The 59,864-nt window shown below is 45.0% G+C and overlaps 4 protein-coding genes and 1 long non-coding RNA gene across 5 annotated transcripts in view; 3 read left to right on the top strand and 2 right to left on the bottom strand.

Annotated features, from left to right (window-relative positions):
- LOC136541966 (protein GAMETE EXPRESSED 2-like) overlaps nt 1-3,836 on the top strand; it is a 6,204-nt gene extending 2,368 nt beyond the window's left edge. The window contains 11 exon segments of the mRNA XM_066534168.1: nt 230-501; nt 503-566; nt 784-908; nt 1,483-1,700; nt 1,833-2,060; nt 2,171-2,406; nt 2,495-2,733; nt 2,828-2,993; nt 3,088-3,248; nt 3,372-3,469; nt 3,703-3,836. Coding sequence (XP_066390265.1) covers nt 230-501; nt 503-566; nt 784-908; nt 1,483-1,700; nt 1,833-2,060; nt 2,171-2,406; nt 2,495-2,733; nt 2,828-2,993; nt 3,088-3,248; nt 3,372-3,469; nt 3,703-3,805 — 1,910 coding nt within the window. The 3' untranslated portion in view covers nt 3,806-3,836.
- A 123-nt stretch (nt 3,837-3,959) lies between these two features.
- LOC136541965 (uncharacterized) lies at nt 3,960-10,317 on the bottom strand. The gene is made up of 13 exons (XM_066534167.1): nt 10,070-10,317; nt 9,816-9,968; nt 9,554-9,690; nt 9,328-9,477; nt 8,533-8,634; nt 7,702-7,866; nt 7,455-7,565; nt 6,809-6,906; nt 6,394-6,517; nt 5,921-6,010; nt 5,455-5,499; nt 4,494-4,814; nt 3,960-4,336 (listed from the first exon to the last, which is right to left on the bottom strand). The coding sequence occupies exons 1-13, from the start codon at nt 10,155-10,157 to the stop codon at nt 4,307-4,309; spliced, it is 1,614 nt and encodes a 537-aa protein (XP_066390264.1). The 5' UTR covers nt 10,158-10,317; the 3' UTR covers nt 3,960-4,306.
- A 29,292-nt stretch (nt 10,318-39,609) lies between these two features.
- LOC136546267 (uncharacterized) lies at nt 39,610-40,321 on the top strand. The gene is made up of 4 exons (XR_010781317.1): nt 39,610-39,699; nt 39,778-39,894; nt 40,079-40,196; nt 40,281-40,321. It is a non-coding gene; the product is annotated as an uncharacterized lncRNA (long non-coding RNA).
- A 1,584-nt stretch (nt 40,322-41,905) lies between these two features.
- LOC136544118 (uncharacterized) lies at nt 41,906-43,581 on the top strand. Its single transcript, XM_066536385.1, has 7 exons — nt 41,906-42,018; nt 42,124-42,295; nt 42,376-42,492; nt 42,603-42,743; nt 42,907-43,007; nt 43,115-43,292; nt 43,378-43,581. The coding sequence occupies exons 1-7, from the start codon at nt 41,906-41,908 to the stop codon at nt 43,423-43,425; spliced, it is 870 nt and encodes a 289-aa protein (XP_066392482.1). The 3' UTR covers nt 43,426-43,581.
- A 1,858-nt stretch (nt 43,582-45,439) lies between these two features.
- Nucleotides 45,440-47,452, bottom strand: LOC136544117 (protein FAR1-RELATED SEQUENCE 5-like). Its single transcript, XM_066536384.1, has one exon. The coding sequence runs from the start codon at nt 47,450-47,452 to the stop codon at nt 45,440-45,442; it is 2,013 nt and encodes a 670-aa protein (XP_066392481.1).
- Between the last annotated feature and the right edge of the window lie 12,412 nt (nt 47,453-59,864).

Genomic DNA, 59,864 nt, shown 5'->3' with positions numbered 1-59,864 from the left:
AAATATCAAACAAATTGAAAATGATTCGTAATTTTCATGAATTCCAATGAGAAATTCTTAAGTGATTCGAATAAAGGATGACCACCTTAAAATGAGCCACCTATTTATGCAGCTCACATAGAACTAACTAATGAGCAGCGTCTATCTTATATAGATTGATCTCTAACTTCCTGTACCATATATTTTTTTGAACGAATCCTGTACCATATATAACCTACCCTTTTTATAGGTGCGATCAATATGTCTTTATCAAGTGTTGTCAAGTTTGACCCCAAAGTAAAATTATCAGTTGAAAATGAAGTTGTTGTTCGACTTGTTGACTCATTCATGAACCCGGTGGTGTCTTTCAGGTCAAAATTGAAATTTCAGCTGATATCTGCAAGTATCACAAGTACCACTAGTTTTGTGGCAAAAGAATTTGTTGACGATGGAGATGGATCATATACTGCTCATTATGTGGCAAGGGGTCTTGGTTCATATGGCATATGTGTTCTTTATGAGCATATGTGTTCTTTATGAGCATAAACAGCTGATTCCATGTCCATTCGACGTCACCGTTCTTGCAGGTAATTTTTCAAGTCTTGAAAGGTTCAACACATAAAAGAAAAGAAATTCGTCACATGAGAGAGAATGTTTTTTTTTGAAAGCAAGTCACATGAGATAGATAGTTAAGCTCTAGTTGGCAGAAGATTAATTGTCTCATTATATACTGAAATATTTTGACCATTCCCAATTTCTCTGCTTGTTTGTCGAGTAACTCTGATGAACTCCCTCTCTTTGCAGATGAATACTTTTCAGATGTTAAAAATGATACTGTTTCAGTGTGGGAGGATGAATCCATTTCCTTTGATGTATTGTCAAATGACCGCATTGCAGGAAGTAAAGTGGAAATAGCTAACTCATCTTCTGTAAGTTAATGCCATGAAATATGCGATTCTTAATTTTCCACCTCATAGCGATGATCTCTTCTCTTTGTTATACTTGTCGTCAACCCTTGCAGCTGCACATGCTAACCATCTTAACTGAGTTTTGGTGGCAGTATCATTGTTGAACAGTTTTACTACACGTTGCTTCGAAAACAAAGGAACTTGTGGCAGCAAAACATTATATTGCAACTGATTTCAATTTATAATACTATCCTTGAATACTTTGACAGGAGACACATGCCAGTTCTTTTCTTCTTTTAGATAATCTAAAGTCAATTCTGGCCTCTAGCTTTGGCAATGTACACAGCCCGGTCTTTATGAGTTATGACAAATGTTCAGCATAAAACTGATGTCAAATAGGAAATAGGAAGCTATTATCAAAAAAAAAAAAAAAAACATGAATAAAAATCTCAAGCATTGCAAGTGTTTGTTAAGAGGAGTTAGAAGAAAATATCAAGCACAATGTACCCTAGTACAAAATTTCCAACGGAGTACTTATTACTTTATTTTCTCATTACTTCACATTCTGACTTGATGATATCCCTTTTCTCTGAAGCCACTTCATGGGTCAGTCCTGCAGTCTAGCAAAACCTACCGTTATACACCTTTCGAAGGATTCTTTGGGAATGACTCATTCTCGTATACAGTATGTGATGAGCATAACAATGTCGTCACTGCAACAGTCTTCACATCTGTTCTCTGCAGACCACCTCAGTTCATATCTTTACCCGACAAGTTGCATGTTACTGAAGATACAATCAGCCCACTATTTGGGTAAGCCATAATGTCTTCTACCAAAGTATTGCATACTTGTACTTATTAGTATTGTTTATTATCTATAAGCGTAAAGTTTGACCTCTTTTGTTCTCTTTCTAATGTAATCAAATATGTATATGTTTTTGGCAGTGGATTTCCGGGGATGAAAATGGTGTATTCAGATACAACAGAAAATATATCTGTTACAGTGACAGCACAGTCCGGGAGTGTGTTTTTTGATCCAGTGCGAATTAAACTTCAACAGCTATCAGATGATGTACTTTCAATCAGCAGCAGAGGTAGAGGTGGCAAAGACCTGATGTTACAAGGAACGATAGAAGTGGTAAATGATGCACTACAGTTTCTACTGTACAGTGGGTACTAATCAAGATTCTGACTCTCCCTGGTCTTGTACAAGCCCTATATATGTTTTACAAAGATCTTGCTAGTCCTTTGCGTATGGTAACCATGCATATCAATATGTGCAGAAACGAAGACTTCCACGGAAATGATGTTATATCTCTACATGCCTCGAGCAGAAATGGTGTACGAAGAACTCAGTTCCCAACCTTTGTTGAACCAATCAATGATCCTCCGGTGATACTTGCTCCAAGTTCAATTTTCTTAAGTGGGAACCAATCAATGGAAGGACATCAAATATTTGATAAGCACAGGGATACATTTCAATTTTCCATTGTTGAACCTGATCTTCACAATTTCCCAGGTACTATATATAGATTGTTCATGGTGTTGTTTATGCACTATACGAAAAAAACATTCACTGATGTAGACTGACAGATTTTATCTTGCAGGGAACGAGTCTTCCTTTTTTCTAGTGCTCTCGCTAGAAGTCTTGGAGGGAACGTTAACAACCACCTTGCCGTCCAGTGCCATCGCCACTGCATCCATGAAGACTGAAGGCGTTAACGGTTGGCAGACGCTTCAGACATATGTGACCATCGCGAATCACTTCATACTGAAAGGAACCGCCATCAGGTTCCGTGGGAGCGTCCAGGACTGCAACAATGCACTGCAGCAGTTGCATTACCAAGTAAATCCTGAATCCTCAGATTATATATCAGTTGTTCGTTTTGTCACATTTCTTGCCCCTTTTTTTTTACAGCAGATATGACTTTCTCTTACAGGGTCCAAGGCATGGAACAACGTTGTCCATCACTGTGAACGACCAGGGAAACCATGGATGCTATCCTGACTGTTCAGAGAGAATGACGATGCCACTTACCACTGCCAAGACTGTTCGTCTGGTTCCAGTCATCAAAACAAAACATGTGAACTCAAGGCGAGCTATCTGTAAGTACAAGAACTGATGATATTCCTGGGCAGAAAACTGAAATTCCATATAGTGTGGAGCTCATTTTGATTCTGTGCTTGCGGTTATTTTCAGTGTTTAGATGGTTGGCAGCAGCCGGGATCGTGATAATGCTATGCCTTGGATGTGCTCTCATGTGTTGCCTATGCAAATGCATGAGGGCTTTAAAGAGTGAGCGAAGATACAAAATCTATGGTAAAATTCGCACAACGGAGCAGACCCCATTTCGTCAGCATGTGAGCATGTTACTCTCTGAAACTTCCATATAGCAACCAGGGTGGTCTGAGCTGCCATCATTTTGACCTTTTGACGTTCTTTCTGATAGTTCATTTTTCTGTTTTTTGTTCTTCTGGAAAAAGATGGGTGCTTCACCATCGCAATGCGAGGACGCTGGATATTGCCCTGCTACTGCAACTGTGCCCCAGCTTGGTGCAAACAGATCAACTCTTCGTCAGAGGTAAGCACTGTTACTCGCTATGACTTCACATGTTTCTGTCGTGAATTTTAGCGTCAACAGAACACAGAACTCCAAATGCTGCAATTTGCAAGTGGTTCAGCACGCATAAGCAAAACCAGATAAATTTTAACAAATTAATCCAAAACCGTCGTCAGCGAAGAATCAAAATATTATATTTTCTGTGTTTAGAAATCACACGAGTCCCCTAACTGCCATTGTTCTCGATATTCCAGGTCTCCACGTTCATGCAAGCAAGAACTGGAACTCCAGCCAATCTCGGGGACCATAAACAATAGAACTGAAGATAGCCTTGCGGTTACAGACAAGGACAAATAGGCATTTTATGATTTACCCGTTGTCCGAACCCAAACTATCTTCTGCTCATCCCAAAAACTTGTCAGATGCCAGAATGCCACTGAACGAGTTCTCAGTGTAATAGGAGTACAGCAAAGAGTGTAGCAGAATGAGAATAAAATGGGGAAACTAGATGTGTTGCGTGTAACTGTTTTATTGACAGCCATTACAGATTGTTAAGAGTTTCATGGGAACACAAGCATGCGGCTTCTCAGATGCTTCCTTTTTCTTTTAAGCGGCAGATAGAAGCTTCATCATACAGGCAAAAAAGAGTCAGTCAACTACTCACATAACTGACATTTCTGTGGCAAGTCAGGAGAATGACTGCTAACTTGCCGCTTGGTCTGCTGGATTGATGCATCATCTGGTGCTTCATTCATATAACGCAAGCGAATGCAGCAGCAGTCCACAATCCTGTCACGTGGTCTCGCACAGAAACCATAATGGGGTACTACAGCTTGGTTCTCCACACAATCCTGTGAACTAGGAGGTACTGAACAGGCTTGCTGGGACCTACAACATGGAATGTCCAAATCATTACCCCAATTCGACAATTTAATATATCAGCATTCGTTCCCACAATAACTGTTAGAAAAAACACGAAAACTATGACAATGGTTACGATTATCTGACAAGCCAAGTGAATTCCATAAACGAAGATTCAAACTACCTTCGCATTGTGTGGCATGATCTTTATGTCATGAGGTGGATGAAGCCAAGATTCAGGGGCATATGATAAGAAGTTCTCAAGCTTGCTCGTGTAAATATCGGCGTATTGATGAATGTGATAGGCAAATGATGATTCCCTTCCAGTGTCTGTAAGAAATGTTGCACCAAAAGAGCTATTGAACAAATCTCGCATCCCAGATCGACATTGTCGTCTTTCTGCATTCAACTCATCGAGCAATGCTCTATAGACTTGGCCTTTCTCGGTGCTAACTACAGTTGCACCGACTTTCCCAAGTAGATCATGTATTATACTCAATTTTGCCTGCAATGCAAGATATATATCGAGTAAATTGGTCAGCATCCATGTGGATGAAAATTCATGCACTAACAAACTACATATGTGATGAGAGGAACCAATCATATGCATCAAATATAAAAGGTAAATGCCATCAGTGTATCTGTAGATCAATTCATGGTGCAACTGATTGCCTGTGTCATGTTTTAGATTTTGCAAACCAGGAGGACAGAGCCTATGATTTACCAACCCCAGTGCCATACAGCACTTCACAAAAGAAATAACAGCAGCAAGAAGTGCCTACAGACTAAGTGAGTCGCCTGAACCAAATCCAGCAAGTAGATGGTGAGCATTTCAAAGGGTACCGACCAATAGTACAGTATGGCAGTTTCCTTATTGCAGTCCCAATCTTAAGACTTAAGAGTAGATATTTGTTACCATCTCTGGATCAAAAATCCTTGTCTTTTTGGACAACATGTCTCCAAAACATTTGAGAGATATTGGTAGTAAAAGTTCTAAAAGCTCGTCCAAAACAACAAGAACTAAGGAACTGGAATGCAAACTTAGCTGTGTACACTTTCGTTACAAGTACCAGCTAAGTGTAAGGGGGACAAAAATAAAGTATTTGGATATCATCAACATGACAAGCAGATGATATAGTGCACACCTGTTGGAATCGATAGCTGTCACCGTTTTGGATTTCTATTTCATCCTGAAGTGACAAAGCATGGAACATTGTCAAATCGTACAAAACATATTATATGAAAAAATAGTGTGATAAAGTCAAGAAAAATCCAAAGGAGAGATCTTAAAAAAACAAATACAGGTGTTCGTAAAAAAACAAATACAGGTGTGTTCATGTCCTCTAGTAGCATATCCAACATATTCAAGATCAACACAGCATAAGAGATTACTCTTTTGAACATTTCAATACATTTCTCTTTATTTTGATCTATTCTCAACTCAAAACTTCTTTGGTACCAACACTCCAATAGGATCAAGGTAACCTTAGATTGAGGTATTACTAGTCAATAGGTGAAATATGAAAATGCTAAAGCAGTGGTGCTTGAATTTCATACAACAATGCCTCGTGTGTGTAAAAATATATCTCCAGTAAAAAGAAAAGCATCTACCTCAAGTTCTCGAATTACAGCCGCTGTTCGCCAACCAGCTTTTGAAGGTCCTCTCAAGTCACTCAAAAGATGGTCACCAAAATATATCACCTAATACATAGCCCAAAAAAAACTGAGATGAGAAATTCGAATGAAAATTTTCTGAAATTTAAATTTGGGCAGTTCATGTTTGTGTGAGCAAAGATCACCCAAATTTATATATTCAGTCATCAGGTTACTCCAATATACTATATCAGAATACAACAATAAGCAAGAAACATAATCAACATTCAGCAGATGAGCACAAAGGGCATGCAATTTTTTTTACTACTAGCTTCCACGATGCAAATGGTATGAACTATATTTATTTATATAAATTGAAAAAATACGGTATTGAATTAAGGGAGAGAAAAAAGAGTGAAAGCTGTATCACTCGGACAGAAGACAATTGAGAATACAGAAATTGATTCTTCTTTAAGTTCGAAATAACCAACCTCTGGGCCTCTCCATTTTGTGATCTGCAGAAATGATTTCAAACAGCCATCGTAGTATACTTGATCTGGCAGAAACTTGTCAACTGCAGTAAAAGCTAAGGTGTCCTTTTGAGTGTCATACACCCTACAATACAAGTAACCATAAAGTAGTTAGGAACCCAGAATTGAAGCAGATGTGATAGTGCAGAACTTAAACAAAAATAACAATAAAAGGAAAAAAAAATACAATAACTGGCGGCAATATAGGTCCAGGTCCTTAAGTGCCTGTACTTATTAACACTACTTTCCATTAATATTCAAAGTAACAACAGACCTAAACAGATGCATCAGTGCAAAAAAAATAACAATAACATCTTAGCAAGAAGGATCCAAAGTAATATTTTCTGGTTAGTAACACATAGATGCTCCACAGAACCTGAATGGGTGATCTGAGTTATAGAAAGTTGGTTTATTTGCCAGCGCAATCACAACATCAAACAGTTCCCTCCAGGAATTTCCATCAAAATGTTGGTCCTGCCCAACCAAATTGTGAAATAGTCATGCAGAGAATATGTGAGTAAGCATAAATATTTTTCATAATACGCTAACATGATACATTCTATTTGGAATAACTCACCAAAAAAATTACAAGTAAGACACAAAATTAATAATCAAAAGAGTGTCATTTGTACTCCATACCAATGTCCCCTGTGTAGTAGTAGTATACAACAAACTCTTAATGAATGCTACAAACAAAGGAAGGATGTATTATGTATATGCTAATTGTTCACTTTAAGCATCAAGAATATGTGTCAAGGGCTCAAGGCCAGTGCATTGAGTGGCTGGCATGTGTCAAGTTAAAACATGATTTCATATGCTCAAACCAAAAGGTAACCCTCAAAGAAAAGATATACAAGGTCAAGACGGACCTCAGAAAATAAGGAAAAAGGTTATATCGAAAAATATATAATGTTACTCATGAACCAAATAGAAATCTGTTGTGGTTTAAAATCTTGCCTTTGGGTGCTAAACAATATGGACAAAACAAAACATACAAACAGATTTAAATTTAGAAACAAAACCTCTAGCAAATAACGCATCCCTCCATCTACAAAGTAGAAAGGTGAATTAGTAAGAAGAAATAGCTTTTTCCCTTTCTCTTTAAGCATCTTCAAGAAACGGAACACCTGGCTCTGCAGGTCACAGGTGAGGCAACAGTCTTAGAGATAACATATCAGAAAGAATGTCAGAAACAAGAAGCAGCATAAGGTTAGATCATTGATATTTAAAACTTCAGATTAAAAAAATCAATAAAAGTGTGCCACCTACTTTTTTTATCAGAAATTTCTGAGGCTCAGAAAGAATTTGCCTGTGAATTAAACCACTTCTGTGAACATGCTGAATCGATTGGTTTACATCCTCGTATACGTAAGATGGATCAAACTCCAGTTTTGCATCTATAAAGTGCTGAACAATATCGGCAATCAGACATGCCTGTGAAGAAATGATCATCCCATAGTTAGAATGTATTATGGAGGGAAATAAAAAAGAAGTACTACTCGGATCATATTTCCAGAGGAATTGCAAATCGATTCACCTTTTTTTGTTTCTAGGTCATAGATTAGTTCACTTCCCCTTCTAATTCAATAGCCCTTTTCCAAGTTTCTCGTATCACTTTTGGTTTTTATTTTGGTTAGCACTACCAGAGATAGGTATGGAATCTAGGGGGGGTCGTGGAAGAGTTGGGTACATTTCCCTTTACAACTGATATGGTGAAAAAGAAAGCCAGTTTAGTTGCACGGTATGATCTCAGAGAAATTACTTAAATTAAAAACGGTACATGATACTAAATTCAGTACATAGTAGCTCTAGTTACTAATATGTGATACAACATTGTCTATAAGTGCAAAACATCGCTCCACATGGCAGGTCAGAACTACATGCATAGCTACATACCCTTGAAGAATGATCTAACACGCATAAAGTTGATATATGAATGCAGAACATATAAAATCTAATAAACCTATGAACAAAGCATTAACCATATACTGGGTGATAATATGGTGGTTTAGTTGACTGATAGCTAACTATTCTGTAAGTAAAAGGACACAGAGTAAAAAGAAAAGAATAGAACTAAGGCTCATATGAATCCAAATGTACCTCACTAAAACAGAAGACATCCATCAGCCCAACAAGGTGACGAGCTTGATATCTGCCAATATGACGTGTGCCATAGAGATCTTTTATCTCACTCAAACTCAGCTGATTAACAAACATTAAGGTAAGAATTGTATTAATAGGATGTCAATAGACATATTTTTACATAATGTATTATTGTTGGAGAAGACAAAGAAAAAGCATAAAAATATCTCATAGAAATTCTTTAAACTATCAACATGTGTAATCTATGCTCAGATGTATTTAACTAAATACACCGGCCAAAATTTGAGTTCAACAGTTAATAAACAACAGACAGAGTGGTTGCTCATGAGAAGAGAACCTAGATATTTACATATTAATATCCCAAATATGTATCTAATGCATAAACCAAAAAAACAGTCAGCATTGACAAACTTCTAAATATAGTATGAAAAGAAACTCAAGTATGCATGAGCTAGTCTTTGCAAATTGGATGCAACCGTTTGAGAAAAGAATGGATAAAACAATGAAGTTTGAGATCAGCAGACAACCACTGGCAATCTATCACATTGTCTGAGCCTAAATGTTTACATATGAATTAACCCAATAATAATGACGTAAACCAGACAACATCAAAAACAAGGCTCAAAAACTTTTTTTTAGGGATAAGCGGGAGTTGCCTCCTAGTGCTTATATATTATAAATAGATAAAACAAATATATCTTGTAAAGGAACTAAAGCGTGAATAGTAGTTATTTAAGTGATGCAGAGTGGTTGAGATAAAAAGGAGAAACAATAAAGTAGAGAACATATTACCCTCTGCCGCCCAAAGAAGCAACCATCTGGTTCAATAGAGCCGAAGAAATCGAGCTTGAGAAGGCACCCTTTAAGTCTATCATAGTACAGACCCCTGATGGGAAAGGTGCGGTCATACTCGTACTGCAAGCAACTCTCCGGATACTTCAACTGCAGAAACCACAAGCGCAGCATTCTGTCATCCACGCAACGATGCAATGACACCCAAGAAAGAGAGGAACCAAACCTCATTGACCAAGTGCTTTTTGGCAAGATCGTAGATGAGGCACTGCAGGTGCTCGGAGTAGTGCGACAGCGTGTAGTCGTAGTCGAAGCCGTAGACCTGGAGGTCGTCCAGCTTGACGTTCTTGTTGACGTAAATGCCTGAAACCCGCGACACCAAAGCCAGGCCAGCAATGTTAATAGTCTGACTGAAGAACCGATCTGTTCAGCAAGACGGACAGGAGGACAGAGAAGCGAATGCGCAATCGAAATTCTTTTTTCCCGACCTTGCGGGTTCATCTTGGGCATGTCCTTGATGGCGGCGGGGATTCTGAGGTAGTTGCGTTTGGCGTCCTCGAACTCGCGGCGGATGCGCTCGATCTCGTCCTCGCCGGCGCCGGACCGCAGCGTGGTGGAGAGCGTGCAGAGCGCGCGCAGGCCTGTAGGGAGAAAACCACACCCCCAAAGTCAAGAGAGACGCAGTCAGCAATCAACCCCACCCCCGCAGCGGCATTCCGTCGAACGGCTCGAGTGCAACAACCTCGCGAGGACCGCAGCGCCGTCGCAGAGAGCGCCGGCAACAGGAGGAGACCGTAGCGGTCCAGAAGGCGGAGGCGAGCCAACGCCATCGGGGGGGGCTGCCTCGGTTTGTCGGTATGTCGGTCGGTCGCCGGCGTGAGGAGGAGAGGGGACGCGGGAGACGGCTGCTTTTCCTAGGCGCCGACGGGAAAAGGTCGCGCTCGCAGTTGCACGGGAGAAGTGCAGACGGCTGACACGTCGGGCCAGCTGCTGGACGTGTCCTGTCGCTGACGCGTGGGGCCACATGTACGTCCCGCTCATGGGAGCTCGTGGGCTGGTGGGGTCGCGCGGCCTCTTTTGCGCGACCCACGAGGCCTGCACTGCTGTGACCACGCAAGTGGCGTCCAGTGGCGCACGGCGCCCATAGGAAAAGGAGGCCCCGGAACTGGAAGAAACGGGATCCTCGTGTCGGTTGGGGTAAACCTGGCGGCCCATCTCCGCGCGTACCGAACTCAGCCCAAACCAGGTGATCCCCTGATCCTATCAACAACTCTGGGCTCCCAATTGCCATGGGTGCAGATCACGCAACTTGCCGTTCCTAAAAAAAAAAAGATCACGCAAGTTGCACCGTCGCTCGGGATTTTTTTAACACTTTTTTTAAATTAATTTTAAATCTAACACGGTCGGGTTTTTTTTTAAAAAACTAACACTTTTGGCCGCGCCTATTGCCCTGGCGCAGCCAAATGCCTGTGCCGCGCGCATGCATGGTGGCGCGGCAGCGGGCTGACGTGGCGACGATCGAAATCGCGTCCGGTGATGTGGCAGGGCTCTGCCGTGCCGTGCCACCGATCTTAGCGTGGCACTGCCGCACCTTGATCTATGGCACGACAGAGCCGAATAAAACCCCCGTGGCCAGTTGAAACGAACAAGTTGTTGACGCGACCGTACGCAAGTTGAAACGAACATGAAGCAAATAAATAGACGACAAGTTGCCATTTTCATTGGTTTATGAGTCTGCAAGTTTTCGACGACAATATTCGTTCGACATAAGTTCGACGTAATGAACTAAGTCCCAAGAATGTAAGGATCCTGACGAGGACATGACACCCATGCATATGACCATGTTTGGTGCATGGGATGGAGGAGAAGGAGGCCAGCAAGGGTGTCCAAATCAAGAAGAAGGCCCGAGGCTAATTCGGCTCGAGTCCCCGAGGTGGAGGCCCAAAGCAACTTAAGTTTGAGTCTGCCTCGGAATCCAGGACCAGTCTGCCTTAAACTGGTCACTCAGGACGCATCCGGACTCCGTTTTCGATGATCCACATATGGATGGAAAGCTAATTTGATAAGGAAGCTGTCGGTGTTTCGGACCGGGGGGTCCTCAATCAACTAGTAAATTTGGGCTGCGTGTTCCCGATCCTGGATAGTGATGCAAAGAGACACAAGGCTTATACTGGTTCAGGCAATCGGTGTCCTACATCCAGTCTGGGAGATCGATCTTGTATTCCTTGCACCAAAGCGCTTGTAGTAGGGGGTTACAAGCTGGGTGAGAGAGGGAGCTAGTCCCAGGTCTCGACGTGGAGTGGTGCAGGTTGCTTGAGATGTTGCTCTTAGGCAGCGGGAGAGCGTGTGTGTTACGGGGTGTTGCTTGCGTGGGTGTGTGTTCTTTCCCCTAGAAATGGCCCAGGTCCTTTCCTTTTATAGTTGAAGGAGGGACAAGGGTAGTATGTATGCTAACTACACGGCGTCGTGCGAACAGAGGCGGCGTGTTCGAGCCCTGTAGCATGTTCCTGTGGCGGCGTGGTCATCAGAGTGGTCCGTCCTTGAAGTACTGGGGCGATGTGCTGGTCACATCTGATCCTGTGCGTCATGGGAGCTCCAGGGCTACCTCGAAGCGGGCGTGGCGGTCGGCGTGTGGGTCACTGTGGGTTGACTGCGCGAAGCCAAGGCTCGGTTGGTGCCAAGGCCGAACCGTGGTGGGGGGTCTCGACAGACGTGAATCTCAAGATAGCCGAGGCCCTGACGTAAAGTGCCGAGGCTCGGAGGGAGCGGTCGACCTTGTTCGCTGATTCGGAGGTGATGATGACCCGGACCAGACTTCCCATACCACGTTGTCTTCGAGGCGGGGGTTACGGGGCATAGTGTAGTGCCGGCGCTAATCGTGGGCACAGCTCCCGAACACAGTGGCCGGTAATCCCCGCCGTACCTTGTCTAGCTGGTATGGCGTTGATGCGACTCCTTGTCTCGTCGGCCACTCCGTGGTGTCGAGCCGTCGTCCGGCTAAGATTGCGGGAGTGGTTGACACATTAATGGGACGTGACACGCTGTTGGGAAGACTGGTCGAGGCCGGAGCTACGGGTTATTGATAGGCTAGCCTCGAGCGATACGGAGAATGGTTGTCTCGTTCGAGGCTATACGCACGGGGCCTCGGGCGGGACGGAGATTGGACTCCTTGCTGAGGCCTCCCGCGAGAGGCCTCACGCGAGACGGAGATTCGTCAGGGCATCGAGACCTCCTGTGCGAGGCTTAAAGCGAGGCGGAGAGCCGGTGGGCTCGGACGGGGCCGGTGGTGAACCCACGGCTTACCTTCTGGCTTCGTTGTTGATGGGGTTTAAGTGACTTTTTTGGTATACGCTCGGGGTACCCTATTTTATGGTACCCGACAGTAGCCCCTGAGCCTTAGGGGGAGTGCGAGCAATCTCCTTGAGGGTTTGTCGAGACTTGGCTTACAGCCGCTCCTGTAGGGTTTATGTTTTGCTTTTTGAGGTTTCGGTGGGTGCGCGAGAGTGCACCCGTTGGGTGTAGCCCCCGAGGCCCTGGAGGAGTGGATTTACTCCTCCAAGGGCTTTTTTCATATTAAGTGAGAAGTTTTTATCATATTTGCCGAGCCCACAAGTGCGAGTTCGGGTCACGAGGTTTTGGCAAGGTCGCAGGAAGAGCCCCCGAGCCTCTGCATGGAGCAAGAGGGCGATCAGGGGTTCCCCTAACTTTTTGTGCGACCCTCATGCTTCCTTTTCACTCAGAAGGAGGGGGGATATGCCAGGCTACCCTCGGTGGGTGCGAGCGATGACATCTCTGGTGAGCTATTATCGGGTAAGTTCGAGTGGAGGCCCACGCCCCATTCGCTAGGGGTCAGCTAGTGGTCCAGAGACGCACTCCAAGAGTACTAGAGGGTTTCTCTAGTGGGTACCGAGGCCGTTCACTGGGCCCCGGTGGCTCGGTGCCTCCCTACAGTGGGATCCCATTCGGAGACCTCCCTGCCGGTCTCGGACATGACTTAGGACGTTCTGAGCTATCGTTCGCTCAGGCCTTGGCCATACGTGGGCTCGCCCATAGTCGTCCCTAACTTTGTTGCCCTAGGGCGGCTGTCGAAACCCTAGGGGGGCCAGCCTTCGAACCCCTGGACCGTAATGGGCTCGGTGCCCTTTATCGTGTTTGTAACGAAACTTCTAGCGCAGGCTTAGGTCGCTTGTCTTTGTCTTGGGCGCAGGAGGAGCCCTCGAGCCCCTGCACAGAGCGAGAGGGCGGTCAGGGGTCCCCCTAACTTTTTTGTTCGACCCTCATACATCCTTTTCATTCGGACGAAGGGGTTGTTTGCCGAGACCATTCGGGTGCGAGCCTGGGTCGCTGGGTCTCGGCAATGTTGCAGGAAAAGCCCCTAGCCTCTGCACGGAGCAAGAAGGCCATCGGCAGTTCCCCTGGCTTTTTGTACTCCCCTTGCGCATGAGGGTTTGTTTGCTGAGCCCCCCCTCCCCGGGTGCGAGCCTAGGTCGCGGGGTCTCGGCATATCTACAGGAAGAGCTCCCTAGCCTCTACACGGAGCGAGAGGGCCGTCAGGAGTTCCCCTAACTTTTTAATCGACCCTTGCGCATCCTTTTCGTTCGGAAGGAGGAGTTGTTTTGCCGAGCCCTCTCGTGCGTGAGCCTAGGTCGCTGGGTCTCAGCAAGGTTGCAGGAGGAGCCCCCTAGCCTCTGCACGGAGCAAGAGGGCCGTTAGGGGTTCCCCTGGCTTTTTGTACAACCCACACGCTTCCTTTTTGTTCGGAAGGAGGGGTGGAATATGCCAAGCTACCCTCGATGGGCGCGAGCGGTGGCATTTCCGGTGAGCTGTTATCAGGTGAGTCCGAGTGGAGGCCCGTGCCCCATTCGCTAGGGGTCGGCTAGTGGTCTAGAGACGCACTCCAAGAGTACTAGAGGGTTTCTCTAGTGGGTGCCGAGGCCGTTCGCTGGGCCCCGGTGGCTCGATGGCTCCCTACGGTGGGATCCCATTCGGAGACCTCCCTGTCGGTCTTAGACACAACTTAGGGCGTCCCAAGCGTTTCGCTTGCTTGGGCCTCGGCCCCATGTGGGCTCACCCATGGTCGTCCCTGACTCTATTGCCCTAGGGCGGCTGTCGAAACCCTTAAGGGCCTAGCTTTCGAACCCCTAGACCGTAATAGGCTCGGCGCCCGGTTCCTTCATCTGAAAGGAATAGGGTGGGGGGATGTCTCCCCCATCGGCTCGACAATAGCTGGCATGCCTTTTGAGGCGATGTTCTAGGGAGATGGAACAACGCCCGCTGCTGCCACGGTCGGCCACGACATGGTGTCAGTGGATGGGACGTCACTGTTCCTGCAATTAATGAGGAGAAGGTGGGCACGTGGGCAGTAAAATCAGATCGCGGTTAACCGCACCGGATCTAGGGGAAACTTCCCCAATTTCATCACCCCTCCATTTCGCCTTTACCCTGCATAAATATGCAACGAGCCTCGCCCCTCCCCACCTTACCTTGCCTGCATTAGCTCTGCCCCCATCGAGCCATTGTTAGAGCAGTGGGCACCAGGAAGAAGAAGGGAGAAGGGAGAGCTAGGGAGAGAGAGAGAGAAACTCATCGCCGCATTCGAGCCCTCCACCGCACTCATGGTCAGCGACATCGTTGTCATCGAGGCAGACCCTTGAGATCCATCTGACGTCACCGTGGAGATGCTTCAGTCGCTCGTCGATGGTGAACTCCTTTGTCTGGTGACGGACCCCAATAGGCCGGAGTGGATCGCTCTGTCAGGCGAGCCGGAGCCGAGGCCTTGCGATGGTTACATCGTGAGCTTCGTCTCCTTTCACGAGCGTGGCCTCGGCATTCCGATGGACCGGTTCATGTGGGTGCTCCCACACTACTATGGCGTGGAGCTCCACAACTTCAACCCCAATTTCATCACGCAGGCGGCCATCTTCGTCGCTGTCTGTGAGGGGTATTTGGGGATTGCTCCCCATTGGGAGTTGTGGCTCCATCTCTTCCGGGCGGGACATACCACTAAGCCGACGGGCACGTCGGGCATGAGGAAAGCGGTGAGGGCTGGCGGCTGCACTCTTCAAGTGCGCTAGGACCGCTAGCACCTCTACATCCTAGCCCAGCTCGCGTCATCCAATCATCGATGGTACACGAGCTGGTTCTATCTCCGCAACGACGATGGCGGACTTCCCCCCTACACTGGGTGGATTGTGGGGAGCTGCCTGGAGAGGTGGAAGTACGGCGTCCTGAGGGAGGATCAGCCCAAGCTACAGCCGCTTCTGGAGGGGCTGGAGAGGCTATGAGGCCGTGGCCTTACTGCGGCCATGGTCGTGGCCGCCTTCCATCACCAGAGATGAGGTCGGGTGAGCCAAACGAGGGCATCCGAATGTCCTCCTCCACCATTTCCGATGAGGAAATTCTTCACCGGGTAGGGGAGATGGTGGAGGTGAAGCTGAGGAGCGGTAACCTGACCCCCATCATGATGCGCCTATCATGGGGGTTCCTTTCGCTGGTAAGTCGCGCGCCGCTACAGCCCCCGAGCCTTCTCCGTTTCTTATTATTTCTCGTTCCCTTATGCGCATTCATCGTTCCTACAGGGGATGAGGGACATGCGTGCCTCTTCACCGCCCGTTCCCGAGGACGCGAGGCGGCGGGCGATCAACTGGGCGCACACCGAGGCACAGAAGAAGTGGAAGGATGTCAAGGCGGTGAAGTGCACGAAGCAGATCCTTGCACGCGAGAAACTAGATGAGCGTCGCTGGCAGCAAAGGAAGGATGGCCTCCCGTTGGAGGAGTCCCCATCACCATCGTTATCGACGGATGCCTCGGACGAAGATGACGAGGGCAAGATGGGGCGAGGTCCCCTAGACCATCTTCCTGACATAGGGGAGACGGTGCTCGGGGCGTCGGCAAGCAGCCCGGCGCTCCTAGGGGGAGGAGGAGCTGTCCCAGGGTCAGCAATTGCCTGCCCCGGGGCCGAGGCCAACATGCCTGAGGTGCGGGTGCTAGGCAAGCGTGCCATCAGCCCAGTGGGCTCGGCAGCAGCGGTGGAGTAGGTGGCGGCGGGGACGACGCAACTACCCCCGCAGAGGACCGAGGGGGCGTTGAGGTCCGTCGAGGACCAACCGGCGCCGATGAACATGGAGGCCGTGCCTCTACCACCGCCATCGTCTTTTGCAGACAAGGGTTGTCGTGCCGAAGCGGTTGCAGCCCCGCTCAAGGTAGGTGTATTTTTGGTGGAGCCACAGTGCTTTCCATTTGTTCTTTTGTCTTGTGCTGACCCTATAAACATTTTGTCCTTAGCTGAAAGCGGCCTACGGAGGTGCCTACCTTGGCGCCCCTAAAAGCGCTCAAGGTTAACCCTGGCTCCACCGCCCACTGGGTGGCAGAGGCACAAGCCGCCCTACAACATGGCGCAGCATCGGCGAGGGCCGACCCGAAGGAGCCGGCCACCCAAGGAGGGGCTGCCGAGGCGACCCAGACATAGGCGGGGGAGGGAGCACCTCTACCCCACGATGGCGAGGCCCATGGGCCGGATGCGGCCGAGGTTCCCTTGGCCGCCGAGGCCACCGGAATCGAGGTCCCTGGGGTTTCACAGGCTGGGGCGACGGAGGCCGCGGCGCCTAGGACCATCGAGGCCGCTGTGGTGGGCACCGGAGCCCCCGCGACCACCGAGGCCACAATGGCAGAGGCCGGAGCCCCCGGGACCACCGAGGCCACAATGGCGGAGGCTGGAGCCCCTAGGACCATAGAGGCCACGATGGCAGAGGCTGGATCCCCCAGGACCACCGAGGCTAATGTGATCATAGTGAGGCTGTCAGCCCAGGATGTGGAGATGAAGGCGGCGGAGGCCTCGATGGCACCCTTGGTTCAAGGCCCGCCGTTGTTGGGGGAAAGCGCCCAGGAGGTGGAGGTCCTTCTGATCTCCTCCAATGATACTTCCCAGGCACAGGAGATGGCCGGCGCTGAGGTGGCCGGTGTCGTGGAATAGCTGGTTCTGACCCCGGGCGAGGGAAGCTCGGCCCTCACGCAAGTACGACTCGAGCCCCACGGGTAGGATCACCAGCGTGTCCTGTGGCAGAGCCGGGATGACCCTGAGGCAAAGCCTCTGTTTGCTCTTGAGGACGCAGCCGAGGGCGGTCGCTGGGACATGTTCGAGCAGTACCACCAGCTGGCGGAGCGGTCACTACGGATGGCGCTGTCCATGGTGGCCAACGATCTGCCCAGAGTCGCCTAGGTTCGTGCTTTCTTTTCTCATGCTGTGGTCTTTTTTGAGTTTTCTTTGTAGGGATTGACCCCTGATCTGTTTTCCCCATGAGCTCGAGACCTGGTCCCTTGGGAAGTCGATCTTTCTCCGGCGGGAGAGGGACGTCTAGGACCAACTTCAGCGGTAGAAGGGCCTTCTTGCAGGCGCCAACGAGCTCCTGTCGGCGTGGAGCATAGAGGTGGAGGACCTCCGCCTTCGTTGTGCCGATGCAAAGGTTGAGGCGGCCATGGCTCAGGAGCAGGTCACCCCTCTAGCGGCGCGTGTCAAGGAGTTGGAGGAGGAGCTCACCCGCGTGGCCGATGATCGGGATGCCTTCAGGTCTCAAGCCAAAGAAGCCACGGCCTCAAGCAAGGCTCTTGCTGGGCAGCTAGGAGCGGAACAGAGTGCACACCAGCCGACGAAATGCGCTTTGGATGAGGCCCTTATAGTGGTTGAGGCCTCCTAGACCGAGGCTGTGGTCTAGAGGGGAAAGGCCGAGGGTGAGTCCTATCCCCCTCATTTTATTCACTTTTCTTGTATTCGCCCCCTCATTCTCTAGTGTGATGCAGTGCTAGGGAGAGAGGCTTCTTGGGTTGAGGCCTAGTGTCTAAAGGAGAAAGCCGAGGCCTCTTGGGTCGAGGCCCGACACTGGGAGCAGAAAGCCAAGGGTGAGTCCCGTAGGCTTCCGTCCCTATTTGGCTTATTTTCCTTTGCACTCAACCCTATTTCATTTCCTATGGCACAGAGTCGGAGGTGGAGGTTACCCGGGCAACCGAGGCTTCCGTCGCGGTGCAGGCGATGCTCGAGACCGAGATCGGGGAGCACGAGGCACTGAAGAGTGCCGCCTGCACTGCTTGCGAGGCTTTGGAGGTCGAGGGGGTTCAATTAGGCAGCTCCCTTGGGAGCCATCTGATTGCATTGAGCGGTTAAGTGCGCGAGCGGCTCCGAGGAGCGCTGCATATGGGCATCAAGCGCGCGCTGGCCGTCATTGCCTCGCACTACATAGGCATTGACCTCCAAGCCATCAGCGATGGCTACGTCCTACCTGACAAGGAGGCTGATGAGGCGGTTGTGAAGCTGATGGAGGCGACGGAGGGCCCTGGTACGACGTTGGTCAAGCTGTTCGAAGAGGAGGTGGTCGCTGCTCCACCGTCTGCCGACACTGGAGGCCCTGAGCCATGACCTAGGCTTAAGAGGCCATGTAAATAGAATAGGAATTAACTATGTATCATAACACTTGTGGCTGTGGAGGCTTTTCTTTTTGAAGCACTCGTGTTTCTTAATCGTTTGTCTTGTATTTCCGAGCCTCTGCCTTCTTGTTGTCTCTGATTAGATTTCTTTGCAAAAAACTTCCTTGGAGCCTAAGTCATCTCCTGGGCGAAAGGTGGTGAGGGAGCACTGTAGCCCAGAGGCTTAGGCCGTCTCATGACTCTACCAGCCTTCTAGCCCTGAGACGGGCTTTCGGTCCTTGGGTTTTTCGCAACCGATTCGTCAGAGCGCGCTAGAGGGTTTGGCGTAGGAATTTTTTCGAAAAACGGCTAAAAATAGTGCATGGGACTTAGGGGGGAATCCCCCATCTAGCCCCCAAGGGAGGCTCGGTTCTACGGAGGCAAAGTCGAGTCTCCCTTACAGTGTCATCGTATTGCCGAGACCCACGATGGGCTCAGGGGGGTTTCTCGAAAAATTAGAACAACTAAAGAACGCCTTTCAATTGTATTCCGAGAAACAATATATACAATGCTTGGAAATTTAAGGGTAAAAGCGACGTAGCTGTTCTATATTCCAAGCGTTAGTGAAGATTTCGCCCTTCTCATTGGCTAGCTTGTAGGTCCTGGGCTTCAACACTTGGGCGACAATATACGGCCCTTCCCATGGTGGGGTCAGCTTGTGGCAGCCCTTGTTGCTCTATGTTAGCCTTAACACTAGGTCACCTACCTTCAAGTCTCGGCTTCGGATGCGCCGGGCTTGAAAGTGCCGTAGGGCTTGCTGGTATTTGGCCGAGTGCAGCAGCGCGACGTCTCGAGCTTCCTCCAGTTGGTCGAGGGCGTCCTCGCGGGTGGTGCGATTGCTTTGCTCGTTGTAGGCCTGTAGCCTCAGGGAACCATATTCCAAGTTAGTGGGGAGGATGGCCTCGGCTCCATAGACTAGGAACAAAGGTGTGAACCCCGTGGCTTGGCTTGGAGTGTTCCTTAGGCTCCAGATGACCGATGGGAGTTCGGCGAGCCATTTCTTGCCAAACTTCTTCAACCAGCTGTAAATTATTGGCTTGAGGCCTTGTAGGATCATGCCGTTGGCATGTTCTACTTGGCCATTGGTCCTTGGGTGTCCTATGGCCGACCAGGCCACACGGATGTGGTGGTCATCGCAGAACATCAAGAATTTTTTGCCGGTGAACTGTGTCCCGTTGTCGGTGATGATGGTGTTAGGGACCCTAAATCTGTGGATAATGTCAGTGAAGAACAGCATTGCTTGCTTGGATTTGATTCGATTGATCGGACGAGCCTCGATCCATTTGGAGAACTTATCGATTGCTACCAGTAGATGGGTATAGCGTCTGGGGGCCTTTTGCAGAGGCCCGACCATGTCGAGCCCCCATACGGCAAACGGCCATGTAATAGGAATGGTTTGGAGGGCCTGGGCTAGGAGATGTGTCTGCCGCGCATAGTACTGGCATCCCTTGTAGGAGCGTACTAACTTGGTGGTGTCAGCAACTGTCGTCGGCCAGTAGAACCCCTAGCGGAAGGCGTTTCCGATGAGCGTCCGAGGCGCCGCATGGTGCCTGTAGGCCCCTACGTGCAAGTCCCAAAGCAAGGCTCGGCCTGCCTCGGTGGTGATGCATCATTGGAGGACACCGGAAGGACTTCGCCTGTACAATTCGCCATTGCAGAGGGCGTAAGTCTTGGCTCACCGCGCAAGCCATCGGGCTTCGGTCCTATCACAAGGAAGCTTTTCCTAAGCGAGCCAATCAAGGAATGGGACTCACCAGTCTGTGTCCTGGTTGGTCTGGGAAGGCTCTGTGTCGACTTCCATGACCTCAGGCTCGGCCGAAGGAGTCTCGGTGGCAAAGGGGGCATTGAGCCCCATCGTGGGTTCGACCGCTGGGCCCTCCTCTGCTACTAAGGCATAGTCAATGGAAGGTTTGTGGAGGTCCCTGGCAAAGACGTTCGGGGGGACTGGAGCCCGCGCCGAGGCCATCTTTGCCAGTTCATCGGTGGCATCGTTGTACTTCCACGCGATGTGGTTGAGTTCAAGACCGTCGAACTTATCTTCTAGGCGACATACCAACTTGCAGTCACTGTTCGCCTAAATGGTCATTTAGCCCATTTAAACACTATGTAAACGATACACAGTGGTGCGCCGTTTCTGTTTAATCACTCATTTACCCTGTTTAATTGGCCGTTTAGCCCGTTTAATGGGACGTTTTGCCCGAATAATGGCTAAACGGTAGGTGACCGACTGTTTACCGTTTAGCGTTTAGGAAAACACTGCTTGTAGTATGCCTCCATTTTGGGGTCGAGGAAGTTCGACTCCTTCATGACTTGATTGACGACGAGCTATGAGTCGCCCCGGATGTCGAGACGCCGTACCCCAAGTTCGATGGTGACTTGCAAGCCGTTGACGAGGGCCTCATACTCGGCCGCGTTGTTGGAGGCAGCGAAGTGGAGCCACACTATATAGCGCATGTGTACTCCGAGGGGTGAGATGAAGAGTAGACCCGCGCCTGCCCCGGTCTTCGTTAGAGACCCATCGAAGTACATGGTCCAACATTCTGTCTGGATTTGAGCAGGTGGTAGTTGGGTGTCAGTCCACTCAGCCACAAAGTCGGCCAAGACCTGAGACTTAATCGCTTTCTGAGACACAAAAGTCAAGGCTTCCCCCATAAGCTCGATGGCCCACTTGGCTATCCTGCCCGAGGCCTCCCGGTTATGGACTATCTCTCCCAAGGGGAAAGACGATGCCATAGTCTCTGGGTGGGACTCAAAGTAGTGACGCAGCTTGCGCCGGGCTAGGACTACGGCGTAGACCAATTTTTGGATGTGGGGGTAGTGCATTTTGGTCTCGGAGAGCACTTTGCTGATGAAGTAAACAGGTCATTAGATGGGTAGGGCGTACCCTTCTTCCTACCTCTCTACTACTATAGCAGCGCTGACCACTTGGGTCATTGCAGCGACGTAGAGTAAGAGGGCCTCGTCCCTGGCCGGTGGTACCAGGATAGGTGGATTGGTGAGCAGTGCTTTGAGCCTATCGAGGGCTTCTTCGGCCTCGGGGGTCCAAGAAAAGCATTTGGATTTTCTCAAGAGGTGGTACAGAGGCAAGCCTTTTTTATCGAGGCACGAGATGAAGCGGCTTAGGGCCGCAAGGCATCCCATGACCCTCTGCACTCCCTTGAGGTCTCGGATTGGTCCCATGTTGGTTATGGCCGATACCTTCTCCGGGTTAGCCTCGATGCCATGTTTCGAGACTATGAACCCTAAGAGCATGCCTCGGGGAACCCCGAACACACACTTCTTGAGGTTGAGCTTGATGCCCTTTTCTCTGAGGCATTTGAAGGCTATTTCCAGGTCATCGACGAGATCCTCGGCTTTTCTGGACTTGACCATGACGTCGTCCACATAGGCTTTGACTGCTCGCCCAATGTGGTCACCAAAGACCTGAGTCATGCACCGCTGGTATGTGGCCCCTACGTTTCTGAGGCCGAAAGGCATAGTCACGTAGCAGTACATGCCGAATGGGGTGATGAAAGAAGTCACGAGCTGGTTGGACTCTTTCATCTTGATCAGATGGTAGCCAGAATACACATCAAGGAAAGACAGGGTCTCGCACCCCGCAGTGGAGTCAACGATCTGATCGATTTGAGGTAATGGGAAGGGGACTTTTGGGTAGGCTTTATTCAAACCAGTGTAGTCTACACACATCCTCTATTTCCCATTTTTCTTCTTGACTAACACGGGGTTAGCCAACCACTCTGGGTGGGACACTTCCTTGATGAACCTGGTCGCCAAGAGTTTCTGCACTTCCTCGCTGATGGCCCTACGCTTTTCCTCATCGAATCGGCATAGGCATTGCTTCACCAGTCTAGAGCCGGCCCGGATGTCCAAGGCGTGCTCGGTGACCTCCCTCGGTATGCCTAGCATGTCCGAGGGACTCCATGCAAACATGTCGGCATTCGCGTGGAGGAAGTCAACGAGCACGGCTTCCTATTTGATGTCAAGGGTGGCGCTGATCCTTAGTGCCCGGTCATCGGGGCAGGCGGGGTCAACCGGGACGAGCTTGATGGCCTCTGTGGCTCGAATGCTCCCGCACGACGCTTGGAGTCAGGCGCCTCACCACCAAGTCGGTCAAGGTTGGCAATGAGGGTCTCGGCCTCCATGAGAACCTCAGTGTACTCGATGCACTCAGCGTCACAGTCATATGCATGCTCGTACGTGGACTCAATCATGATGATGCCGTTGGGACCTGACATCTTGAGCTTGAGGTAGGTGTAGTTGGGGACTGCCATGAACTTGGCATAGCACGGCCACCCCAGGATGGCGTGGTAGGTTCCCCTAAATCCGACCACCTCGAAGGTAAGGACCTCCTTGCGGTAGTTGGAGGGGGTGCCGAAGCAAACGGGAAGGTCGATGCGCCCGAGAGGTCATGTGCGTTTCCCTGGCACGATGCCGTGGAAAGGTGTGGTGTCACCCTGGAGCCTCGACCGGTCGATCTCCAAGAGCTCCAAGGTGCTGGCGTAGAGGATGTTGAGGCCGCTGCCTCTGTCCATCAACACCTTGGTGAACCGGGTGTTGCCCATGATCGGGTCGACGACGAGCGGGTACTGCCTAGGATTCGGGACATGGTTGGGGTGGTCTTCTCGATCAAAGGTGATCGCCTCTCGAGACTAGTCGAGGTATCAGGGAGTGGCCACCTTGATCGAGAAGACCTCTCGATGTTCCCTCTTTCGCTGGCACGCCGTAAGGCATGCCAAGGGTCTGCCAAAGATCATGAAGGCATTGTGCACCTTGGGGAACCCGTCGTCCTTGTCCTCATCCTAGTCGCCGGCACCTTTATGCTTGGCATCATCATCGGGGAGCCCGAGCCTGGCATAGTAACGCTGTAGCTTGGTGCAATCCTCGAGGACATGCTTTACTAGGCCCTAGTGGTAAGGGCAGGGTTTCTTAAGCATGTCGTCGAAGGGCCTAGGGCCCCTAGGGCCTCGGGGATTCTTGCGTTATGTGGCCGTGACCAGATCGGCCTTGAGGACGGCCTACTTCCCTTGGCGACCCTTTTTCTTTCTTTTGGCAAGGTGGGGAACTGAGACCCCAGGGGCCTCGTCCCTCCGCTTCCCCTTGGCGTTGTTCTCGAGGAAGATGGCCCCAACAGCCTCTTCGCCTGAGGTGAAGTTGGTGGCGATGTCGAGGAGCACGGCAGCCGAGCATGGCACGTTCCAGCCAAACTCTCGGACCAAGTCTCGGCAGGTGGTGCCGGAAAGGAAAGCCTAGACGATTTCCGAGTCACTGACGCTAGGCAACTCGGTGCACTGTTTAGAGAAGCGTTGGATGAAGTCTCAGAGAGACTCGTCTGATTTCTAGTGACAGCTCTTAAGGTCCCAGGAGTTTCTAGGGCACACGTACGTGCCTTGGAAATTCCCGACGAAGATCCTAACCAAGTCACGCTAGTTGTGGATTTGTGAGGGAGGAAGGTGCTCGAGCCAGGCTCGCGCTGAGTCTAACAAGAGCAAGGGGAGGTTGTGGATGATGAGTAGGTCATCGTCCGCGCCACCTAGCTAACAAGCCAGATGGTAATCGGCAAGCTAGAGTTTGGGATTGGTCTCGTCGCTATACTTCATGAGGTTGGCTGGTTGTCGAAATCGGGCTGGGAAATGTGCAGAGCGGATGGCTCTGCTGAAGACCCGAGGACCAGGCGGTTCAGGAGAAGGACTGTGGTCCTCCTCACTATCATAACGGCCACCCCAGTGTGGATGGTAGCCCTAGGTGGGCCCCTCATTATCGTGGCATCGTCGCCTACTGACCACCTCATGGTCTGCCTACACCTCGCATTGGTTGCCGAGGCGGTCGAGCCACAAGGGGACTCCGTGGGCTGATGGCGCTCAAGCGGGCTCAGGACGAACTAAGGCCTCCTTATCCTACCGATGTGGTGCCGAGGGGAGGTCTGAGGTGGCTCCATGCCATCGGGAGGTGGAACTCTCAGCTTGCTACACCATGGCAGTCTTGAGGTGATCCCGGAGCTCACCGCGAACCCATCGCCCTTCCGTGGTAGAGGGCTCGGGCATCGTGCGCACTAGCATCGCTGCAGCCGCGACATTCTGGCTAGCGCGATTGAAGATTGGGGGATGATTGTCCCTTTCGTCGTCATTGATGCGGTAGTGCACGTCATGGGCCCGCCGCCGGGCTCCTCCGCCGTCACCATGACCCTGCTGCTCCCGCTCGAGAGTGCTTTAGAGCTATTGCAGAAGGAGTCAATCCTGCTTGACCTTGGCCTAAAGCTCTCGGAGCTGCTCCAAGTCCGGGCGTTGGAGCTATCCAAGGACAAGGTTCTCGTTCTGTGCTGCTGGTGGGATAGTGTGTGAGGGCATGGCATTGCCCATTCCCTGATGAAGCGGGGTACGGTTGCCTACCCCCTCGTCCTCCTCGCCCATGCTTGGCATCCCAAGTCCGACGTGGAAGCACTCACGAGAGGGATCGTAAGTATCTTCATCATTAGAATCAGAGTAGCTAAAGCAATAGTCACTCGCAGCCAAGATGCGGCGCATGGTTTCACGGTCGTGGAGGTCGGAGAAATCCACTCCGGCCCATGCCTCGTCCTCCTCCAAGGAGTCGGCATGGGTGTGGGTCAAAGCGGTGGTGTCGAAGTCGAGAGCGAAGCGCTGGCGGCATCCTGAGGGACCCGCGTGAGCGGAAGTGTAGACATAAGCATAAGAGGTGGCGGCATTTCTCAACCCAAAGGGGTATGGGGATGGTGCCATCGCCGGGCTTTGCTCTGCCAGAGCTGGCTCCTTAGGGAGTGGTGGAGCGGAGCTTGGTGATGGGGCGTCGCCACGTACCACCGGTGCTTTTCCCTTGTCCAGGCTCAGGCTAGACAGATCCCGAACCAAGGACCTTGCACCAACAGCTGGTCGTAGGATACTGGTGGAGAGCAGCGAGTTGCCCTAGGTTCACGTAGCGTCGGGGTGATCCTGCTCATGTCGTGCTTGGCGAGCACGGTGAGAGCGGCCGCCCGAGCGCCGCCTGCACTTGGACTGCCGATACGTGACGTCGTCGTCGGTCGATGGGGCTCAGGGCGTGAGGAGTACCATGTCATACTCATGCCCTAGAGACATGAACTCTAGGCTCCCAAACCGGATCGTCATGCCGAGACGCAGTGGTCGTACGGGGTCTGCCATCTGGAACTTGTTGGGATGATGAAACTGACACGCAGAGGCCTCTACCTGGCGCGCCAACTGTCGATGTTTCGGACCAGGGGGTCCTCAACCAACTAGTAAATTTGGGCTACGTATTCCTAATCCCAGATGGTGATGCAAAGAGACACAAGGCTTATACTGGTTCAGGCAATCGGTGCCCTACATCTAGTCTGAGAGATCGATCTTGTATTTCTTACACCGAAGTGCTTGTAGTAGGGGGTTACAAGCTGGGTGAGAGAGGGAGCTGGTCCCAGGTCTCGGTGTGGAGTGGTGCAGGCTGCTTGAGACGTTGCTCTCAGGCAGCGGGGGAGCATGTGTGTTACAGGGTGTTGCTTGCGTGGGTGTGTGTTCTTCCCCCTAGAAATGGCCTAGGTCCTTTCCTTTTATAGTTGAAGGAAGGACAAGGGTAGTATGTGTGCTAACTACATGACGTCATGCAAACGGAGGCGGCGTGTCCAAACCCTGTAGCCTATTCTTGTGGCGGCATGGTCATCGGAGTGGTCCGTCCTTGAAGTACTGGGGTGATGTGCTGGTCACATCTGATCCTATGCGTCATGGGAGCTCTAGGGCTACCTCGAAGCGGGCATGGCGGTCGGCATGCGGGTCACTGTGGGTTGACTGTGCATGAAGCCGAGGCTCGGTTGGTGCTGAGGCCAAACCGTGGTGGGGGGTCTTGGCAGACATGAATCTTGAGATAGCTGAGGCCCTAACGTAAAGTGCCAAGGCTCGGAGGGAGCGGTCGACCTTGTTCACTAATTCGGAGGCGATGATGACCCGGACCAGACTTCCCATACCACGTTGTCTTCGGGGCAGGGGTTACGGGGCACAGTGTAGTGCCAGCGCTGATCGTGGGCACAGCGCCAGAACACAGTGGCTGGTAATCCCCGCCGTGCCTTGTCTAGCCGGTATGGCGTTGATGCGACTCCTTATCTCGTCGGCCACTCCATGGTGTCGAGCCATCGTCCAACTGAGATTGCGGGAGTGGTTGACGCATTAATGGGACATGACACGCTGTCGAGAAGACTGATCGAGGCAGGAGCTACGGGTTATTGACAGGCCAGCCTCGAGTAATACGGAGAATGGCTGTCTTGTTCGAGGCTGTACGCACGGGGCCTCGAGCGGGATGGAGATTGGACTCCTTGCTGAGGCTTCGCGTGATGCGGAGATTCGTCAGGGCATCGAGACTTCCTGTGCGAGGCTTAAAGCGAGGCGGAGAGTCGGTGGGCTCGGATAGGGCCGGTGGTTAACCCACAGCTTACCTTCTGGCTTTGTTGTTGATGGGGTTTAAGTGACTTTTTTGGTGTATGCTCAAGGTACCCCGTTTTATGGTACCCGACAGAAGCCAATCCAAGTGGTTTCACGTCAAAAGCTGTTCAGAATCAACAGGAATCATCGAAACAAGTCTGCGTCTAGAATCTGCCAGGGTGCTGTGACACCGTCTTTTGGTCCGTTGGACCATGTATCGAGTTTGGGCCCATTAGGGGCGCGTCCAGGGGTCTTGCACGACCCTAGAGTCTTCATAAATAGCCATCGCCCCTCTATTAGGGTTCGGGTTTTGTTTAGATTATTCTGTCAAGAATAGTTTCGCCGTTCATCGGTTTGTGAGACCCCAACTCTTGAGATTAATCATTCATCTGTAATTTGGTTGCGTTCTTTCTTGTTCTTGCTTGTGTTCTTTGTTGCGTAGATAGGGATTAGCCTTCTTAGCAAGACTTGGACACCCTTGCTGGCCTCCTTCTCCTTCATCCCATGCACCAAACATGGTTATATGCATGGGTGTCATGTCCTCATCATCCTCCCCTTCTTGATGAAAAGCCATCCTCGACGTCGATTGTGCTTGAAACTGATCCTGCACAACATAAAGGAGAACGGGGTTACGAGGACAAAGAAAACTAAAATAATTGTGAGAAGGAACGTGACCATGTTTCCAAGTTTCTAGCATGTCATCTCGCATAAAAATTTCATCAAGCATGTAGACTCCATGATCTGAATGCACATGATGTATGTCAACACTATCCTGCAAAATATTAAAACTAACCAAAGACAATGCAGGAATAGATGGTCGAGCAGACATAGGTAGCAACCAACAATGCTTTCTTTCTTGGAAGTGAACTTGTTTCTTTAAGGAACATAAGAAAATGTTTGTATTATTATGGCTGCCCTCTAAACAATCATAGTCTTGTACAACAAAAGGAGAATTCATATTATTATGAATGTATACTCGATGTATCATATATTGTGATGCATATTGTCCCTTGTTGTTATATTTGTCAATAACATGATATGTGTGTTTAGAAAACCAAGGCAAATCAGCATATTTAAAAAGACTCTCTTCCAAACAATCTGGGTTACACAAAACATCAAATTCAATGTAACCCAAAGTATGTAAAGAAGACAACAGTTTAAACTCATCAATTTTAGTAGCAATATGAATAACATGTTTATTTTCAGCATAAGTCACTGGTTCCAAAACATGTAAAACTGAAGCATCTTCAACCAATTCATCTTTGTCACCGGAACATCAAGCAAATTATCATGGGACAAAGATAAATCAATAGAGGGTTCCACTAACAATTGTTCTATGACAGCATGGTTTGTGGAAAAATTTAGTACATTAAGACAATTTTCACCTTCTGTGAGTGTAGGACCCTGGGTATTACCTGTGTTCTCAGCAGAAGTAATAGGTGCATGGTAAAGTGATGGTTCTGAATTTGCATATGAGGTTGTGAGCTCCTCATTTTCTTTCACGTCATCCTCTCGCTTATGTACATTATTCTGCAGAAGGTTAGTCATAGCAAGAGGAATAACAACAGATTCTTCCTCTAAATGGTGCACCTCAGCATACGAAGTCAAAACAGGAGGTGAATTAACAAAGGTTTCTCGCATAAGAAGTTTCATATCATTCCAAGTTTGAGGTTTATCAGAAGGATCTAAAGACTCCTACCAAGATAAAGTAGAATGTCACAAAACACTAGCTGCATTTTTTACCTTCCTCCTTGGACACATAAAGCAAGTAGCAAATATGTTATCGATGGTAATTTCCCACTCCATGTACTCATCAGCACCTATATCATCATAAGTCGGTGGATACGAATAACCTGTCATTGTAAACACAAAAACAAGGAATAAACGGTGAAAGTTATCCCTACCAAATGACTACATGGTTGCAGTGGTGTCACTTTTTACAGCAAGTCGAAGTGTCATACCAAGCTCTTATAAAGTTCTTACCAATGCAAGCAGTGGCGGTATAACCGGCGGCTGGTTCGTGATACCTGTGAGGCAGTAGTACCAAGATTACAAAGCCCTTTGTATATACTGATCTGAAGAATTTGTGGAGCTTAGAAGGCAAACAAAGAGTAATATGTATATCTGGCACACAAGTCAGTAACAAAAAGTAATGTTGAATTATAGTCCAAAATACTTGTTCTCGTTGCTGGTCTAAAGTGTTGCAAGTACCAGGAGTGTGACAAAAGTATGGTGGATAGCAAGGTGATAGGTGTGAGAAAAACAAGTATAGTGGATGGAGATAGCAACACAAACAAGGAACCAGATAACACATGCTAACACAGCTCACTTTGGTCTTCTCTATGTGCTCCTCTAGATATTGTTCCTCTTTTGCCCCTCTCTTTTTTTCTATTTTTTGGACTGTCATTGTTTTTTTGGGGAAATTTCTATTTTTTTATTTTATTTTATTTGATATTTTTCCTTTACTTAGGAGCACAAAAGAAGTAACCACAGAAAATATGAGCTCAAACAAGTGTAAGACGTGGCTTGTGGAATTTTTAGAAAACTGGATCAAAATCGACAAAAATCTTGTGACCATGAAACGAGGATCTTGTGACCACTTTTTGACCAATCTAAAATTTTTGAACCCCAACAAAGTGGGGGATGGATGGATCTGAATTTTTTTTCTGATCGATTTGCATATATGGAACGTCGAAAACGGAGTTCGTATGCGAAAACTAGACCAGTTTTAAGAATTGGCTCTGAATTAGAGGACAAAACGGGAACAATATGTGCAAAATTGGTCACAGCAGCCAAGATTTGATAGAAACGATGGGGGAAAACACATAAACTAGACTCTAACATGACCTAACCAGCAACAAGACCTTGACCAGGACACAAACTCAACACGACGAACTCTAAAACTAAAATATGCAAAGGCTATGGCGCGGAAGGTTCTAGGACAGGAAAAACGAGTATGGCACTGGACTATGGGACAAATGTGAAACATTCAAACTAGGGAATAAATGTGAACCTGACGGTATACCTTAGCTCTAATTACCACTTAATGGAAATAGGGATCCCGATCTTCCATCAAGTGATGGTAACTATCATTGTGGCGGAGAATAACACACCGATCCGACTTTAGATCGAAAGATCAAACCCTGCAATCTTAGCACCACAGCTTCTCTGGTTATCAACCGAGTCTCGGACCAGGTTGACCTCGCCAAGAAGGCTAATCTCTGCCTTCGCAACGAAGAACACAAGCAAGAACAAAAAAGAACGCAACCAAATTGTAGATGAATGATTAATCTCACGAATTGGGGTCTCATAAACCGATGAACGGTGAAACTGTTCTTGACAGAATAATCTAAGCAAAACTCGAACCCTAATGGAGGGGCGTCGGCTGTTTATGAAGACTCTAGGGTCATGCAAGACCCCTGGATGCGCCCCAAATGGGCCCAAACTCGGTACATGGTCCAACGGACCAAAAGACGGTGTCGCAGCACCGTGGCAGATTCTGGATGCTGACTTGTTTTGACGATTCCTGTTGATTCCGAATAGCTTTTGATGTGAACCCACTTGTATTGGCTTCCTTATCAAATTAGCTTTCCATCTATATGTGGATCATCGAAAATGGAGTCCGGATGTGTCCTGAGTGACCAGTTTAAGGCAGACTGATCCTGAATTCCGAGGCAGACTCGAACTTGAGTTGCTTTGGGCCTCCACCTCGGGGACTCAAACCGAATTAGCCTCGGGCCTCCTTCTTAACTTGGACACCCTTGCTGGCCTCTTTTTCCTCCATCCCATGCACTAAACATGGTCATATGCATGGGTGTCATATCCTCATTAGATCCCTCGAATGCTTCTTGGAAACCTCGCCGTCCGGTGGAAGGAGGTCGTCGTACTCCACCTCAAGAAGGGGGTACAGCTGGTGTGGCATGGGAGGGGCCATCATGTTATAAATTGATAAACAAAGGGTTAGAGTATTCAAATTAACAATATTCAGATTAACATTATATAGCATTGCAAAATTTGAACTACTTGTTATGCAATACGAACACAATATGAAATCACCTGCTGCCCTCGTCTTCTATGCCGGCTAACCTTTGTGACCGATTATTTACAAACGGAGTAAAGATTTCTGCCACGGGTCTCGTTGAAGTCTTTGTCACGCGTACATGTCTTCGTCGTACCCTCTCATAGTGTCCATGTCCCCACTGAGTCGCTTCTTCTTTCTCTTATCCTTCCCTACCTTCATTTGATCCAGATGCGGCACGTAGTCATAACCATTATAAGGTGGCCACTGTGTCGGGTCAAGGTATGGCTCGAAGCTCATCTCCCAAATACTAACGGTGTTCGAACGGAGATACAAGGGTGACATATATGGCAGATCCTCATAGTTGTACCCGCGAACCCTGTAGGCCATGATCATATGAGAGCAAGGGGCATGCATGATCTAAGGGACGTTGCAACTGCACTCTACCTTTTCAAGATCAACTCGGTAGTTTCGTCAACCATAACGTTCGTCGCCCAAGCTTGTGCCACCCTTGCCCCGTACACTAGGAGGTTCATCAAACCATTCCAATTCTTCTTTTATATCCTCAAACATACCATCTTTTCTCCTAACACTTCCTCCATACAAAACTCTAACACAACAATCCATCAGCAAAAGCATTTTAAAAAACTTCATCAAGTCATCGAAATTGTCGTACGTAATGTCCATAGTAATATTAATACATATTCTAACTATAACTATACTAACTAATCTAATATTAACATCTATACAAGGCTAACTACAACAACTAATTAGACTAAATCCAATGTATAACTAGACTCAATAACTGTACTAACTAAACTACCTATACTAACTTAATATATTACCTATACTAACTAAACTAACTAACTTTACTAACTATACTAACTATACTTTAATAATTTTACTAACTTTATTAACTATACTAACTATATTAGGGGACTACCTCGCTGCAGCACGCTAGACCGGGCCAGGAGGCGCGGGCACAGGCCTCGGTGGGCGGTCGCCGTGCATGGCCAGAGGGGGTGGCGCGCCGGCGTGCGGGCGCGGCGGCCGTGCCGTGCTCGGCGGCGGGCTGGCTAGCAAGGGCGAACGTGACCACGGCGGCCGGCGTGCTCGGCGGTGGGCTGGCGCGGCCGGACGCGAGCGCGGCGGCCAGGCGGCCTTGCTGCGCTGCTCGGGCAACGGTGGCTGCTCGGCCACTAGCGAACACGAGACGCGGCGGGGATTTTATTCGGCTCTGCCGCACCACGGATCAGGGCGCAGCAGTGCCGCGTCAAGATTGGTGGCGCGACAGAGCCCTACCACGTCACCGGTCAGCGATTCCGGTCGTCGCCACATCAGCCCGCTGCCACGCCACCATGCATGGCGCGGCACAGGTATTTGGCTGCGCTAAGGCAATAGGCGTGGCCAAAAGTGTTAGTTTTTTTGTAAAAAAACGACCGTGTTAGATTTAAAATTAGTTTCCAAAAAGTGTTAAAATTAAAAAAATCGCCACCGTCACCACGAGATTTTTTTATTTTAAACACTTTTTTAAACTAATTTTAAATCTAACACTGTTTTATTTTTTTTCTTTCAAAAGTAACACTTTTGGCGCGACGAAATGTCTGTGTTGCCCCATATATAGTGGCGCGACGAGAGGGATGGTATGGCGATGACCGGGACGCTGACCGGTGACATGGCAGGGCCTACCGTGCCATCCCTCACGGAGCGACAGGTGAGGCCAGGAGAAGTCGACACCTAGGAGGCCAGGAGAGGACGACACAACGTCTGCACTCCGGAGACTGCAGACGCTCCTTGTGAGCGCCCCATGGCTAGGTCCACGTGTCAGATCCGGTGTACGTGTCGACATAAAGAAAGACACAGCGTTCGGTCAGATTCCCTGAAGACCATAAATAAGGGAGTGTTTGGTTACATGAACTAAATTTTAGTCTCTGTCACATCAAATGTTTGACACTAATTTAGAGTATTAAATATAGACTAATTACAAAACTAATTACACTGACTGAGACTAATTATTTTGCGAGACGAATCTACAGTGGCTAGAATTCCAACACGACGAGTTGCACGGCCGGTCCGCATTTTTTTTTCTTCTATTCTTCACCACGAAAATGGCACGCCAAGCAATATCTACAACGCTACAATATAATCTTCTAGTTACTATACTACCTCTTATCTAATTCTTGAAATAGATTATGAATATTACTTTCATAAAAAATGGTACATGCAAAATCTATTTTTGTATGTCAGGAGCAGATAAAAAAAACAATATTACGAGGGTCATGCTTGGTTGGTACAGCACAAAGGGCCCGTTCAAGAGGTCATTAATCCGGAGCGGCAAGCCTTCTCGTGCCATGCGTGCCATGCCAAGTCCCATCATCTACCAACATGCATGGAATAGACCAAATATTCATTGGACAGTCGACTCAATCTACTAAAGCAAGGTCAATAGATCACAAGATTGGCCTTAAAATCTAAAATGGCTCAATGACCATAACCTATTAATCCAATAGGTAAGATAGGTTGACCCAATCGCCACAGAGCAATCTTTACTTTAACTTATTGGTCTTTTATTTATTTTTTTAAACACTTTTCCTATAGCGCAGTCGCCTGAATTTTGTCTCCGTTTCAGGCGATGCCTCCTCCGTTGGATGGAGTTTGCGATCTGTGCGCTTTGGGTACGATCTTTCTTATCGGGTCCGGGCACTGGAGGTCACATCCGCTACTACCCAACGGACCGAGAACCCAATTCGAAGACTATTCGTATTCCTCGATCCCCGCGCATAAAAAGGTATCGTGCTTTCTAGAGCTCGTCGCGGTGGCGATTGTTCTGCCCCTCTCCGTGGTTCTTCCCGTCGAGGCTCGTCGGCGTCCCCTCCTCGACGATTCGGAGGCTTGCTGCTCCGTCATAGCGTCGAGGCTCGTCGGCGTCTCCTCCTCGGCGATTCGAAGGCTCGCTGCTCCGCCATAGCTTGATGTCAGCAGGTACCTTCTTACGCTGCGCTCTCTTTCCCTGATTCGAGCTCTGTTTTTTTGGGTCATCTGTGTTTATGGTTCAGTAGATCTACGATTTGATTGCATATTTGATGTATTTGTGGTTCGATTTCATGGAGGATGAGTCTGCTTGCTTTCGCCTCACCTGGACGGGCGTTGTCTCGCCGAGGATGAGTCTACTTGTGTCGTCGCTTCAGCGGCAGCCGACGAGCGACCGGGCGGAAGCAAGGTGGGGTGGGGATGATGTCAGGCGAGGTGGATGAGGGGTGATTTGCGCTTATTTAGCCCCTTGATTTTGCGCTTGTTTGATTTTGTTGTGGGTTTTTAGAAGTCCCCCTGCTCGAGGGGTAGTAGGATAGGCGCCAGGGCAGCTGCAGCTTGCCTCCATGCTGGGTCTGGTTGGATTTGCGGCTGGGATCGAGGGGGAGCTAGGATTTGTTTGATTTTTAATTTTTTTAGTCGCCCTGAAGGAGCCTGAGAATTGTGAAGAGGCTTGCATTGCTGGTAGAAGATTGGATCCAGGTGAAGTATAGGGGATCCAGCAGATCCAGAGGAGCATTGCAATATGGTGTCGATTTGCATATGCTGGTACATGATGTGGTGTCGATTTGCTTGATTGGTAAAATCTTCTAGAGTCAGGAGGTCATAGGGTTAGAGATTGGTGGTGTTTATGTTCGTTGTGTTGGGTTGAGCGAGCTAGCTACGGCCCGTGCTGTGCGCCATGGTGTAGCAGCCTGAGCATTAGGGCGATTTGTTATTGTTCTTTGTGTGCAATGGTTTTTATGGTCAGCAATGGTGCTTGCTTTTTTTTGCTTGGTATGGTTGTTCAATGGTTTATTTGATCTATAGTTGAAGAGAGGACTATACCACAACATATTGAAAAATCGAAAAGGGCTATTCTCTACCTGAATGTGCTGCTTACTGATCTATTATTGGTTTTATCCTTAACAAAATGCTCTGCAATATAGATTATCATCATATAAGTAGTAAATTGCACACTTAAATTACTGCAATTATGGTGTTTAACATGTGTAATATCCAGTCTTTTAACTGTGTGTTCCATTTTTTTTGTTCATTTCAGATTCAGATACTAGTTCTGATTTACAGTGAGTTGTTTGATAACTTGATTAGTTTTAATTTTTTTTTGTATGGTACTGAGCTTCTATCAGAGTACGGTTCTCTGTTGAATATATGCTATTGCTATTGCTAATGCTATGATATGATTTCAAATTCAGATACAATGTATGCTATATATGCTATTGCTAATGCTATGATATGATTTCGATCCTCCATGCATGTGCAGATGTGCTCGCTGATTCACGTGATTAAATAGGACTGCCATTTAGTAGTTTTTGTTTATTTGGTTCTATCAGATACGTTAAATAGGACTGAATTGATTTGTGTTTGTGTTTGTGTCTGCATGAGCTCACATGCATGGTTTATTTTAGAAATTTGTTTAAGCTCCCACAACTTACTGCATGTTTTGGAGTTTTATGGATCCTGGTATTTCAGTCAGTCTTTGTGGACCCTCTTGACATAGGTGATAAACATGTGGCACCTGATTTTGTGTGCCTTTGTTATGTAATTTTGATAACTGAATTATGTGTTGTACTATACTATAGTACTATCTGCATATTAATAACAAACCATGAGAGTGCTATACATTCCGCATTTCAGGACTGAATTTCCTTTGCACAATATATGAAAATTGTATAGGGTGAGCAATACTGTCCACAAGCAACATGTCAAGCATCTAGGTGTTCTAGTCAAAATCATGCTCCTGTTCTAGTAATTTCCTTCTTTATATAGAAGTCCTTGTACTAGTAATTTTAGCTTCTTATGCACTTGACATGCTCGGCCCTAATCCCTCATCTGTAGAGAGCTTTGCTAAATTTCAATTTGATTGGTTTTTTACTGCAGCTAGCAATGAGATCATTAACCATTTTTTTGTTATGTAGCCATGGATGATGATGAGTTTCTTTCTGATGGTGAGTCTACAAATGGTGAGAGTGAGCATGATCTTCCTAACAACTCAGAAGAGGAAACCTCTGATCCTTTCAATGATGGCAGGTACTAAGTTCATTTTGAATTTGTTTTTGTGTGTGCACTTGTGTATTATAATAATTTGATATATGATATATCTTGTTGCCTTTTTTAGGATCCAAATCCTGAAGATGATAATATTGATACTAGTGAAATGCTGAAAACTTTGAAGCATGTTCAAAAAGCCGTTTCTGGAGTATGTTGTGAAACCTTTGTCTGTTAATATCTGATATATTGTGTTGTGGTTGTTTTAGTTTTGTATTACTCCTGTAGTAGTAGTAGTTTAGGGTCCATGCTAGTTTTGTTGTTCCTGTATATATTGCATGATTATTATACTATAGATGATTGAGTGATACTGGTGGCATTGGTCCTTGCCTATTTTTCTTTTCTGTTCTTGAATGCTTGATGTCATCATGCACTTTTGTTCTTGTATAGTGCTATTTGCATTTGAACTGTACCTGATATTTTTGTTTCTATTATGTATTCTCAGTTTGCTAAGTTTGTTGAGAAGAAAGGGAAAGCAAGGGGTTCAGGTGTCTAGATTAGAAAGGTAAATTCAGTAGCATTACGATTGAGCGGATGCATGATGAGCATGATATTTCAGGGAATAGGTTTTGTTCAAAAAACATAGCCAACTAATGAAGTTTTTTGCTAAATTTGTCACCATGTTTAGTGATTCTAGTATCCTAACCAGATTTTCTTTTTTGTTGCATTGTTTTACAGAGTATCAGAACAGTTAGAGGTAGAGGTAAAGGAAAATTGAGTGGCGCTGCAGGTACATCAGAGAGACCAGGAAGTAGGTTTAATAGCAAGTACTTTGGAGAAAAGATAATAGCAAAGTTGGATGAGCGCAAAAAGAAAATTATCAGGCATCATGGCTTTGGAATTTTACTGGAGTACGATGGTTGCTCAGCACCCAGAGGATTTGTGCAATGGATAGTAGATCAAGTAGATGTGAGTTGTAGTGACATAGTAGTTGGAGGGAAAGTGATTCCATTGGATCCATTGTCAGTCCATCTCTTTTTAGGGCTTCCAAATGATGGTGAAGATATTAAGGAGAATTATACTGAGTCTACGAAGAGCAATTTCCTTTCAGCAATCAAAGAGCCCTCTTTGCCCACGATCAAGACATTTGGGGACAAGTTGGTAGGAGGCACGTTATCTGATGATGACGTGCTTCGATACTTCATGGTTGTAGCCTTGTCTACATTTCTTTGTGCTAATTCTAGTACTTATCCGAGCCCGCAGTATCTAGGTTCATTGATTGATGTATCTAAGGTGAAAGAATGGAATTGGTCAAAGTTCATCTATGATTGGATGTTTTCTTCCATTACAAACTAAAGAAAGAAGCATCGGAGTACAATTGGTGGTTGCAGATACTTTCTAGCTGTAAGTGTGCCTATATTTGTATTTTTTTCCTTTATTCAGTTGTCCGTTTTTTGGTTATGCAGCATGTTTTAGTGATGCCTTTGAAATCATATGTAGGGTTATTATCTTGATTATATCAACTTTGGAGTACGTAATCAGCTACCCCTAGATCTGCCAAGAATCCATTGTTGGAAGGGCTCGATGATCAAGACCTTTGCTTCATATGATCGTGTGTCTGGTGAGATTTATGGAAAGCGACCGGTGAGTAGTGAACCTAAAAATTCATATTTGTAGTTGTGATGTTGTGTATCCATGAGCTTTATTGATGTATCATGTATCCTTGCTGCATGAGTTTAGATCTTTCTAGAGTTGTATAAATATTTCTTAGTCTTAGTGCCCTAAGGCTCTTCTAATTCTTACTGTCAGCAAAATGTTGACCTTGTGCTTTCTTAGAAAAAATTCTCTTCTGATTCTGCTAACACAACTTTTCATCTATTTATTGTGGTTTTGCTTGCCCAATATACATTGGTGTTGTATTGTCTAGTATGAAAAAAATCTACCAAAAATCTTGAGTGTTGATCTTAGGTTGCTTACTTGATCAAAGGCATTTATTGCAATCACCAATAATATAAATTACAAGTTACGACCATTGCAATTTTAGTTATAAGCATGTGCAATATGCATGTTAAATTTGTGCAAGTGTGATTCTTGTATTAAGTTCATAGCTCAAGATTGTGATTTCTGTAGCGATGTTGTTGGTCTGACTGTGATTAATTTCAGAGGCTGCCTGTTTAGTTTTTAGAACCAGTGGCTATCTATTTAGTTGCAGGCAGTGTTTCATTTTGTCCTGTGCAGTATTTATTAAGTTTTAGAAGTAATTTATCTGTTGTGTGATATCTCAAAACTTTCTACATCTAATAGCCCCTAGTTCTCTATGAAGTTTGTGTGGCTGCCCATGCCTTGTTAACATTCTGTTATTGGGTTTTTGTTGACTTCTAATGCACATCTAGAGTTGTATTAGCTGTATGGGTTTTTTTAGATCACTGGTTGAGTTTATTTTATGTAGGTGAAATCCATCGATGACACATGCTATGCTAAAGAGTATCTACTGGAAGAGGCTTGTGCTCTTTTTAGGAGAACTTTGGATAGACGTTGTGATTTCATCAGGACAAATGTATGTGTCTTTGTGCAATCCTTTGATTTGATCATTTCATTGCTCTTGTATAATGAAATTTACATGATTCATATGTTACTATTAACTTGGCATTACAGAACATGGATAACATGTGCAATATTTTTAAAAACCACCATACAAGACTAGGCTTTAGGAGCCCGGGCACACTTGTTGCTAAGATGTTTATGTATATGCATAGGACTCATGTAATTAATAGTGGTGGTGATGCTTCTGATGAGGCTGATGGTTCTGCTGCTAGAGTGCCCCCTCCAAGACATGATGATGGTGATGATGGAGTTGTTGATGGTATCCATGCTGAATATGAAGCTCCTCTTCCTTCTCCAGCACATCATAATGGTGATGATGATGCTGTCTGCGCTAAATATGAAGCCCCACTGCCTTCTCCAGGACATTTTGTTGTGCAAGATGATGTCTTTGATGCGGGAATGGCTGGTGATACAAGTAAAACAGCTATGAAAGAAGTGGATGGTGCTGCTACTGCTGCAAATAATACCATTATTAAAGATGTGCATCCTACAGTTGCTGCTCCTACTGAAACAAATGAAGAAGAATGCTCTATGACTGATAAAATTGAATTTGATGGATTATACGATGGATCTGGTGGTGAGAATTGTCGTGCTTCTCAGTCAACTGAAATTATTCCTTCCAAAGACTCATCAGCTGAAGGTACATGGAATGTTGTGTAACATTTATTTCTGCATTTAGTTGATTTGTTTGTATGTGTGTTCATAATCTTATGATTATTTTCAGGTTCAGCTATAAGTAAAAGGAAGAGGAAAAGATGTGCATCACAATATTCGAGCGCCAATAGTGTAGCATCTAGGACTCGACTCTCTCAACGTCTTGGCAAGTCCCCTCTGAGTCACATAAAAGATCATAATGCTGAGGTGAATGTTCATATTTCTCATTTTATTTGTCTTTAGTTGTTTATTTTCTAAATTGTTGGGTCACTTTTGTCTTTTTAGGCAACTGTGCCGGATCAAACTGGAAATGGATGTAACAAGGATAATACTATAGTTATTGAGGAAGACCAAGTGTTAACTACTAATGTTGCAACTAAACGTCAAAAGCTCCATCTAAAAGTGAGTTTTGCATTATTTGGTTCTTGTTTTTATATGCTTTTGTAGCTGTTCTGCTATTCCATGATCAGATAGGCATAGGTTCCAGCATATTTTTGCTGTTAGTAATATACACTACTAGGTATTGATGTAGTAAATGAAATACCCTACTGAATAGACTTGTTTCATTCTGTTCTCTATTGTTTAGAAAGGCAAAGCAACTAGTGCATATACTGCTTCCCCCTTGGTTCCTACTGTTCATGAAGGCGAGACAACTAATGCGGCCGCTGCTATGTCCTTGGTTGGTACAGTTGAGAGGGCCCCAGGTTTGTCCCACTGATGAAAAAAAATGCTTTACGAAATCTAAGATATATGAATTGGGTTCATGTTTGAGCATGGTCTCTATGTAGGACAAACAGGAGAAGCACCGAGTCTAAGGAATGCTATTGGTTCTTTGAGTGGTCTTGGTCCTTTTGGAGTGGAGAATGCTCAAGCTGGTTCTAGAGCTGACTTGGATGAAAATGCAGTTTCTGCTCAAGATCTTAATGGTTAGTCCCTATTTTTTATGTTGCATTCTCTTTATCAGTAAATTGCACCTTTATAATTCTGCAATTGTAGTATTTGAATTGTGCAATATGACTTTTTTTATTTTATTTAAGTTTCAGCCTTCTTTATTGTCTTATATTTTTTTTGCTGGAAAAGCACCTATCAAGGAACCTTGTCTGAAGACGAAGATTCCATTCTTTCGTAGCCCTAGTGTACCTTCGTTCAGAATGTTTGAAGAACTAGATGACTTAGGAAATTATGTTGCAGATCCTAACTTGAGGCGCCCTGTTGGTACTACTTGTGATACATCTTGTCCTCTTGATAGAGCGTTGTCTATGGTACATGTCCTCTTCCATCTTGTTTATTCTTCCCATGCTAAGTCATTATATATTATGTATATGAAATTTTATTTATTCTTTGTTGCTGCAGTTGAGTAGAGTTTCTACTTCAGGTCAGAATGTTGGTGCTAATATGTCCCATGGAGGTGTCCCTGGAAATGTATGTTGTTTTGTTTCTATAGATGCCAAGTAGTTTTTGATGTACAAGGAATGTTTTCCCACCTGATTTAGTTTCATTTTTTCATAGGTTGAAACCAAAAGCAACTTGAACTTGAAATCTAGGTCTGCATCTAAAGAATGGGTTTTTGTTGATAAGCCGATGTCTCCTAGAGGTGGTAATGTGAGCAATGAGGAAACCATTGGCACTGGAAATGCTGGGACTAAGATAAATGGGAATGTTGAAAATGTAATCCTCTCTATTGCATTATATCGATTTTGTATTGTGATGTAACTTTTGATCTCTCTAGTCTTATTTCTGTATTTATTGTTGTTTTAGGACGTTATCCGTATGGAGTCTTTACCTTTAACTGAATATTCTGAGATCGAAGAAGATCCAAGTCAACCTGTTCCTCTTGCTGCAGTCAGTCCTTATGGAGATCCTATAAAAATTGTAATTAGGCGTACCTAATCTTATCATTCTAGAAAGTTTGTGGTGGGAGATAATGTGATGGTGCCTGCTTCCTTCTACTTTATCTTTTTTTGGAGACATTGTAGTAGAAGGGGAAGTAGTTAGTACAATGCTACATGGTAGCAGTTGGGGCTGCTTTCGGATCATGTAATAGCTTATATATATTTGGAGTAAATGCCCCCTTCTTTTTTCTTTGATAGTGTATCGTATTGTGTTTGTGTGATTTTTTGTGATGCATTTTTAGGATATATTGAAATTATTAGATCCTTGCTCTAACACTATTAGTTTTTCCATTTTTTCGAACAATTTTATGTGTTCCTTGTTGTATGTTTTGTAGACACCTATTCAATCACGTCTTCCATCCCATCGTGAAAAGTCTGTGGTTGGTGTGCCTTGCTTGTCTACAAAGTCTATTGGCAGCTATGGATTTGTATTGAACTCTGAGTCGTCCAGTGAAGTTGTTTGGCAGTCTTCGAGTTCAAAGGTTGCTATTCATCATCCTAGACGGCTTGCGAAGCCCAGCATGTACAAGATCAGCCCTTTTATCATCCTTCAATCCAAGATTAGTGTGTCCAAACTTGAATCTGATGTGTATGAAGCTGTTTTGAAGATGGGAGAAAGCAGCGAACACTTGAAGTATGCTTGAAATTTACACAATTTTCCCATTCTTAGCCTTCTGCAGCACCGTGTGTTAATACTTGTACCAATTCACTGTGAATTGTTTTGTTTTTGTGTTTGCAGTCTAAAAGTGGTGGATTATGGGTTTGTTGTTGTCTTGTTGAGTGCACTTTCATCTTCTCTTCGGCCTGGCGGAAAGGTCAACCATTTTGTAGTGAACGCATTTTGCAAGCTGCTGTTCCTTAGAAAACACCCCAGGGATTCTAGAAAGCATTACTTCTTCTCTAAAGTTGGGGTTAGTAGTCGTTGATGTATTCTTTGTAAACTATATGTTTACACTATATGGAAATAATATCGGTCAATTTGTTATTGTAGGATTATCTTATTGGAAATCATGGTCGTGATGATGAGAAGGAGAAGGAGCTATTTGAGACTGCTGTGAGATGCTTTAAGGGTGCTCATCGTGCCAGGCCTTTAACATCCAGCGACTATGTGCGTAACATATCTTCTCTATTGTTTGAAAAAGAGTACTAGCATAAATGTTGTGTTCTAGTCCTACTATGTGATGTTACTAATAATCACAATGTTTGTTATTTTGTCAGCTCTATTTTCCAATACTCTTCCATGATCGGTGGTATGTTGTTGTACTGTATTTTAGCCTAAGATGGTGTATAATCTTGGATTCATGCACAGTGTGCTTTGGAGTAGACTCAGCTTTCCACAAAGCTGTGAAAGATGAATTTGTAAGTATCAGTTTGTATTTGTATATGCACCATTTGTCTATTTTCAGTATTGCAGTGGCAGTTTTTTCCTATTATTTTCAGTTCTACAGTAGTTTACTATATCCTTCATCGAAACAAATATTATTTTGCATGCTGTAGTCATTTTTTTTTGCCTGATTTGTAGCTAGAAAACTTGGCCACCGTCTGGAAACAAGTTGTTAATATCGACTATGGCTTACATGCATTCCATGTCTTCTTTGGAACTGTACCCCAGCAATCTGATAAGTATGTGATTGAAATGTAGTCCTTTGATTTATATAGATCATGTGGATTTTGTTTGTGCTTATAGTCCCATTGTTTCCTATTTTCCCTTTTCCTTTTTCTTTTTTCAGCATAATCAATGATAGTGGTGTGTATGCTATAAAGAATCTAGAGCATTTTGAAGTCCATCTGAATATGTTGGAGAAGTACACCGAAGATGATATTAGTCAACTTCGCATCAAACTTGTTAATGACATGGTTTTCAATGAATACAATAGTGCATATGATGGTACATGCAAAGTGAAGGAGGTAATATTAGTTCCAACATCACTTTGTTTATTATAACTTCACGTTTTTGAATCTGATTGTTTGTTTCTATTTTTTTCTTTCTCAGGTCTCTGGCAATTTGAATCAGGGAGCATTATTTGAGGCTTGTCTCTAGATCTTGCGTTTAGGTCAATATAGGGTGTAGGTTCTTGCTATGAGTGCATGCCACTTTGTAAAGAAGTAGCTAGTTTGGTGAGAGCATTTGATGCTAAAATGGTTGTAAATTTTAATATACATTGAAGAGGCTAAAGTAAACAAGATGATAATATTCTGTTGGATTGCTGATGTTAACTCTTTTGTACCCATTATTCTAGTTTTATGGTTTTGTCTATAAGTGTTTTTTGTTGTGTACTACTAACCTTTTATAGGGAAGACAAGGAGAAATTTGAGGGTTGTGCATGTTCCTCTTGTCTTCTTGTTTATAGATAGTTCAATTGGATCTTGTGTTATATTATTATGAATTTGATTTTGTTCTTACAGACCAAGATATTGAAGTATGACTTTTGTGCATGGATACTAGAAGCACCATGAGGGTACGCGGTCAGTTAAAGTCCAACCAGCATCTTATTGAGATCCTTTGTCCTCAGTACCATGGCAACAGGTGAGTTTTGCATTTTTTAAATTTAGTCTGTGTAGCACTTGCTTTTTAACTCATTGATAGTTGTTGAATTGATCATATGATGACAATATGAGTCGCCTTGTTATATGTTTCTTGTGATTTCTTTGTTATTTGTGATTGTGCTTACCCTCACCAAGTTTTTATCCTTGTCCTTCCATAGAAAGAAATTGTCCTTTGTGATTTGTGCTAACACACCTTGTCTTATGTTTGTTGTGTTTGTGATTTCTTTGTTATTTGTGATTGTGCTAACCCTCACCAAGTTTTTATCCTTGTCCTTCCATAGAAAGAAATTGTCCTTTGTGCTCTGTCCTATGTGATCTATGTTTGTGTTAGATGAAGGTTTGTGGAGGTAGGCCAAGATGTGGGGGCTGTTCTATCTATGTTTTTCAACAAATTCTATGCTTGGTCTGAATATACCAGAGTATTTGTTACTACATAGTTCATAGGAGGTTCGATGGCCTCATCAACAATTGTTATGTGTTTTTCTTGATCTAGAATGATTTCATCATTTAGTTGTCTTTCCTGTTCTGTATATTCTGTGCAACCATTTCTTGCATATTGATTATGTATGCAACCATGCTTTTCTTGATTGGGTTGTTTTTGTATTTTATTTAATTTGGTTGTTTTCTTTAGGGGTTTAAGAATTTTTCCAAGTCTGCAAGAGAACTAGTAGACCGAATGCAGAAGATTGATAGTCCATGAGGAAGTAAGTTTATCCATTTGCCTTTGTCGTTACAGTTGGATCTGATTTTCCATTTGCTTTTAGTCTTATGAACTGCATTTATCATGTAGTTCTACTTGTGTCTGTGGTACCTTGCAGTATATTATACTGTAACCATGCTGCCTTGTTTGTTGGGTTTGTCTGTACAGGAAGATGGGATGGCCACCTAGCTCCAATTCTGCCGATATCAGGAGTGGGAGGCCACCTGAGCAAGTTAGATCAGAACATGCCATTGCTCAAGCAGAGGGTCGCCTTTCTTGATATTGCTAGGATTTGTGAACTCTTTGTGTGAGTGATTGAAATATTTATGTGTTGATAATTTTAGTTGTGAAGCGTGATGGTAATTTTCATAACAAGGATGTCTCAAAAGTTGTTATTTTTTTGTAGCTTGCAACAAAAAAGAAAAATGACAATCCAATTGAAACCATGAATGAATCATATGGCAGGTATGTATGTCTGCACCAAGTTCTCTTAGCAGTAGCAATAGCTGTAGGACACTGCATATGTAAACCAAACAACTTAAATATTTAGTTATGTAATTGCTGTTTGATGTAATATAAATTGCCAGTGTAGGGCACTGCAATTTTAGTTATGAGCACGTGCAATCCATGTTTTATCAAGTTACGGCCCAGTAGTCTCTTCCAGTAGCCTCAGATAGATACATTTCATTGTAGGTCTAAAGATATAATAGTATTGAATTTACAATTGCTCTATTACTAATAAATTACATAAATTATTTGGCCATTGTAGTTGCAGCTATTAGCATTCCATCTCTTGTTTTTGGTTTTCTCAATTCTTGACTTTCCCCTTCTTTGCTTTGCTTGCTGCACTTGCACTGCTACTATTTATTGGTGTTGTCAACATCTCCTGCATGATAATATGAACAACATTAGATGAATATACATATGAAGAAGTGACATCTGTTGTTGTAGTGCTAACATTTACTTTTTGCCTATGTTTCTCTGTGTTACCTGATTTCCTTTTCTTTGTTTTTTTTAGGTACAGGAGGAAGATGCTTTTTTGGCATGTCTTGATGTTATGCCCTCCTTCACGACAGTGTGTACAGGTAAAGTTGCTTTTTGCTTTGCTTCTGATGTCCTCAACTATTCCTATTTGCCTGGTTACTTTCTTGGGCCTTCCTCTTTTCTGAGCATTATTAGGGTCTTGCAAAAGCATTGTATCACTTTCTTGAGCTGATTCTGTTTGAGGTAGTCTGACTGCATCATTAGCATCTTGCAAAACATTAGTACCACTTTGTTGAACAGATTGTGATTGTTGCAGTCTGACTTCATCTGTTGGTTCATTGAGTTTTCTTTGCATTCGCTCGGCTTCTTCTAGAACATAGTTGAATGTTTCCATTGTTCTTGATCCATCTGAAGCAATATTGCTCAACTTGTTTGACAATATGTTGTGCCTCAATGGCCTGCTCTTCTCAATCTCTATTTCTGGTACAATATTCTGCCTTGTCAACTGTTTCCTCTCTTTAGCCCTCCATCTTTCAATGAAATAACTGTCATCTAGCTGAGATATATTTAGGTTTGTAAGCACCTTGATGATATGGCAGCATATTATACCATCTTTTTCAAATTTGCAACACAGACATCTGTAGTTTTTCTGTGTCAAGTCTACTGTCACAATGTATCTCCTTGTTCTGAACTCAAACTGCCTATGGTACTCTGATTTTAACACTGCATAAACTTGATCTTTCTGGAGTTCTTGAGCCTCATATTTTGTTGCCAATATGAGCTCCTTTTGAAACTTGAAGAATATCTTTCTATTGTACAGCCTTGTAGCCTGCCTTTCAAACTCATATGCCGTACTCAACCAAGGCATTGATCTGGTTTCAAAGTCCTGTTCTGCTTGATTCTTTTCTGTTGTATCTGAAATTCTTTGGAACTCATTCATAAATCTCATAATACTATACCTTGGTGTGACATCCAGTTTGAATAATGCATTTGTGCCTTCACTTCTCGCTGTAGAGTTGATGAAAGGGAAGAAATGCTTCTTGAAGTAACAAGGAACAAATTTTTCCCTATTAAACCACATGTCATCAAGGTATCTAAAGCCACCGACATCATATGTTTGTGGTAACTTCTTGTACAAGTACTCAAACTCTGTTTCGGTCAATGAGTTCCTAAGAATGTCAAAGAGATCGTCATGCAGCTTCTTGTTCCTTTCCAATGAAAATATCCTGCCACCTTTCTCCTGAGCTTTCTTCACAATGTGGAAGAAGCAGTTCCGATGAATAGTGTCCAGTAGAACGTTTCTGATAGTAGCCTTCATTGCTAGGTCCTGGTCAGTGATTATAGTTTTAGGGTGCTTTCCTCCCATACAAGTCAGCATTGTCTGAAACAACCACTCAAAAGTTTCTGTAGTTTCATCCATTATGAAAGCGCAGCCAAACAGGCAATTGTCCCCATGACCTGTAATACCAACAATTGGTGCAAACTTGAGGGAGTACTTGTTCGTGTTGTAGGTTGTATCAAAACTGATGCAATCTTCAAATTCCTCATAGTACCTTCTGCTTGTACCATTGGACCAGAAAATGTTTTTCACTTTGTTGTTTTCATCTATGGAAAACTTGTAGAAGAACATTGGGTCCTCAGCCTGTTTCTTAGAGAACCAGTCATACACTTGCTGCATGTCATTATCCGATGTTGCCTTATTTATCTTTGTCTTCTCGTTGCTGATATGTTTCTTGTTGTATGGAGTGACATCGCCTCTTATATAAGATAGGACTGCCATAATCTTCCTATCTGGTAGGTTCACTTTGTTGAATGTTGCAATAAGTTCCTTCTCCATTTCAGTCATCCTAATCTGTGAAAATAGTTTATTTTTCTGATCCTTGCTTGCAAACGCATGATTATGCTCAAGATTCAACCTGGTTATTGTCCATTCTCCATTCTGTAGTGTGACAACAAGTTCAGCGAGGCACTCGGTTGGTACAAGCGTACTTGTTTTCCTTTTGTTTGGCATAGGATTAGGTGTTGGTGGTGTAGCAGAAATCTTTGTTTTGTTATTTCTTGTGCTTTGGACTCCAGAAACAGAAATCTTCCTTTTGTTGTTTCTTGTGCTTCATACTCCTGAAACATCAGTGCTATCATCCTCCTTTCTCTTACCAGACAAGTTACACTTGTATGTGACCCTTGTTACCTGGCCATAGTTGTGATCTTTCTTGTCTTGGCACTTGTATGTGTGCCATTTGACCAATGAAAACCCGACTATAAATGCGTAGTCATTGTAGAAACTATACGCATCTTCTGTTGTTTTGAATTTCATGCCTAGCTGTGGAACATGCCTGCTAGCATGTTCATGAGACAAACGCTCAGCTGCCATAATACTTTGGCTTTCAATCTGAATTGCCCTGAGCTCTTCTTCATCTTGTTCTTCACTTGCTACTAGATGTTGTTTTGTCATGTTGCCCTCTGTATCTTGCTCCCCTTCACTGCCTTGTCCATCTTGTCTTTCCTCATGTACCATGTTTTCTTCATTTGCAAACTCTGGTACTGCTTCTGATTCTTCATTTCGCAGGCTGTCTACATCATCTTGTGGTGGCTCATAGATTCTGTTGGTAGTGATGAACATCCGGTTCTGTTTTCACCGGTAAGGAAAAAGGTGTACTGTTAGATATTTCATCTTGTATTGTAGCAAACAAAGTAATTTAGCTGTATATGTAGAGAACAAGTAAATACCTCTAGTGGAAATGGCTCATTGAGTATGTCCATGAAACTTCCTATCATTTCAGATGACAAAAATTTTTCATAATTCTGATTTGAAGATTTAGCCTGAGCTATGACTTGGTTCATAAGGCTTGTATAGCTTGATCCGCCCTGTGATAGTACATAACTTGTTCCTCTTGGTGACATGATCTCCTGCAAATTTTGGGGTTCACCATTACAATAAAATCTTAGTTCTTTTGTTAGTACCCATTTTTTTCAAAAAAATTGTGAAATGCGAGTTTTAGGAATCTCACTTCTTGTCTCTGCATTTCTTGTTCTTGTCCATAGCTGCTGTAGTTCACTGGTGGTATTGAGCTCTGCTGTTACAGCATGAGGTCAGTCAAATGCCAAGGAGATAGAGAGGAAGATAAAGTAGTGGAATAACACATTGAAGCAAGACAAAGTAAGTCAAACTTGTAGTGCCTGCTGCATTATTATTATTATTATAGCACAGGGTTTGATGAACTTATATATGTCACACTGACAATATGTGTTATAAGTTGAATTCCTTTTTACCTCATGAGTATTGTTGGCATTTTCAATGTTTGTATGAAACATGTAGCTCTCAGGATTGAATTCTACTTCTCTTTCGGACGCACCCTGCATATGAAGAAGACTATCCTGTCCATAACTGTTGTATTCCAGTAGTGTTGATGAACTATCCTGTTCATTACAAATAAACAAAAAGAAACTCAAATATCAGTAGTTGCAATTAGGAATAGTCTAAATTACAGGTTTGTAGCATTGAAAATGTAGCTTAATATGTAATAACTGCAATTTTTATTTACCTGATTAGTATAATTGGGGTTTACAATGTTTGAATTAAAATTGTAGTAACTTTGAATATTGGCTTCTAAATCTCTTGCTAAAGCACTCTGCATATATTAAGATAAACCGATTAGTGAAAGCAACACTGCCAAAGCACTCTGCATATAATAAGATAAATAAATTTTTCAAACCTGTTCACAATGTATGTTAGCTGTTATCTCTGATAATTGTGTAAGTTCCAGTCCAGTGTCATCACATCCAATACCCATTTCCCTTAAGAAGTCTTCATCTCCTATTTGATGCAGTCGTTTGTTGTGAACCTGCATAAACATGCAACAAACTGTTATTTTTAGGTGTAAGAAGATCTTTTGCATTGCAGTCAGCCAGTGGGCAGTGACATTTGTGGTGGTCATCTAAACTTATAACCAAAACAAACAAGCAAAAAAGAAGGGTGTCTGCCTCTATTGCAATTCTGTCATGTGCAAGGAATTCCACAAGCTGATCAATTTGTGATCAAGTTGCCTCTGAGTTCTTTACAAGTTTCCCCAAAATCCTATATAAGTTACCTCTAAATCCTATACTAGTTGTCTCTGAATTCTATACAAGTTGCCCCTAAATTCTATACAAGTTGTCTAGGTTCATAACACATTGTTCTTGTAGTCATCAACCACCATGTAGGCATGGATCCCACTAGATTTGTAAAATCTAAATCGGGTTGACAAGTGTACTTTACTTTGGATAACTACAGACCTATAGCAACAGCAACAAAGAAGACAGAAGCAAGATGGTTACAGTTCAGGTGTTTCAGTGAACTGATGCAATGAGAAAAAGGAGATGAAGGCAAGAAATAGAATAATCTTGCTGGTTAGTACCTTTTTTCTAGGCAGATCATATCATTTGCCCTTGTTCATCTTCTTGTGTTTTACCTGTGCATTTATTCTCTAATTTTCGCTCCTCTCCACTGTAATTCCTCTTCTAGATCCAGATTGATCGGGGTTTTTCTTTCTTGCTGGAGGGTGTAGTGGCAGAGTTGTAATTTGTGAACGGTTCAATTGGGCCGAATAGCTGTTTTGTGGGCCGAATGAGTAGTTATTTGATATAGCGGGTATCGGATCTTGCACCCGTTAAGGTTTGGCGGGCCCGGTAGCTGCTTTGGTGGTTCATTTGCGGACCCGTTTTGTTGCCTGCTACAGAAAAACAACAGACAACAGATCTGACCCTTGGATGAAGATCCAAGGGCCCTGGACGTCGCCTGAGATGGTTGATATATTTCAGGCGACTGAAATATAGCAACTCCCTTTTTTAAATAATCTCAAGGTATACTTTAAAGTAGATCGGGCGATGTCATATTTTGAAAGTGAAAATAGGTAAAAATTAAAAAGCATCATTTACTTGCAAACTTATTTAATTTGATGTATTGCTAACATTGTCAGCGTGTTATCATGATACTTTTAAATCTTTTTATATCTTATCTTGAGCTGTTGATAGTAGTACGTATCCATGGTCCATGATAGAGAAATTAGGTCGACCCATTGTACCGATAAGGTCATAACCTTTTATTAGTTAAATGAATGAATCTTCATATAGCCTCTAAAATTAAGTTCGAGGCCACGAGGCTAGGACTCTTGAGCCGGATCGGCTCATTATTCCCCTCCCTCACCGATCAGCAGTCCAACTTGGAGGCTCTGAACGAATGCGCGAATTTCCTCTTGAGCAAGCGGCGTCACCCAGACACTAACGTAAATCCAACCCTGCAATCAAACGCAGCCAAGGTTGGAGTCATGCATGCATCATCTACGTGGATGTGGATGCTCTCTTCAAAAAGTCGAACAAATTCTGTGCCGGGGAGAGCCATGGCGCGCGCATCTGGGCAGAGAGGTGCGGCCGCATGCAGCTGCTGACTGCTGCGTCGTCGAGAGCAGCACGGTGGCGTGCCTCGCCGCCGCAGAGGCCGGACAAAGGATTAGTACGACGACGACCCAGGGGGAGGGGAGTTTTGCTGTGTACTCACTCCTCTGCCCCTAGATGTTCGTTTTCGTTTTCCAAAAAATAACTTTGACTAAATATATATTTAAAAAATAATAATATTTATGCTACATAATTAGTATTATTGGATAGATAGTTGAATATAGTTTTTTAATAAATTTATTTAAAGATAGAAATATTGCACGTATTTTTTATAAATCGAATCAAAGTTATCGACATGTAAATTGTGACGACTAATATTTAGAGCGAGAGAGAGAGTATATAGCCCCACGACACTGTGCTGTGCCGCTGCTTTAATTTGACGCCCAATGCATGCAGTGAGCGCGTGGAGGACATGCATGCATGGCCCCGATCGATGTTTCGCTGTGTGCGGCGATGGAGTGTGGACTAGGTACGGTGGCGATGCCGTGGGCGACGTTTGCTTCTTGTCCTCAGACTCAAGACAAAAAGCGCTTTGAATTGGCTAGCCGGCGGGTGCAGGAGGAAGGTGCATAGTTTGATACGCAGGATTTGGCTAAATAATGGAAGATGCAGTCAGAGCTTGTTTTGATGACAGTGCTAGCCTGTATATGGACATATACATGTAACCAAACATGAATGAATTGCACCGCATGCGGGAGCCTAGATGAGAAATTATGCATGCAACAAAACAGACCCATTCTAAGGAAAACCTAGTGAGAGAAACATGGCTTCACCGACTCCTTTTTGGTTCCTAATCGATTTCTAATAGCTTTATCAGCTTCAAAGACCAACTAAAACTACCGTTCTTCATGGAAGTTGTGATCATCATGTGTTGGTCTATTTGGGCAGTAAGGAATGATGTTTTTTTTTTCAGAAACATTCCTGCTCAGTGCAACGCTGCAAGTCAATCTTCGAATCGGAGTTTGCTCTAGCTATTCTACGAGAAAAAACCCTATTAAGAAGTATTTTCTCGAATCATGTTTTCTTTTTTTCTTTTTACATTTTTTGCCAAAACTGAACATGAACACTACATATAATGTCACATATTTCAGTCCAATGTCTATATTTTTTTTTTCAAAATATTTCTTTGTTAAAATGAACTAGAACTGCTGCAGAAACCCTATTAGATTGTTCTTCTTCATAGTCGAAAACAGTGAAACGTTTCTCTGTGTTCCAGAAAAAATCACCACACCAATACACAGACAAGAATCGGAACCGATTCTGATTCCTGTCACCAAACGCGCCTGTCCGGTCCGTGATCCTGGATTCCTGGAGCAGAGGAGAAACGGGCCCCAAGGCAAGACCCTGCTGCTGGATGGCTGTTGGCTGAAATCGTCGACGTCGAGGAGGCAGGCAAGCAGAAGCAGTGGCCATTGTTGGTCCATGTTCTGAAGTTGAGAGGGTGCACGTGAGCAACCGACGTGACCATACGCGAGACGCCTGCCAATCAGAGGCAGAGCAGGCGGCACAGGCCTGACGGCACGTGGGGGCCGTGGCGTGCGGTCCATTTGCAGCCAGCTGCCAGCGGTAGCCTCCGCCCGGCGATCGCGATCGGCCGCGCACGCCGGCACGCGTGCGTCGTCAGCCTCAGCCAAGCGATCCCCGCTGGACGCTGACGATGCAGGCGGCTGGCTGTGCGCCCGTGACCTCCATGAATGAGTGCACAGGACACCATCTCCATGAATGATTGTGAGGGCGTCCTCGCACTCACCCCATCCCCATGCGGCGTGCCCGAGATTTGATTTCCGAGTTCCTGCTGCGTAGCTAGCGTACATGCATAGGACTGGTAGTGAACGTAAAATGTTTTGTTTACTCGCGCCTCGCAGATAGCTTTTGCAGATTCGTATCTTTGGTGTCCTTGCAGAAAGTCAGGGGGTGGGCCATGGTCACCGTCACCACGACACCACTCGCGCTACCGGACGATGCTCCAAACAAACTCCGCTGATCCCGAGGCTTTCGGCTGCTTTTCCTTGCAATTGCATCCACACCACCCACCCGAGCAGCCGAGACCAGGGGCAGAGGCTCGCGAGATCGTCGTACTCGTACGGCATTGCGAGAGCGGCCGGCCGGCCGTCCTCGAGCCTGCCGCCGGCGTGTGCCCGTGTCGCTTTTGATCCCCGCTGCCGAGAGAGAGAGAGAGAGCGATAAAGCGTCACGAAAAGAAAATCGGCCACTGTGACTGTGAGTCTGTGACGTGTGTGTGTGGCTGCGCTGCGCGCTCTGCCTTGTTGCACTTGCTTGCAGCTCGATCTTGTCTTCTGTTTTTTTTTTTGTCTCGGCGCCGTGCACCCGTGCCTCCAGTGACCGGTGCACACACGTAACGGGCAGGGCCTTGAACTATCCCGTTCGTTTCGAGGAATTCTGGATGAATCTGAAGGAATTTATAAGAGAAAAACACTGTTCCGGATGAAAAAAAAAAGTGGATCAAAGCCAGGTTTAAAGGCACGCGAAGCAGTAACCTCATCCTTGCCGTGAACTAGTTTAATTCTCCCGCCAACTGCGTTTTTTTGGTTCTTTCTTATGACCCTCTTGGTAAGCACCGCCACGACACAAAGGCTGCTATAGAGTCAGCGCCAACCGTGCTATCAATTTGCGTACACCAATTGCTACTAGGCCCAGTTTAGTTGCCGAAAATTTTGGCAAAATGATATTGTAGCATTTTCGTTGTTATTTGGCAATTAGTGTCCAATCATAGTCTAATTAGGCTTAAAAGATTCGTCTCGTGGATTTCGTCTAAACTGTGTAATTAGTTTTATTTTTTATTTATATTTAATGCTTCATGCATGCGTCCAAAGATTCGATGTGACGAAAAATCTTAAAAAATTTGACGTTTTGGAGAGGAACTAAACAGGCCCCTACTAGTTTAGCTCAAAAAAAACTTCAACCGATAGAATGACGATCAATTCACTCCAACATTAATCTTTTTTTTATTTTGGTATCAAGGGCACATATATCCAATCCGATTCCACAAACGTTGGGAGCGATGCAAAGACGATGCGTTGTGGCGTCTGAAGTGAGCTCGGTGAGCCCCACTGTAAAATGCTAAGATGACAATTTACTTTACCTACGTACATTTCCATTTGCGTACATGACTTCGTTGAGTTGAGGGTCTCTAATTGACCATGCTACATCAGTTTCTATAGGATTAGACCTGATTAAACACCTAGCCAGATCAGGTTTGGGTCGAATTGAAAAAATGGACGGAGCAAAATATTTGGACCGAGTCTGACCCGACGTACTTTGGGGTTGAATCGGGCTATTTCTTGATTTTTCTTACTTTGGGTTAGGTTTTTTCATGTTATTAAATCAACCCATGGACAGAAAATGGTAGCCTAAGTCTGACCTAATGCACTGACGGATTATTTTTTAGTAGGCCAGGTTGGGTAGGATGATCCATGAATAAATCTATGTAGGATATGACGAGGGATATACTCTACATTTATGTATGTTATTCTTAAAATGTAAAGATTGTCACCCTGTTCGCTTGGCTTATAAGCCATATTTTTTCAGCCAACGAATAATATTTTTCTTTCACGATAAATCAGCCAACAGTATTTTCAGTCATGACTTATAAGCCAAGCGAACATGACATATAAGTTAGAGTTGGTTCGTTCGTGGTGTAATCTATTCTAAATTTGAATCTCATGCTCCATAAGTGTGCTCATATTTTTTTTAGATTTATTTTGGAAAGGAACACTGTTATTTATTCTCCAAAGTGCTTATGGGAGCGGTGTACGCGTCATAAAAATAAGTGTATGTGTATGTATATTCTGTAAAAGACAACTTTGCTCAACAAAGGCATGGACAACTGAGTACAACGACTGTCACATAAGGCGAACCCTTTGTCGACCGGTTGAACAAAAACAAACCCCTAAGGGCTTCTCCTCTTTGGATTTAGTCTTAGCTGGAATTGTGGGTTCAGAACAGCCTTGACGTCTTTGATCAACTATTTCTTCAGGTGTTGGGTGAAGCATTTGAATAATTGACTTATTCTCCTTTGGCACTTGCTTGGTCTTCTTTGCTGCAGGAGCCTTGAACAAATAAGCTGCACGCCTTTGTTTGGCTACAGTCCCTGAACTTGGTTGCACCCTGGAGGTTTGGGATCCTTCATGTGCACTTTCTCCAACTTCAGTCAATTCAGTTGTGCCTACTTCCAGCACCACCACATCTGCTTCCTCTTGTTGTTCATCACCCTCTTCTAAGAACAATGTCCTTCTCCTCTTGGATTCCAAATAATCTCTCATCTCCTTTCTAATAGCAATAGTCGTCTTCTGACACATTTTGACATCTCCATAGCCACCTGCCAGATGTTGCTTCAACCTTTTTATCCCTCCACAAACCTCAATGTCACAAAGGGTACATGTAACCTGATCTTGGTTTTGAAGGTTTGCCCAATAACCATACTTTCAGCCTGGATCATTTGACTTGGCCTTCCTTACTTTATTAATCTTTGGGTCATAGTTGCCATTGTTGATAGAAGACGAACTAACCATTCTTTCCTGTTGGCTGGTACTGCATGCAAAGATCAACAATATCAACTATCGAGTAGGCACATGCAAAGTAGCAAAAAATTATTAGCAGATGGCTTATGACTAGGCACTAGGCCACTAGGCACTACACAGGTCACTGAGCACATGACTTATGCCTATATAGCACAAAGGAGGTGAAAGGAAGAGCAAAGAAGAGGAAGAGCAGAGGAGAAGAGATATACATATACCTAAGGGGCTGAGGGCGTCGCGGAGGAGCAGACAACAGAGCAGAGGAGGCGCATAGGAGCAGAGCAGAGGAGGACTTCCTCCTCGGTGGATTCCAGGCAGCAGGCGGACTCCAGGTGCCGGTGGGCGGACTCCAGGTGCCGGGCTGCCGGCGGACGGACTCCAGGTGCCGTCCTCTTCTCTTCCCCCCCCCCCCCCCCCCCTCCCTCTCCTCTCTTTCCTCCTCTCTCTCAATTGGCGCGCTACAGGGATGGGGCGTGCCTGCGAGGGGGGTACAGGCACGCACACATCTCCTTTCCCACGCATCTCATTTAACGCCTCTCCCTTCCCGCGCGCGCATCGGGCCGCGCCCTTTTTTTCCCGCGTGAACGTCGTGAGGCGACGCCTTACCCGCGCGACGCCGTGAGGCGACGCCATACCGCCCTAGGCAACGCCATACCCGGGGAAGGCGTGGCGGGCGGGACGCCTCGCTTGGGAAACCGCCGGGACGCCTAGGCGACGCCATAAAATCATTGATCGACACTTGCAGATTTATGCCCTTTTTTCCTTTTCCCTATTCTGGACATCCTAATGTAGTGTTTCATCCTACTATAAGAGTCTTTCCAAGCACTCTTAGCCTGTTCGGTTGGTTGGTTCATATCGTTGCTGGTTCGTGAAGAAGTACTGCTAGCTGATTTATGTGAGAGAAAAATATTGTTCCGGCTGGAAATTTACGATCGTTTACGACAAGCCACAGCCAAACGAACAGGCAGAGTCTGTTCTAGATTTCAAGCAGCATGTCTTTATTTAAGGAGGCAAACCACTAGATTTTTAATCTTGGATTATAGTTCCAATGCTCCCCAATGCTATATGAACTTATTGATCTTTCTACTATGAGAAACCAATTCGAAATAAATAAAATGCGTGTTTCTGAGTAGCACGCTTTTCCTTTGCACATGCCTCCTAATTGTCTGGTAAAAAAAGAGTTGCGCACATTTATGCTTGTGTGGCACCAAGCTATGGATGTGACTGCTCAACAATATTATAGGCATGTTGCCTTCTGTGGTCTTCCTGTTTCGAGAAGATTTACTAATTCAAGCCTGATTGCTTTCGTAAACTTTCTTCCTGCTCCTTCTCCCCCTCTTGATTCCTTGCTGTGTTGTTACCAGATTAATGTATCTGCATTGTAAGTCATAGGAATATCCATGTCGTAGTTTCAGCCTCTAATGATGATATTTATTGTTCTTTGTTCACATATTAGTTCCGTCACTACAGAAACGTACGGCTCATTGTCTAAAAAATGGGAAGATACAGCTGCGCTCAAAGAAATATGTACATATCTAACTGCTGTCATTTATCGATTCTCTTGCAAAATTGTAATTGCTCCTATGTAGCTGCTACCTGTAATTAGCCCGTGTTCAGTTCCAAAAATAGTTCAAAAAAGTGCTACAGTACCCGTCACATCGAATCTTGCGATACGTGCATGGAGCATTAAATGTAGACGAAAAAAACTAATTGCACAGTTTGGTGGAAAATTACGAGACGAACGTTTTGAGCCTAATTAGTCCATGATTGAACACTATTTGCCAAATAAAAACGAAAGTGCTATAGTAGTCCAAATTCCAAGCTTGAGCCAACTAAACACGGGCTAACATTTTTCAAGAGTCCCCGTCACATTGAATCTTTGGACGCATGCATGAAGCATTAAATATAAATAAAAAATAAAATTAATTTCACAGTTTAGATGAAATTCACAAGACGAATCTTTTAAGCCTAATTAGACTATGATTGGACACTAATTGCCAAATAACAACGAAAGTGCTACAGTATCATTTTCTAAAAAATTTGGCCAACTAAACAAGCCCTTATATTTCAGGTACCTGCCTTCCTTGTACATCTTCTCTGATTTTTTTTTTATTTCCTCACCCATCCATCTATGTTTACTGCGTTCGTATAGAAGCTTCTATGTAATACATCCATGGCTTTACAAACAGTGTGTTGCGGCATATACTTTTGTACTGGTGCTAGATAGACAAACCACCACCAGCTCTGGGTACAAACAAATAAAATTATTCCAGTTGTTTCTTGACATAATCGAAACTTTTTCAAAGCCTTCATGAACCATAAGCTACAAGAGTAGTGTTGTAGTCTTCTTTGAATTATTATTGGTGCGTAAGCATGTTCTTCCTAGACATTAGCTTACACAAAAGGATTGAAATTCAGATTTCCGTGTACACATTATATTGAATGATGCTACCTGTGAGCAATGAAATCAGTTGAACATCTGCTTATTATTCAAATCAGGGTTATTTCACATTTTGAATATCAAATTTTGAGCTTAGTGTTCAGTGATGCCTCGAGGAAAAAAGGTTAAAGTGCATTAGAATGTTAGCTTGAGGAAATGTTCTGTTTTCCCTCAGAGTGCCATTTCTACTGATAGTACAACCTCATTCTTTAAACGGACGGATATAGTTTGTAAAGTATGACCCAGGATTTGTTAATGTTGTTGAGCCATCACATCTACCTATCATGGCCAGTAGTACTTGCCTACGGCAATTGTATCTGAGATTATTTTGACGGGCTGTTCGGCAGGACTGAAAAATATTGTTCCGGCTGATTGTTGTGAGAGAAAAATATTATTCTGGTAGGACGTGAACAGTAATTTCGTGAGATGGCTGGCCAGCCAGCCAACCGAACACTGCCGACGTCCGTTTAGGGGAAAAGCTAACGTGCTGCTCTATGTAAGTATATATGTTCACTTACCCATCGACAAAGTTGACGTTTGTCTCCATGAGATAACTTATACATAATTAAAATTATGAACTGATATACAGCTTCAATTAGAATAAAGTGTTAGCACAGGGCCCATCACTCAGATTTAGTTGGGAACAAATAAAAATGGTTAACCTCTCAAAAAGAAAGACAAAACGCTAGTTTTCAGGATCTCGTAGGGCATGAGCCAAGAGCTTCTTTTCAGCATCAACCATAGAAATCGTGGTCCAGATCATCTGGCAAGAAAACTGCAAAATTAGATCCTACGGCAGTGTTCGGCTGGCTGGCAGCCGGCTGACTGGGTAGCCAGCCACCTCACGAAATCACTGTTCACGTCCTGCCAAAACAGTATTTTTCTCTCACAATAATCAGCCGGAACAGTATTTTTCAGTCCTGTCGAACAGGCCCTTGATTTAGGCTATCCTTTTCCCTTGACATTATGTTTTTTAAATAAGACTGATTTTGCTACTGACATGCCGACCTATCTTTTTCTCAGTTTTGATGATCCTGTTCCACATAGAGCAGGTACATATTCTAACCATATGTTGCCTGAGGTTCTGCAGAGATGGGAGAAAAGGTGCACGGATGATGTTTTCATATGACTGATAGTCCTAGAAAGTGGAAATTTATGGTTACAAAAATGTTGCTTCATTTTGTCCCCCCCCCCCCCACACACACACACAAAAAAAATGTTGCTTCATTTTCTATACAGTTACCCTTTTTTTTGGCTTCCAGTAATTCCCTATCATCTAAATTCGACTAATTATAACAGTTGTCACAGCTTCTCGTAGTTAACCTCGAATGTTCTCATGTGCTCTTCTCATAGTTAAACAATGTTGCTTCATATTTTGTGCAGTGACCATATGCTATCGAAGTTTGTTATATGCTCTCAGCAGTTTGATTGCACCTGTCTTCGTGCTAATTTGAAGGGCGGTCATGTGTATAGGTCCTGCATAACGTTTTTTGGTATTTTTCCCTCTTGATTCAATGTATATTGTCTGCGACACTGTCCTGTTTGGAGATGCTATTTGTTCCATATTCATACAATGGAGGAATTTAATTAAAGAGATTACCATAGTGCTGCAGCAACAGAGGTTGCCGACAAACTAAACTTCTAATGAAATTGTCTATCTACCCACAGCGACAACAGCAATAAGGATAGGAAAATGAATATTTAATATTCCTTTCTTTGATTAGTTTATGACCATCACAATGTTCTTCCTACCTATATTCTACTATACAAGTTCAGATCTCCCTATTAGTTACATGATTTTAACTACATATGAACATACAGACTGTGTTTATTTGCCCTTG

Source organism: Miscanthus floridulus, chromosome 3 (assembly GCF_019320115.1).
Source record: "Miscanthus floridulus cultivar M001 chromosome 3, ASM1932011v1, whole genome shotgun sequence".
NCBI classification, from domain to species: domain Eukaryota; kingdom Viridiplantae; phylum Streptophyta; class Magnoliopsida; order Poales; family Poaceae; genus Miscanthus; species Miscanthus floridulus.
Note: the sequence above shows the minus strand (reverse complement) of the source record. Positions and strands in the feature narration are given on the sequence as shown.

Bases quoted from the DNA above. Each gene is read 5' to 3' on its own strand.
- LOC136544118 (XM_066536385.1), top strand. From the start codon at position 41,906: ATGTACAAGATCAGCCCTTTTATCATCCTTCAATCCAAGATTAGTGTG. The intron at 42,296-42,375 runs GTTAGTAGTCGT...TTGTTATTGTAG, and splicing joins ACTTCTTCTCTAAAGTTGGG to GATTATCTTATTGGAAATCA. The intron at 43,293-43,377 runs GTAATATTAGTT...TTTCTTTCTCAG, and splicing joins GTACATGCAAAGTGAAGGAG to GTCTCTGGCAATTTGAATCA.
- LOC136541965 (XM_066534167.1), bottom strand. From the start codon at position 10,157: ATGGCGTTGGCTCGCCTCCGCCTTCTGGACCGCTACGGTCTCCTCCTG. The intron at 8,635-9,327 runs GTAATATGTTCT...TTTGTTAATCAG, and splicing joins GCTTCTTTGGGCGGCAGAGG to CTGAGTTTGAGTGAGATAAA. The intron at 4,815-5,454 runs GTGTGCACTATA...CTTGCATTGCAG, and splicing joins ACAGCTATCGATTCCAACAG to GCAAAATTGAGTATAATACA.
- LOC136544117 (XM_066536384.1), bottom strand. From the start codon at position 47,452: ATGGAGAAGGAACTTATTGCAACATTCAACAAAGTGAACCTACCAGAT.